A 72,089-nucleotide genomic window follows, 5' to 3' on the forward strand; every position below is an offset into this window, starting at 1 on the left:
ACCAGGTCAATATATAAGTCAGATCTTACCCACAAATCACGCTGTTGCCAATCCTTTAGAATCAAAAATCTAAAGGTTTAAAAGAAAGAAATTTAGATGAAAGCTAAAACTGGTTAAATGGAATCAATTACCTACAGTAATGCCAAAGCTCTTGGTTCAGGCTTGTAGCAGTGATGGAATAAACTGCAGGTTTAAATCAAGTCTCTGGAGTACATCCACAGCTGGGATGGGTCATTCAGTCCTTTGTTCAGAGCTTCAGTTTGTAGCAAGGTTCCTCCAGAAGACAAAATGGGGAAGACAAAGTGCCTTTTATAGTCCTTTTGCCATGTGGCTTGTGCTTTCTTTGTTCCAACCACAAGCCACCCAGCACATGGAATGGAAAAACCTTAGAGTTCTGTCCATAGGCATGTCCCTGCACGCCTTGCTGAGTCACAAGGTGTATCTCCCTTCTCTCAGTGGGTCAGTTGAATAGCTGATGGTCCTTAATGAGCCATCAAGCAGGCTAGGCAGTGCTGACACCACATTGTCTGTGGTGTCACCCAGACGCATAGTACAAGTTTGACATACAGACAGTAAAGAGCCAATACTTATAACTTTAAATACAAAAACGATACATGCATACAGATAGAATAATCATAACCAGCAAATCATAACCTTTTCATGGACACCTTACATGTCCTCCTTTGTACAAGATATGGTGCCACTATAGGAGGCTGGTTGTAACAATGGTCTATACGGTCACAGTTCATGTCAATAATGTCACAGTACCTCATTGCTAAAACCACTAGAGTCCTGACCCCAGTGACGGGTTGGGATTGGTGGGCCACTAGAGTCCTAGTCCCAGGGACTAGATTGTAATTATACTCTGGTTAAATCATTACCTGGCCAGTAAGATTTTGGAAGGGTATGACTGAGTGTGCATACCCCACACTGGAGAAGAAAGGGTTAACTCCACAGAATGGGCAGCGGCAGTCTCACCCCTCAGGCCGTGCTGGAAATGCTCGAACTGCTGCCTTAGTATAAAAGGAAGAAGCCTGCTCATTCTGGGCTGACTGCTGGAGAGGAAGGACCTTAAGCTGAAGCTCCAGCTGAAGAGCTGCCACAGCCCTTGTCTGCAAAAGCCAGAGACCCTGTGAGCTGGATTGGAGGCCTGGAGCCCAAGGAACCCCGGAGGACCATCCACGCTGAGGAAATTGGAGATCCTGACGCTCCATGGACAGCAGCTCCTGGAACTACAGTAGGAAGTGACCGAGGGAGGATGAGCAAGAGGTCAACTTGTTTTGGCGGGATTCCCCGCTGACCCAGTGATGGACCTCTCATCACTGTTAGGTCCCTGGGTTGGCACCCAGTGGAGTCAGAAGAAACCATGCTCCCCTACCCGGGCCAGCACCCCCCTGGTGGTGCCCCCACCCGCCATATTGACTCTAGCCATTAGGCTGTACTGCCCTGTGTCCAAGGGCAGCAATTGAAGTTTTGTTGTGAGGAGAGGGCTCAGCTTGATGCTGAGAACTCCACATTACAGGAAGAAGGTGTGAAGGATGGGCTACGGAGTAAAAAGGGGCACTTGTGATAAGCAATGGCTTACAGAGTTAGAAAAGCCAGATTGCTGTTTGAGGGGAAAACGTATGACCACACAGGCAGTAGTAGATGTGGTTCTGAGATCACAGAACCAGCAGACTATAACTGACCATGCATGTGGCCAGTATAAAGAGGCTTGCTTACAGGAAGAATGGCAGGCTATGCAGACAGTTAAAAGCACAGCTCAGGAAAGCAATGCTGTGGTGAGCATCAAAGAAGTTGAACTCACAGGAGCGAGAGAAAAGAAGAAGGTCAGCTTGGGTACAAGTTCAGAAATCTTTTCTGGATTCCCCTTTGAAAGTAATATGAATAGCTGGAAAAGAAAGGTGAAATCTTTATTTACAGAAGGGGATTCTGATTTTGTAAGAAGTTTTCCTAAGGAGAAAAAATGGGTAAAAGAAAAACCAGAGTCACGTGTGAGTTGGGAATTAATGCATAAACAGAAAGGTACCATGGTGTGTAATGTATTACAATCTGAAGAAGCATTAGTTTCACAATTTGGTATAACAATAAAAACAGCAGTAATGGTTAATAATTCAGACACTGCTTTAAAAAGTACAGAAACGGGTAAAGGTAAAATACAGAAAGGGTGGCTACCCCCAAGCAAAAAACCTGAAGGAGTATCAGTGGCAACCTTTTCCTATAATGGTCTAAAAGGACAAGAAAACCAGCAAAGCAGGCAAAATAAGGGAGAAAATAAAAATAGAAAGCTTGTCCCTTATGAAGAAGGGAAAGTTTGTGGTTCTGGAAAAGTTTGGCTTTGGAAAAAGTTATTGCAGTATGAGCCTAGAAATCAAATTGATGTGTTGCCTACTGACAAATTGCTTCAGAAATTAGCTAACCATGAAAGGAGCGTACCTGTGACTCGGCCATGCTGCAGAGATCGAGTGTAGGGAGATCAAGCACCACCTATCTCCCCGATGTCATCAAATGATCATGCTGATCTAGTGGCACATTTAAAACCAGATGATTGGGGAAGACCTACTGGATATGTAGAATTTAATAGGGGAGCATCCAGATAAGATATGTTAATAGATACAGATGCCACATTTTTTCAGTTAGTACAACGAATAGGAATTTATTTGGATCCTTAATGGCAATACAAATTATAAGGATTTATGAAGTAAAAATAAAGTGTTCGGTTCCTCTCCAATATGTTTTGATTAAAAATAGAATAATTAGAGCTGATAAATTTCAATAATAAGAAGAAGAAGAAAAAGAGAAATGTCAAAATGGTTTCATTCATCAAAAAGATGGAAGGGGGAACTAAAATAGTAATAAAGATATTTCTCTTATCATAGGGACAGAAAAAGGATAAAATAGAAAAAATGCAGAGAGAAGGAATGCAGAATGAGATATGGGATGAGGAGACATGGTATTCACCTCCAGATTGCACAGAGCAAGATTTAGATAAATTTTGGGAAAGTCTAACTACAATTAATCAGAGTTTGAGGGTAGACCAATCATCCCAAACTATAGCACAAGTTACCAGTTGGAGGGGCAACCACCTCAAGTAATAATTCCTTTATGGAGCGATCACAACGGAAGACCGATTGCAAAATTCAGCATAGATAACGGAAAAATCCAACACCTGTGCTATCTAGACACAGGATTTATGTACTCAGTGTTAAATAATATACATAATCCGGCAGACTTCCTCCCATATATCTCCTCAGAAATAGTCACAGTACGAGGGGTATTAGGAATATAAAGTGAAATTCTGCAAACATTACCACTAATAGTTAAGGTGGGAAATGAGACAGTATATGGTATATGTTTTGGAGTCATGAACCTAGGGGAGAACAGAGTCGGAATAATGGGAATGGATATTCTGATGGCACTGCAATGCTCAATAGACTTAGAAAGAAATGTTTTATAAGTAAGATAAAGTATGCATATGTATATATAAGTCAATAGTACATTTTCTTTTTCTAGAGAAAGAAAAGGGAAGAATAGAATAGATAAATGAGATGGTACGGCAGCATGTTTTGGGGAAGTGCCAGATATAAATGACAAGGAAATGGGAAATCTGATGAATAATGAAGAGATGAAAGATTTACTAGATTCTAGATATGCCAGTAGATGAACTTATAAGACCAGCTGAAGTAGAAATAACAGATAATGAAGACAGTGGAATAGAGGAGTCTGAAGAGGAAGAAACCTCTCCATTAATTGTATCCCAGATATATTTAGATCAATACGACAGACCATTGGTTCCAATCTGAATTATTGAAGCAGAAATTGAAACACTCTGCTATCTGGCTATTGGATCATTGTTTTCATTAATCAATACAGCAGTAAATGTAGATATTATACAATCTATGTCAGGAGACATGTATATGCTTACAGGACTATTGGGAGAACAGATACCCATTCCTTCAAGTATTCCTCTATCCATCAATATAGGTATTAGATGGATAGATAATGTAAGATTTGGTTTGGCAAACATGAGAATTAGCCATAGAGGACTTACTGAAACAGATGTTATAAAAAGACTGAATCGAATGATTGATATAAGTGCAAAAGTGCTGTGGAATGCAGGGGAATAGAAAAATACAAGTAAGAAAAATAAATAACTAAATATGTAGTAAATAAAGTTTAATCACATAGTAAATAAGTGTTAAGTTTAGTAATAATAATAACTATAAGTATAGAATAAGTTTAGTAGCAATAATAATGATAGAAATAAGTTAAGATAACATAGCCAATAAGATAGATAATAAATCAGTAATAGGATGGGAATACAATAAGTAATAGTAGAACTAGATAAATTAAACATGAGAATAATAATAATACTTTTTGTTTTAAATAAATAGGGAAAGGGGAAGAGTAGCCATTAAGAGAGGCAGAAAAGAAAAGAAAGGAAGTAAGAAAGAGCATGACAGGAAATTGGTTCAAAAATATCCCAGGAATTGATAAGTAGGAAATGCTAGACTTAATGAACATGCCAGAGGAAGAGTTGGAAAATATGTTAGAGGCTATGGAAGGAAGTAGTGAGGAGGATAGCAGAATAGAGGAAGAATCAGAAGAAGAAGCAGTAATATGGGCTCATCCCTGTCAATTTTAAATATCAATACGGAATTTTATTTAATGCCATTTGCTTCACAAGAGTTTTGTGTGCTAAATGGAGTGGGAGGACAATTTCTTATTCCCTTAAATATGCCAATATCAATTAGCATAGGCCAAAGACAAGTACACACTAGATTTGGCCTTGTGCATCGAGGAGCAGCAGCATATGGAATTATAGGGAGTGATATAACAGAAGTACTGAATTGTTTAATTGATGTCAACAACCAGATGCTTTGGAGAACAACTTAATGTTATCATTATAGGATTCCATCAATCTAATAATAGCTAATGTTTAAGAAGAAATATTTTATAATAATTGTTAATGTTAGGGAAATATTAGAGTAGGTTTAGCTACTATATATATATATATATATATATATATATATATATATATATATATAGTTAGTATTAGGGAAAATGTAGATATAATGTAACTGTTAAAAGGAATAGATAATATATTGTTAATATAAGTATAGGTAAGTATAGTCAGGGTTAGACTATGGCAGTGTGCATTAATGGAAGGATGAAATATAATTGCGTGCTCATTTAACCTTTTAATAAGTTCAGAGATATTGGTCCATATGTAGTAAAAGAAGATATTAAGAAACAATTAATAATAGACCCTACTTACTTCCTAAAGAAAGTAATAGTAGATTTAGCTCCTATAATATTTTGCGTCAAAGACGACAATGTAGGAAATATATTGGACCTTTATTTGAAGGATGGAAAAGATGGATGGAAACCCAATTTACTGGATGGGTGGAAACCCAATTCTTTCTACTGATAGAAAGAAAATAAGTCTGATATATACAATCTTAGGAAGAACAGGTACAGGGTTGGGAGTATTAAATAATATAGATGAAGAGGTATTGGCTAATAAATTAAACTTAGTAGGATGACATTTGGGAGCCATTTCTAAACCTTTGGTAACATCTTTAAATGATATAAGTGTTAGCCATCACCTTATAGCAACTTTACTCCCCAGCTGGGAAAAATTACAAAGAGAAGATAATTTGGCCATCTTAAACACAATAGAAATGTTACACAGCAATGTATCTCTGGCATTAGCATGTATACAAGCACAAACTTGGACTAATATAGCGGTCAAAGATATTATACAAGATGGAATAGGTGGAATTTTACCTCTAGAAATAAGAAGCATAATGTGGAAATACGTCACTGAGGCTGAGAAAAGACTCTATTCTTGGTGGAAGATGATAAACTTCACATGCAATCCTCAACTGAACCAAGCTTCTACATATGTAATTATGATGTCTGATGCCCATACTGAATGGATATTTCCTATTGTATAATTTGGGTTAAATGTTAACACCAGTGTGATGCAACTAACAGAACACAAACTTTGGGCAATAAAATAAAATCAGACATGGAAAACCGTGGAACTTGAGGCTTGTACGGAAGAATGAGGAATTGTGTAATCTGTAATAATGTTGTGATTCAACCTTATAATGTATGTTTAAATCACAAAAAAGGAAAATGCCACTATCAATTAGATGCTTTTCCATTTAATGGATCGATCACTGTATATGTTGGGAAAAATGTGTATGTATTAGAAGTTGGTGTCCATTGATTAAGGTAAATCTCATCTACAATATAATTTATAATCCATATGACAGCAAATGTTTGTGTAACATTACTTCAATGGTTGGTTGCGATTTCAATTTCACATTACCCAAAACTGGGAATGAGGAAATTAAAGATCAATATCAGATGCATAAAAGAATCAACCCCATACCTTTAGGGTTAAACATAAATTAGATTAAACAATTAATTGATGAATTGCAAAAACAACTACAAAAAGCTCAGAAAAATGGACAAAGGGTTATGATTACTGTTCACCACTCTACGAAAAAAAAAATTTAACAAGTAATTGAGCATATAAAAAGTGATACTAAACATAGTTGGTGGAAAGTATTTTTGGGATAGTCCCCCACAGCAACAAGATTCTTCAGCATAATTTCCCACCCTATTGTGATAGTCTTAGCATTCCAAACATCTTCTCAATGTATACCCTTGTAATGCTTTCTTGTACATCTGTATAGAAGCTCTGTCTGTTATCGGCATTGTATTAGGACTTCTTATACATATGTGTACAAGTTCTCTATGTGCCTTAGGTATTACACTGTAACTGCTACATAGTCTGTATATTCTATGTATTCTATTTTACAGTGCCACTTTATTGTATAAGTCTTAATGAAAGATAATTGTGTCCTACGATGTCTTATAGAGTGTAATGTATTCTTCTTGTTTTATTGAATGTATTGTAACTGATTAATTCTTTTAAATAAATAATACTTTGTTTTCGAAGAATTGCTGCTTGTATGTCAATCCTTTTAGCAGAGGGCTGTATCAGAGTTCTTCCAAGGAATAGCAGGATTAGTCTGCTCTGGGGAGTCCTCTGTGTTGGAGACAAACCCCCAGGTAATACCCTGGCAATTCCTCTAGAGCAGGTCACCACTTTATTACCCATTTGGTCGAAATAAATTGATAATCAATTTATGGTTATAGGCAAACCAGTATTAGGGTGCCAGGAGTCCAAATTGTGGGGAAACACTACCTCCTGATGTTTGTTTTAAACCTGCTGTCTATTAACTTCTTTGGATGATCCCTGGTTCTTGTGTTATGTGAAGTGGTAAACATTACTTCCTTATTCACTTTCTCCACATCATTCATAATTTTATAGACCTCTATCATATCCCACACCCTTATTTGTCTCTTTTCTAAGATCAACAGTCCGAGTCTTTTTAATCTTTCCTCCTATGGAAGTTGTTCCATACCTCTAATCATTTTTGTTGCCCATCAGTGTATTTTTTCCAATTTTAATATATCTTTTTTGAGATAGGGTGACAAGAACTAAATACAGCATTCCAGGTGTGAGTGTACCTTACATTTATATAGTGGCATTATGACATTTTCTGTTGTGTTATCTATCTCTTTCTTAATGGTTCCTAATATTCTATTAACTTTTTTGACTGCTGCTGTACATTGAGCAGATGTTTTCAGAGAACTATCCATGATGACTGCAAGATCTCTTTCTTGAGTGGTAACAGCTAATTTAGACCCCATCATTTTGTATGTACAGTTAGGATTATGTTTTCCAATGTGTGTTACTTTGTAATTATTAACATTGCATTTCATCTGCCATTTTGTTGCCCAGTCACCAAATTTTGTGAGATCGCTTTGTAATTCTTCACAGTTATCTTTGAGCTTAACTATTTTGAGTAATTTTATATAATCTGCAAACTTTGCCACCTCAGTTTAGGTTTATCCCCTTTTCCAGATCATTTATGAGTATGTTGAATAGCACTGGTCCCAATAGAAACCCTTGGGGACCCTACTATTTATCTCTCTGCATTATGAAAATTCACAATTTATTCCTACCTTTTGTTTCCTATCTTTTAATCAATGACTGATCCATGAAAAAAATCTACCCTCTTATCTCTTGACTGGTTAATTTTCTTAAAAGCCTTTGGTCTTGCACCGTGTCAAAGGCTTTCTGAAAGTCCAAGCACACTATATCTACTGGATCACCCTTGTCAACATGCTTGTTGACACCGTCAAAGAATTCTAATCGGTGAGGCATGATTTCCCTTTACAAAAGCCATGTTCACTCTTTCCCAACATATCGTGTTCATCTCTTGTGTCTGATAATTCTGTTCTTTACTATAATTTCAACCAATTTGCCTGGTACTGAAGTTAGGCTTACTGGCCTGTAATTGCCAGGATCACCTCTTGAGCCTTTTTAAAAAATCGGTGTTAAATTATCTATTTTTCAGTCCTCTGGTACAGAGTCTGATTTAAGCAATAGGTTACACACCGCAGTTAGTAGTTCTGCAATTTGATATTAGAGTTCCTTCAGAACTCTTGGGTGAAAGCCATCTGGAACTGGTGACTTATTATTGCTTAATTTATCAATTTGTTCAAAACCTCCTCTACTTACACCTCACTCTGGGACAGTTCCTCAGATTTGCCCCCTAAAAAGGATGGCTCAGGTGTGAGACTCTCCCTCACATCCTCAGTAATGAAGACCGATGCAACAGCCTTGTATTCTTTGAATGCTCCTTTAGCAATTCGATTGTCCAGTGGCCCCAATGACTCTTTGGCAGATTTCCTGCTTCTGAAGTACTTTAAAAAAATGCTGTTCATTTTTGTGTCTTTTGCTAGTTGATCTTCAAATTCTTTTTTGGCCTGCCTAATTATACTTTTGCACTTGACTTGCCAGTGTTTATGCTTCTTTCTATTTTCCTCAGTAGGATCTGACTTCCAATTATTAAAGGATGTATTTTTGCCTATAGCCACCTCTTTCACTCTGTTGTTTAGCCATGGTGGCATTTTTTGGTCCTCTTACCATTTTTTTTTTTTATTTGGGGTACACATTTAGTTTGAGCCTCTATTCTGATGTTTTTAAAAAGTTTCCATGCAGCTTGCAGGCATTTCATTCTTGTGACTCTTCCTTTTAATTTCTGTTTAAATAGCTTCCTCATTTTTCTGTAGTTCCCCTTTTTGAAGTTAAATGATACTGTGGTAGGCTTCTTTGGTATTTTCCCCCCATATAAAAATGTTAAATTTAATTTCATTATGGTCACTGTTACAGAGGAGGTCAGTTATATATACCTTTTCCTCTGCTGCACTTAGAACTAAATCAAGAATTGCCTTTCTCTTTGGGGGTTCTAGAACTAGATACTCCAAGAAGTAGTCATTAATGGTGTCTAGAAATTTTATCTCAGTATCCCATCCTGAGGTGACAGGTACCCAGTCAATGTGGGGATAGCTGAAATCCCTCATTATTATTGCATTTTCAGTTTTTGTAACCTCTCTACTCTCCCTGAGCATTTCAGTCACCATTGCTATCTAATCAGGTGATCAGTAGTATATTTCTATTGCTATTCTATCATTATTAAAGCATGGAATTTCTATCCATAGAGATTCTCTGGTATTGTTTAATTCATTTAAGATTTTTTTTTTATATTTGACTCTATGCTTTGTTTCATATATCATGCCACTCTCCAACAAGTATAACCTACTCTGTTATTCCTATATGTTTGGTACGCTGGTATTACCGTGTCCTATTGATTATCATCATTCCACCAAGATTGTATAAAGCCTGCTGTACCAATATCTTAATTTAATACCAGGCATTTTAAGTCACCCATCTTAGTATTTAGACTTCTAGCTTCTGTATAAAAGCACTTATAAAATTTATCAATTTTTAGCTATCTGCTTTCATGTGATGTAACTGAATGGGACTCTTTCTTTTGACTCTTTTGCTTCACCTCCTACCTGTACTTTATCAACTTCTATCTTCTCATCTTTAATAGGATATAGAGTATTCCCTCTAATAACTCCTCCCCAAGGGATGTCTCTGTCTGAACTGCGTGCTCCTCCACACCTGTAGTCTTTCTCCCAATCCTTAGTTTAAAAATTCCTTTGTTGGGCTGACTGCCAAGCTGTTGCAAGTTATTTCTTGTAGGCAAATGGTGCGGTTCATGCAAGAATAACTGGTAACTGAAATTTCACCCTGCAAGTCAGGGAGAAAATCAATTGCCTTAAATATCACAGCAATGGTTGACCACCTACACTATTATGGTCATCACTTTTACAAAATTATGATAAATCCTGTGCAAAGTAGGCCTTGTGAGGTATCATTGGGAAAGTCATAATTTGTTGACCATTACTGTTCTGTTGAAATGTATCATCACTGTACAAGAAGTTATGAGATTTTGCTGTATGTTTGTTACTGAAACATGTTGTGAGTTTGGGAAACGCCCACAGACTGGCCCTGCAGGGTCAACTAAAGGATGACCAATATCCAGCCAGGTTTTAAGTGACCATCACCGGCCATTCACCAGCAGGGGAGCTGTAAACAAGAGAGTTACAATTCACATGAAAAACAGTTGCTCGAGCACGTACACCATGGGGCTGCCTAACCCCCCCGTGACAAAACAAGGATCTTTCAACAAGGATCTTTCCAGCACCTGGAGGAGAGTATAAAATAAGGGACAGTGACATCACCTCTCCTCCCCCACCTACACTGAAAGCCACAAGAATATTTGGAAGATAAAGAAACATTGAACTGTGGCGGGAGTGGTCCTAACTGGAAAAGCTTTCCAATTAGCACAGACTGCTGTCAGTTTTTGGGTAAGAGAAACCTTATTACTTCAAATTTGTCTTAGCTTGATAAAGTTTAGGAATTAGACTGTGATTTTATCTTTTATTTCATTTTGTACCAATTCTGAATTGCTATGTCTATGCTATTTATAATGACTTAAAAGCTATCTTTCTGTAGTTAGTACACTTATGTTAATGTTTTATCCAAGCCAGTGTGGTTTTGATTCAAGTTTGGGGAATCTACTCATGTTACAGAGGCTGATGCATATTCTTACCATTTGATGGTATGATGAACTAATTAATGATTTTACTCTAAGGGGCTCTTGAGCAATGTAAAATGCACATTTCTGGTGTGCAAGGCTCGGGCTGGGAGAATTGCGGGGTTCTCCCTATACATAGTTCATGAGTGGCTGGGGGTCTTTCATGTACTTTGCTGGTTGTGCCTCTGGATGTTGGTGGCTGACTGAACAGAACCTGGAGGAGTTTGCTGTTCATTAGCATAGCAGTGCAGGAAAGAGCCTGGGAAGGAGAGTGAAGGGGGCACAGCAATTCCATAATCCAGGATGTATCCAGGGGCATGTCACAAATGGCTTTCCACAAGGGTCCATTTTGGCTCCCCTTTTGTTCAACATATACACGTCCAAACTTCCTGAAATACAGGCTAAGAAGTACGTGTATGCTGATGACATTTGTACTGCAGATACTATAAATGATTTCCATATTGAAGGGATTTCCATATTGAAATATTGAAGGAAATCTCAGCCAAGACATGGACATTTTGACCTCTTACTTCCAGCAATGGAGACTAATTCTTAGTGAAATCAAAACAGTGGCAGCCACTTTCCATCTAAACAATCTCAATCCACACGGAAGGATGGTTACTGCCATTCCAACCAGTTGTCACATACATGGGAGTAAAACTCAATCACAGTCTGATACACCAGCCTGACCTGGAATACTTGGAAATGAAGATATCTTCCCGTACTGCCTCGATATGAAAACTATCGGAACCTCCAAGGGATCTGACACTTTGGTCCTTTGTACATCTATACTGGCCCTGGTATTTGCTCCAGCTTTGGAGGTTTGGGGGCACAATTGCCACTCTCGTCAACATGGAGCTGAATTTGGCCACTCATATTAGTAGCGGTTGCTTGGTTTGTACACTAACCTCCAGTATGTGTTTGCTAATGCACACAGTTCCACCAGATCTTTGAGATGCCATTACTGTTAAATCTTCCTGGACAGCTGTGACAGATGATACCAACCTGTCATATCTCTGGTTGATTGATGCCCAATTTTCAGATAGGAAACAACACACAGCACCGATTTGAAGGTCTGCTCTTATTCATCAGAAGAATCCCACAGTAGACTAAGGTGTGACATCTTGGTCAATCTCCTGACACCCTTTTGACACAGCAGCTCATGCACTCCTAGACAAGAGTAGTACTGTTCCTTTACTATGCACGGATGATCAGTGACACCAGGAAACTGAAAACTACATTCTTGTAGAGTGGAAGCACTAGTGGGATAGAGAGTCTAACTCACTAAGACCAGGCTCAACAGGATACTCTCTGGCTCATCCAGAGCTACTGCAACTGGATGGGCCTGATTTCCTCTCCACGCTGTGACTGTGAGGCAGGATTGCAGACAATAACTCATGTTATTGACTGCCCATCTTGATCTCTGGAGGTTGGGTTAGAACATATAGACTACCTTGATACAGATGCTATCCTCCCCTGATGGAGTTCTGATGAGAAGAAGACTTGTGTAATAGATTTTTAGAAATATGGACTCACATACAAGGCAAGTTAAATTACCACAGTGAAAAGATATGATTTGGAATTAGAAGCAGAACTTCAGTGAATTGTATAATATCCTATTTTTTAGATTACTGCTATTCAATAGAGTTTTAATAGAAAAATTTAATTAATATCCATTTATATGATGGTTCTTGTTGCTCCTGTCCACCTTCTTCTCCCTCATTAATTGGTATATTACAATTACACATTCTTGTGGTTAATATCCAGTTATGTGTGGTTCATCCTGCCAAATATTATACTTCATTTTCATGTGCAGGACATGGTGACTGGAGAATGGTAACTCTCAGTTGTAGCAGGTCAGCCGAACATTTTAACTTGCCAGCACATATAAGGGATGCCTTATGAGGGAAATAATATTCTCTGTATGTTGTTTTACATGTATTGCTTTATATGTCTTGTTTTACATGTCATGTTTTATATGTCACAGTATATACAACACAATGAAAAAATAGTATTTTTGGTTCATTTGAATAAAAGCATTTTCATCGGCTCTAGGAATCTGAATTGAACCACATGAAATTTTAATATCTACCAAAAATTGTTTTCTTACTCTTTTATCAAACAGAATGAGTGAAAAAGTTACACACTTGCACCTGGCTCTTGTCTCATCATTATATTCAGTGAGGGGTCCTTGGAAATGAATAGCAGTAGGTGGTTCTATGTGCTCTGCTGTAATGCCCATTAAGCTTTATGCCTTCTTTGTTTCATTAAGATCTGCAAAAAATAATAAAATTAGACTCATTTACTTTAGTCCTCTGGCTTTTTCATTATTCATATTTTTCCTTTGTGTATTAAGGTTCAAAAAAAAGAAATGTTCTCTTTGAACAAACACTGAGTAGGCGTACAGAATGTAATAACTGAAAGAATCTCTCAGTAAGTCATAGTCACATTCAGACAAATAGTATATTAAAGATGAAGCAGATAACCTGGAAAACTTGAGCAATTAGAGTTAATGGAATTTTTTAGGTGAGCTAAGAATTGTAGACATAAAAAACTGGAATGAGGATTAAAAGCCTAGCTTTCTATACCTCCATCATATCTACCTTTGTATTTTTACCTCTACATATATGTGTATGACTTTGTACTGTTAAATTTGTTAAACTACTTGTATGCAGTGTTGTTGTCGCCATGTTGGTCCCAGGATATTAGAGAGACAAGGTAGGTGAGGTAATATCTTTTATTGGACCTACTTCTACTGGTGTAAGCTCAAAAGCTTATCTCTCTCATCACTAGAAGTTGATCCAATAAAAGATATTACCTTATCCATCTTGTCTCTTTAAACAACTTATGGCTAAAATAGTGTTTCAGTCATGGATCACATGATTTTTCTGTTTTTAAATAATGATCCATGCCTTTCACATCTTGCAATGTTTATGTGGAACCAGTTGGATAAGTGGATATGATGACAAACAGTTGAACAAATTTGACAGAGCGTTTAGAATTGGTGACTTGTCAAATTCAGTCCTGGACCGCATGTAAAGTTAGTAGGAAGTCTGCAACAGAACTCCAGTGGCACAAAGGACTAAGCCAGTGGATTTTCAATGAGAACTTTTATTAAAAAATCATGAAGTTTCAGACTCCTCCCACAGGTGAAAAAATAATTTTTTTAAAAAAATGTGTAGAGACAGACTGGATATACCACTCAACTCTAGTAGACCAATTTCAGTGTTTAAAAATATCATAATTCATTCCTGTTATCTGAAAGAAAAATAAAAAAATGTTATCAACATTCTTATATTATCATCAGAAAATCTTACACTTATATGGCACCTTTGATCCCAAAGGCTACCAATACAGTCTACTACTTATAACCAAATACTGATGTTTTAACTCATTAACTCATAAACTAACTAAGTTTGCCTGAGTAAGGATTGAATAAAATCCAAAAAAAGGATTTCAGGATTTTGCCCTATCTACATACATCTAAAATGCAGTTACAGGTGGAGCACAACAGTTAGGGACAGTGAAAAACCACCATACCGCAGGCTATGCAACAGTAGCGGGAAGGAAACTGTTGACCAAGCACACTGGTACAAACACCTATTTTAACAAAATGTGCTACGGGGATTTTAGAGCTAAGTTATGTACAACCTGTGATGGGGATCGGGGTCATTGTCCCAGGAGGAAGCTTCAAGAGAGAGTGTACCACTGAAGATACACCCCAACCAAAGCACCAAACCTAAACACCCTTAAATTTGGGGAGGTTTGGATTCAGAACTGCTTTAATAAGTTACTTGTGTTCAGCTTTGATCTCATATCTCAGGCATGGTCTACACCTAAAACTGAGGTAGACCTAGCTACGTTGTTCAGGGTTGTGAAAAATTAGGTTGACTTGACCCCTGCACTGCCAGGGTTGCCAATTTTGGTTGGACATAGAATCATAGAATATCAGGGTTGGAAGGGACCCCAGAAGGTCATCTAGTCCAACCCCCTGCTCGAAGCAGGACCAAGTCCCAGTTAAATCATCCCAGCCAGGGCTTTGTCAAGCCTGACCTTAAAAACCTCTAAGGAAGGAGATTCTACCACCTCCCTAGGTAACGCATTCCAGTGTTTCACCACCCTCTTAGTGAAAAAGTTTTTCCTAATATCCAATCTAAACCTCCCCCATTGCAACTTGAGACCATTACTCCTCGTTCTGTCATCTGCTACCATTGAGAACAGTCTAGAGCCATCCTCTTTGGAACCCCCTTTCAGGTAGTTGAAAGCAGCTATCAAATCCCCCCTCATTCTTCTCTTCTGTAGACTAAACAATCCCAGCTCCCTCAGCCTCTCCTCATAAGTCATGTGCTCTAGACCCCTAATCATTTTTGTTGCCCTTCGCTGGACTCTCTCCAATTTATCCACATCCTTCTTGTAGTGTGGGGCCCAAAACTGGACACAGTACTCCAGATGAGGCCTCACCAGTGTCGAATAGAGGGGAACGATCACGTCCCTCGATCTGCTCGCTATGCCCCTACTTATACATCCCAAAATGCCATTGGCCTTCTTGGCAACAAGGGCACACTGCTGACTCATATCCAGCTTCTCGTCCACTGTCACCCCTAGGTCCTTTTCCGCAGAACTGCTGCCTAGCCATTCGGTCCCTAGTCTGTAGCGGTGCATTGGATTCTTCCATCCTAAGTGTAGGACCCTGCACTTATCCTTATTGAACCTCATCAGATTTCTTTTGGCCCAATCCTCCAATTTGTCTAGGTCCTTCTGTATCCTATCCCTCCCCTCCAGCGTATCTACCACTCCTCCCAGTTTAGTATCATCCGCAAATTTGCTGAGAGTGCAATCCACACCATCCTCCAGATCATTTATGAAGATATTGAACAAAACCGGCCCCAGGACCGACCCCTGGGGCACTCCACTTGACACCGGCTGCCAACTAGACATGGAGCCATTGATCACTACCCGTTGAGCCCGACAATCTAGCCAGCTTTCTACCCACCTTATAGTGCATTCATCCAGCCCATACTTCCTTAACTTGCTGACAAGAATACTGTGGGAGACCGTGTCAAAAGCTTTGCTAAAGTCAAGAAACAATACATCCACTGCTTTCCCTTCATCCACAGAACCAGTAATCTCATCATAAAAGGCGATTAGATTAGTCAGGCATGACCTTCCCTTGGTGAATCCATGCTGACTGTTCCTGATCACTTTCCTCTCATGTAAGTGCTTCAGGATTGATTCTTTGAGGACCTGCTCCATGATTTTTCCAGGGACTGAGGTGAGGCTGACTGGCCTGTAGTTCCCAGGATCCTCCTTCTTCCCTTTTTTAAAGATGGGCACTACATTAGCCTTTTTCCAGTCATCCGGGACTTCCCCCGTTCGCCACGAGTTTTCAAAGATAATGGCCAAGGGCTCTGCAATCACAGCCGCCAATTCCTTCAGCACTCTCGGATGCAACTCGTCCGGCCCCATGGACTTGTGCACGTCCAGCTTTTCTAAATAGTCCCTAACCACCTCTATCTCCACAGAGGGCTGGCCATCTCTTCCCCATTTTGTGATGCCCAGCGCAGCAGTCTGGGAGCTGACCTTGTTAGTGAAAACAGAGGCAAAAAAAGCATTGAGTACATTAGCTTTTTCCACATCCTCTGTCACTAGGTTGCCTCCCTCATTCAGTAAGGGTCCCACACTTTCCTTGGCTTTCTTCTTATTCCTGGATGTTTCATCACATGATATAATCTTTAATTAAAGATTAATCTTTAATTCCTAGAGACTCCAGGACCATCCTGGAGGCTTGGCAACCCCCACTGTAGACCCAGGAGATCTGGTCAAAGCTCTCAGGAGGTGATGCCAAAGTTTGTCCCATGCCACTCCCCAGAAACGTCTTCCGGTGACAGGGGAGCAGCCTGCTGACCTGAAAGGAGCCGGGAAGGGGTGGGGCTTCCGCTGCTGCCAGGCTGAGCCACTCCCCTTTGAAGGGCGGGGAATGCACGGAGCTCAAGCCGGCGCTTGAGTCACGCGAACTCCCAGCAAGGCTGGTGGCACCTGGAACTACAGTTCCCATGCTGCTGCGGGGGAGCGGGAACGCGGCAGCCACCGTCCCGCACTGTATCCCATAGTGCCCCACGGCGCCCTTGTTCTTGTAAGCGCGGCGGCCAGGGACTGAAGGTCGTGAAGGCGAAAGAAGCCCTCAGTCGTGCGCCGACCCGTTTCCCATTCCGGCGCCATGTTGGGTGCCAGCGTCCGCCGCTTCGCTACCTCCGCCGTCCGCAGATCCCACTATGAGGAGGGGCCGGGAAAGGTAACGGCGCGGGGGGGTCGGGGCTGGCCGGGAAAGGTAACGGCGCGCTGCCCGGCTCCGAGGCCTGCGGGTCACAGGCACCGCAGAGGGGAGCGGCACTTCCCGGTCAAGGCCCGGGCCGAATTGGGGGGGAAGGGGCGGCGGCTGTCGTACGTTAAAAGAGCCCCTGAGGTGTGTCTGAGCCCGCGGGGCCGAGCAGCCGTGGGACTCCCCCGGCCCGAGAGCCTCCTAGCGCGTCCGGCAGGGGATCTTCCTGGGCGCTCTACGTCCGCTGGTAGGTTTCAGGTCCTGCCTTTGGGAGACTGGCCGGTTCTACCCCCCCCCCCCCCCCCCCCCCCGCCCCAGGAACCGAGTTCTCCCCTTTCCCTAGCCCCTCAGCCTCGTGCGAGTGGGTGCCCGGTCCCCCGAGTGACCGCAGAGGACTCCGAGCCGGCTCCAGCGTTCAGAGCACGTAACGACCCTGCTTTGCCTGGCTCCTCTGAGGCCGGGGCTTTCGGGCATGGAGGCCCTTTGCCTCCTCCCGTCGGGTTTCTGTCCGCAGCCATGGTGGGAGCGTGCAGTGATAGTGTCCTTGTCATGACTCTGCCTTTCCTCTTCCCAAACTCCTGCTCCCCTGGTACAGATGATGTGAACACAACAGTATGAGAAAATCAATGATACTGTAAACGCTTTCTGATGTACCAGTTTGTACTGGCCTTTCAAAGTAGAGTGATCAAATGTGTCTGAACGTCTGCGTTGGAGACATTTTGCAAACTACTTGGTTAGCCTGTATTCTCCCTCTCTTTCCCAGGAGATTGGCAATTTAAAGTACCAAGTTCATAAGTTAACACCACCTCCTCCTCCCTCCAGCTACCTGTCAAGCTCCCATTCACTGAATGGGAGCTATGTTTCACTTGTGCTTTTTGTTTATAAAGGCAGATGCACAAAGTAGTAGATAAAGTGTCTTGGAAAAAAGGAGTAAGCATACCTTTATAAAGCTCGTCTATAATGTGAGTCCATTGATGGCATATTATGAACAAACTCTCTTGTCTTTTCTAGAACATTCCGTTTTCTGTAGAAAACAAGTGGCGGCTACTAGGATTAATGGTAGTGTTCTTCGGAAGTGGGTTTGCCGCTCCTTTCATCATAGTAAGGCACCAACTGCTCAAGAAATGAAGAGGACAAGTTTTAATTCCTATGAAAAGGTAATTGATTCTGATCCCTTGTTTAACACTTTTTTCTCCTCTGTTAAAGGAGTCAATGAACCAGCTGCGCTTCTTATAAAGTCTTAAAAATTAAACTTTGACCAGTACAGTGTGTCACTAGTTAGTTATTCCAGTTGTTGGTATAATTTGGTGTTCATCATTGGACCAAGTGGTGGAGGAGTAGGGAATACAATCTTTTTAATCAAATGATCATTGTATCATTGCTAATGACTTTATACTCTTCAATAAGTGACAGCATTTCTGTAACAAGTGGAAGGAGGAATGCATCATATCATCTCATTGCTCACGTTTACCACTTATCACGGTCTCTGACCCACGTGAACAAATCAGGACAAATAACTGATACGGTAAATGTTTTCTGATGTGCCGATTATTTGATTTGGCCATGGTTAACTACAAAATACACCATCTAGAATGTAAACGAAAGAAACATTTTATTCCATAGTTAAAACAAACTTAACCATTTTAAGAAACTAGTCCCATCTGGCCTTGGATTCTGTTCACCTAGTCTGACCTTCATAATACAGGCCAGAGAACTTCACCCAAAATAATTCTTAGAGCATCTCTCTTTGGAAAAACCTCCAATCTTGATTTTAAAATGGCCAGTGGTGGAGAATCCACCACAACCCTTGATGAATTGTTCCAATCACTAATTACACTCTTAAATGTATGCCTTCTTTCCAGTCTGAAATTTAGTTTCAACATCCAGCCATTGGATTGTTATACCTTTCTCTGCTGGATTGAAGACTAGTTATTAAATTTGTTCCCCATAAAGGTACTTAGACTAATCAAGTCAACGCTAAACCTTCTCTTTGTTAAGCTAAATGGAGCTTCTTAAGTCTATTGCTATAAGGCATAAGATATTACCTTACCAAATCTCCCCTCCTCCTTCTCAACACCCCCCCCCCTCCCCCCCCCCCCCCATACTGGTTTGCTATCTCCCTTTTGGAGTAAGAGCACTAAAATTGCTCACAAAGAAAACTAGCAATACAGACATGCAGTACACATCTTTGCAAGCGGATTGGTATCATCAGCATTTACATCCAGGTTTTAAACATCTCTTCTGTAACTTCAGAACCAAAACCTTGATTGGAATAGGTTTAGATTCTTTTTTCCGCACATAGGTTGACTTCTAATCTACACACCAAGAATAATCAATTTTTTGTCAAGGTCCAGATTCAGACTCCAGAGAAAATACAAAAACAATGATAATAAAGATTTTACAGTCCATTCAAAAGCATCTGGCTGTCTGGATTTGGCCTGCGGTATGCCTATTGACTACTCCTGCTTTATACTCTTCCTCTTTAGAAGAGGTCTGTGATTGGCACTTCAACTAATTCAGCAACAAGCTTGACAACATTAGTGAATCAGCGAATTTGGAAACATTCCAGAAGATTGAAAGTGTGCTAATGCATTAGTATTCAAAAGAGGCAAATGGGATGACATGGATAATGGAGGATTCAATCAAGAGTTTAAAGGGTGGGGAATATAATGCCTAATCAACATGGCTTATGGAAAATAGATCTTGTTGTTGCAAAGAGTAAAATGAAGCTTGATATGTTTAGTTGATAAAGCTAATTGTATAGCAGTAATATATTCTTATACAGCGTTAACTTAATATTACTAACTCATATTGTTATAGTGATGGAGCCCTAATCACACCCTATTGTGCTAGGTGCTGTACAAACAACAAAAAGATGATTTCTGCCCTAAACAGTTTAAATTGTAATACTGTATTACATTCTGCCTAAAAACTTGCACTATACAATATCAAAATACATATTAAATGGATTCAGTAGTTAGTTATGTTGGGATCTGTCAGTTGTCAATGGGGACATTATTAGATAAGAAGGAATGTCACAGGAATTGATACTAGGCCTGACACTGATCAGTATTTTATCTTGATCTGGAAGTAAACATCAACTCACTTCTAACACTTACAGATGATCCAGAGATTGTGGGAGTGGTAAATGAAATGGCAGTCCCTTGGTAAACTGGGCACATTCATTCATTGTATTTTAATACAGCCACAAGCAAGGTCATAATCTAGGAACAAAGATATACCTACAGAATAAAGAACGCATTTTAGAAAGCAGTGACTAGAAAAGATTTAGGGTCATGGTAGACGACAAGCTGAACATGAGCTCCCAATGTGATGGGGTGGCAAAAAGGGCTAATGCTATGTACTTCTTTATAGATCTAAAGGGTGGGGGGAGAGAGGAGTGATTTCCACCCCACCCTCCTTCTGCCCCTTTGTATATAGCACTGGTGAGACTGACGCTGGAGTACTGCATCCATTCCTGGCTTCTGCATTTTTAAAAGAGTAACAAAACAGTGGAGAGAGAGAACAGAAAAGAGCACAAATGATTCAAGGGCTAGAAAAATGCTTAACAGTGATACAAAGGTGTTCAAACCATTTTTAGTTTCTCAGGACTGAGAGGTGACTTGATTAGTATAAGTACCTTTATGGGGAGAAATGCAGGGCACTAAAAGGCCGTGTGCCGCCCCTTCCAATCCCCTCCCCCCCACAGAGAAAGGCATATTGAGAACCTGTGGCTGGTCATGTTAAACTAGACAAATTCAAATTGAAAATACTTCACAGTGAGTTATTAACCGCTGGAACAAATTATCATGGGAAGTAGTGGATTCTCCATCTCTCAATGTAGTCAAATCAAGACTGGATTTCTTTCTGGAAGATATGCTTTAAGTCAAACAAGTTTATTGACTCAGTGCAGGAATAACTCTGAAATTCTATGACATGTTAGGTCATACTAGATCTAATGACAATATACCCAAGAAATGTAGTGTTGAAGTGCATTCAAATATAGACCAGCTCCTGATCTGTCAAAGGCTCTGTGCATAAAGTTAAACATGTGCCTAAATTCTTGGCCTCAGACACATTTTAATACTGATCTTGGAAGAGGTGATGTACATTCTAATAGTTCATTCTGCGACTCTTTTTCTTGCAGACTTGAGGTGGAATATCACCTGTAGAGCAACTTGTCTTTCCATGGAATAAAGGACAGAGATATTTACCACACTGGATGTGTTTATAAATAAAAGCTTAAATCTGAATACTTGGGATGATGTCTTCTGTCAAACTATCAAATGCTTCTGAGCACTCAGGCTTATGCTGTAGCTTACTGTGTAACAGCAGTTTTTTACATCAAGCTTAAACAGACGAGGCCCTTTTTAGCAGAGGAAAAATGTAGTGATAGCATGCTATCTCTTAGCACTAGCAAAAAGAAACTGTTCTCGGTGCTGAATTGAGTGGTTAAGAATCTAAACACTTGTTTTTCAAGAATCTGTATCTTTTATACCATTAAAGTAATTGTTTTAGAAGCTCCCTTGCAGAATTTGACTTTAGTTTCTCTCTTCAGGGACATGTGAGTTGAAGCAAACTAAGTGGTTACAAGGTTGGAGCCCTCATAAAAGTGTGATTTAGAAATGAGGAGCCTGGCACTAGTGTCAGGGTCTAGGCAGTTGGACTGTGCTGGTCTCAACTCTCAGGAGGGAGCTTTCGAGAAAGAAAATCTGAATCCTGAGACTACCTAGAAACAGTGCCTGGACTCTGTTCAGACTTGGAGCATAAAGGCATGTGGGTCCAGTAGGTGGAACCTAAACACAGCAGCCTTGTGGCTGTCTAGAAGCTGGGAGAGCTTGACCAGGGTTGTGACATCCTAGTCTAGGGAAGATGAGCTTTTGCCACTAATTCAGAACTCCTCTGCCTCAGTATATGATTAGGTCTGTAGTTCAACTGACCTGGGCCATTCTGCACTCTAAAGCCTCCACAACTTTGTATTTAAATTCTGATTTAGATGAGCCAGTAAATAACTAGTCTTAAACAAGTATGACTGCCTTCCTGAAGGATTTGATTAAATGGTTGCTTTCAGATTTGGTAAGATGTCACCACAATAGCTGTCAAGTTTCATAAACTGTCGTTAGGGGATGTTTTGAAGACAGTGGATCTGCTGCACCTAAACTTGTTTAATGGTGGGATGCGGTAACAGGTGTGTGGATAGGAATTGCTCACTGGTTAAGTGTGGGGCCTGGGGGGAGAAGGGGGAGAATGGTCATTAGGACTCATCAAGGCAGGGAGGTGTGGCTTACTTCCTCCTGAGGCTGTCTTTGCTGCCAACATCCAAATCTCAGAGCACCTCCTCAGCCATTCCCTCGTCCCATTCTTCCGTTTGCACAGTGCTTAGCTCTGAGAGGAAGGTATGCTACTGCTGAATGGGTGGGAAGGTGGAAAACATCCCTAACAGCATTCCCCATGCTTAGTGTTTACACCCAGCACCAGTAACATCCACCAGCATCATTTGTGAGGACTTGCAACTCACAGCACCTTTCACCATCTTCAGTACTTATCCCCCAGGCTTAGCCTCCCAAAAACCACCTATGGCAGCAAAGGATTTGGGTAGGTCACAGAAACAACCTGGATAGTTTGGCGGGCGGTGGGTGTTTGTTTTCAGGCTAAAAACCACTCTGCTAGACTACCTGAAACTGAAGTAAGCCATTAAGGATTATACTAGGGTTACCAACCCTCCAGAATTGTCCTGAAGTCACCACAAATTAGATTGTCATGGGGTGAAACCTCCAGGAATATATCAGACCAAAACTGGCAACCCTAGATTATATAGATATCATGTCCACTAACTTTGTGTGCAGTTTTTTGAGTGGCCAGTAGGAGATACTAAGGCCTGACTTTAAGAAGTGCTGAGCATCCAGAGCTCCCATGGACGTTAATGGAGTTGTGGCTGGTCAATGCTCCTGATAATCACGTCATAGGTCTGTTTACACCCCCAAAATTAATGGAAAATTGGAGTGAAAGCTTGGCCCTATAAAAATCAAAGACAAAACTCACTGATTTTGAATGGAGTCATACTGTCCTCCTTGAAAATTGGGTTAAAATAACTTTTCTGAATCAGTCTTCACCACAGAGGTTAACGGGAATGCTGCCTAATAAAAAATGAGTTGTTAAAGGGGTAGGGAATAATCTTGAAGATATGCCATTATATAACTAAATCCTATGCCCTTATTTGAAACACTGTGTGCAATTTTTGTCACCCATCTAAAAAGAATATAGTAGAAAAAAATGAAAATGATTTTATGCATGGAAAGACTAGTATGAGGAATGCTTAAAAGATGAGGATTATTTGGCTTTACAAAGCAGATAAATAAGAAGGGATATGATAGCAATATATACAATCTTAGACCAATAAGGGAGATTTTGAGAGGTCATCTGTTCCATTCCCTGCCATGCTGAGGTAGAGGACCAAGTACACCTAGACTATCCCTTACAGTTTGTATTTAACCTCCCATGATGGGGATTCCACAACTTACCTTGGGAAGCCTAGTCCAGAGCTTAACTACACTAATAGTTAGAAAGTTTTTCCTAATGTCTAACCTAGATCTCACTTGCTGCAGAGTAAGCCCATTACTTCTGTTGACATGGAGAACAATTGATCACAATCCTCTCTAACAGCTCTTACATATTCGAAGACTTATCAGGTCCCCTTTCTTGTCTCAAGACTAAACCTGCCCAGTTTTATAGTCTTTTCTCATAGATCTGATTTTCTAAACCTTTTATCACTCTCCTCTTGGCTCTCTTCTATTTGTTCACATCTTTCTTAAAGATATACAGTCATTAATGTTATAAGATCAATAAGACATGTTCCTATGAAATTCAATGGCATTAAATATGAACAAATTTGAAATGCTTTTTTATTTTTTAACAAAAATAAAACATACCCCCTGTAGAACTCATTGCTACCAGATATTACTGAAACAAAAGTCTCAGTAAAAGATTAAGCATTTTATATGGATAATAGGTACTATACATAGTCAGTGCTTAATTTGTAATGAAAGATGTGCCAGGGCTCAAGCACTTTTTTTACATTCATAACTGATGCAGCAACCCAGAGGTGCCAGGGCTATGAACTGCCAAGCCTAGAGGTCCCAAGGCTCAGCACTGACAAATTAAGCTCTGTATATAGTCACGATTTACACTAGCTAAAATAAACATTTACAAGGGATATACATCCTGATGTAGAGATAAGACCAGCACTGTGGCTAAGAAGAAACTTCCATCATAAGATGATTATTCCATAATTGTCCATTATGGAAGTTTTTACCCTTGTTCTGAAGCAGAGTTGGTTGGGAATTTTTCATGAGAATGATTTTCCAGTTGAGAATGCAGTTACTGTAAAATCAAAAGTTTCTGTGGGAAAACAGATTTTGCCAAAAATAAAAATAAAAAAATTATTTTCTAGTAGGTAAATTGAAATGAAACACAGTAAAACCCACCTTCAAGATGACCTCCACATTTCACAATCAAAAGTGTTCAGAAGTTGTGTTGCAGAAAAATGTCAAAATCTCAGCATTTGGTCCTGATTTGGAATGAAAACAAATGCTGAAGTGTCAGAATTTCCCGTGGGTGGAACCTCTGAATTTCACTCATTTTTACTGTGAAGCATCTGGTATTGTGTACTGTTGGAGACAGGCCACTGGACTAGATGGACTACTGTTCTGAGCCAGTGTGGTAATTCCTATGTAATTAATATGAAAAATGTGAGTACACAGTGAACTTGGATTGAGATTGTCCAAATTTTTTTTCTTGGGATTTAGATTTCTTACAGTTACTGACAGTACTGAGAGGTAGGATGTTGCCCTAAATTATATTTTGGACATTAAATACTTTCAATGTTAATTTTTTTCATAATGAGTGATATTTTCCAACAGAAATATTGAAGTATTCTGCATTCCTTACTTTGGTCTTCGCTAGGGTGTCTGTTTATATTTGGTTTTGAGAATGATATAACAATGTAGAGGTAACATGAAACAAGTCTGATGTGACATTTTATAAACAAACTGGGCACAAGTGAGAAATGTGAAAGCTGAGATGTAGTTGTTATGACAACCAAATTAGAAGCAGTTCTTATTGGACATAAGTGAAGTGATAACATGAAAGTTATTTTCATTCTTTAAAGACAAAGGTCATAGTTGTACAGCGTAGCATTTTACTCTGGCTGTTTTTTCAAAATCCCACTATTAATAAGAGTAATGCCATTGGATATCCTACATACATTCAGCTAGAATTGTTAAGAAAAGATTGAAAGAACACGAATACCAGGACAGTGTTTTCTGTATATAAGGAAGGCAAATATTATTCTTATTTTAAGGATAAAGAAATGAAGGTTCAGACAGGCCAAATGATTCACCCAGTTTCATTCAGGACATCTGTAAAAGAGCTAAGAAGAACTCAGAAGCCCTGTCCATCCTCCCTTGGCTGCAGTATTTTAAACAATGGTAAGAAATGTTTGTAATCGTAATTACATATCTGAAAACTTTCGGGCTCTGAAAATTACATTACATTGTCATCATCAAAAAAATTGAAATCAGACAGGCAGCGGGATGGAACACCACATCTGCATACAGCCATTTGATGCATCATAATTAGGTTTCCAAAAGATTATACTTAATGGAAGAAGGTGTAAAGACAAGCTGGGTGAGCACTACATTGCTTCAGTGAGTGATTTTATAAAAGTAGGAAAATGCATACACAACCCAAAGTCAGTTCAGACTCTAAAAAGACTTGGAATGGTTTCAAGTCTCAGAAACTATCCCAGGGGCATTACAAGCATTCATTTTTCTACAGTGACAATGACAATAAGACCCACTATGCAGACAGGGTACATGCCACTCAGCTTTATTATTACAGCAGAAACAAAAAACCTTAAGGGTGAGATGCTACAGCTTGGTCATTTCCTATTATAGCAGTAGGAAATGTTAGGGGAAAATTTGTTAATAGCCCTCTCCTGCAATCTGTGAATCCCTGCTTCTGACAGATTTTCTAACCAGCTTATGTTTCCTCTTATTGCAGCCCAGGAGATGGACATTAGCAGCTGTCTGGAACAATACAGCATTGCATTTAAATACATTTAAAATAATAGTATTTGATGGACTTAATGAGAATCGCTGTTCCATTTTCTGTTTAAACATTCCATGAGTAGTTAAGTACTTTCCTTACTTACTTACCTTTTTCATTAGTTATGTAGAGAGCATGGAAGAACAAACAGCACTTTGAAAAATGTCACAGTATATAAATAGCACTTCTGAGAACATTAGTAAAGTTCTACTGAACTGCAAAACCAACAAGTTAGTGGTGAACTGTGAAGATGCAGGCAAGAGAAGAACATGTAAAAATCAAGGCAAAAGGGCGATCAAATTACTTCCGTAAAGAACTGCAATGTTGCAGTTCACGAAATTTTACCATGACTTTATTGTGAGTCTGAATATTTTTCGTAAAACCCCAGCTCCTGTCATTAAATGATTTTGTGAGAATCTCAGTTTTCTCTTTTTCATTTTAGCCCACTTGGTTGTGAAGAAAAGCTTGAAAGTGTGATCTGAGTGAGGCTCAGAAAATTAAAAAGAACTCCCAAGTTTTTTTTTTTTTTAAGTATGATTTTTCAAGCCCATAATCTCATGATTTTTTTGAGGCTTTAATGATTTCTGAATGCTTGAGGTTGGCATATTGGAACTGTAAACCTCACGAGAAATAGCACTAGTCTCACTTCAGCTCTCTGGACCCAATGAATTTCTTTGATGACAAAAGGAAGTATCTCATCAGAAGTGAAGGAAAAACATGGCAGCCACGGGCCAGCTGTATTATTAACCATTGATATTTGATAAACTGGGGATTGTGTTTAACTAAAACCTCCAGACTTTGCATGTAAATAGTTTTCATTGAGGAGAAGGCTCTACGTATGTGTGGAAAGTAAATATAAAGTTATTAAATGAATGAGAAATCACTGCTGAGTATGCTGAGAGGGGCATCTGCTGAGGTTTACAGCAGAACGTAAAGAAGATCTGCCCCTATGAGATCTCTGAATGCAAAGCTTTCCTGACAGGCCCAAGAGCTGCCACTAGGACAGCTTACAGGAAGAGAATTTGAAGTGTCTCAGGAAGTACACCACCACAGTGCTCCAAAACAATGCAAATTATGTATCTTTCCTGCTGTTGAAAATGCACCTTCTAATCATCAGACCCCTTTAAAGTGGTTCATGTTAAACATCCAAAAACTGAGGTATACAAAGCTACTAGTCACTTTTTAAAATCTTGGCCTGTATAGTTAAAAACATATATTGAGCCCTGTCTCTTATCCCTGAACACTTTATAGAAATGGCAATGTATTGCCTGAAATTCAAAGCTCCTTCCCTTCAAGCAATAATTATCCTGTGAATCTTCAGCACTCCACTTGTACTGTGAGGGTTGATAGTCCCCAGCCCTCTGTGTGACAGTCCTATTTCGCTCCTGGTACTTTGCAGCCTTTCATTCTTGCAGAATTCAGAACAGTAGAGTGCATGTTACACCTGAGAATACAGCAAAACATCTGGTTTCATAGTGTTTCTGTTATTCTCCTAGAGCTGCACAAATTTCCTGTCCTTTTTTCTCCATAGTGTGTTTCACTGTCTTTCTATTACACTGTGTTCCTTCTCTGTGGAAAAAACAGACAGTGTAAAACAGTCTAGAAGACTTTTAGGACAAAGTTACAATGGGTTCTTACGCTATAAAGCAAGTATAGCTTTAAACTATAGTGGCAGTGATGTTATCAGTAAGGTCACATAACAGTTTCCATCCTAAACCTGTTTTAAGCCACACAGAACTTGTGAAATTTACTTTTCATGCTAAAAAATTTCAAGCTTGGAATTTGCCCTAAAATGAATTACTGAGAAAAATTTGAACAAAAACCAATCATTTGCGTATGAGCATAATTTCAATACATATTTTCTATTAAAAAAGTATTTACAGTAATTTTTGGACAGATCTACTGTCAAAACAGCTAGGGATAGAAAGTTAAAATTGAAGATTAAAATATATCCAACTGATAAGTACCTTTGGATGTAGAGCTGGTTAGAAAAAAAAATTTACAATTTTTTTTGTTGAAAAATGGATCCCATCAAAATTGAAACACTTCACAAAATTGTGTAGCTCATACCAACGTTTTATTGTAGAAAAAAGGTGCTAACAATGCAAAAACATCCTGTGTTGACATTTTCAGTACAAAACATTTCAGTGTATCTCTTTGAAGTGACTTTGATTTAATTTTTAAAATTTTGAATATACATTTATATAAAATTTGAAAAATTTGAAACAGAAACAAATATTTTGATTTTATCAAAGCAAAACATTCCAATAGAGAAGGATCTATTTTTTTATTTTATTTCAGAAAATTTCAGGATTTTCAGGTTTTGTTTGAAACTAGAGTAAAAACAAGTGTCTCAAAATCTGCCTTGAAATGGAATATTTGTTCTCCACTGAGCTTTATTTGGATGTATCATTTCCTGTGTATTTTTCTGTACTCTGTATTATGGCATACCCAGAGTACTAGCAAGAAGTTATAACTGTATCTAAGTTTGTAGAATTGTATTATATTTTATTGAGGAAATAGTATGTGTTCATTTAATTTAGACAACATAATGAATATGCACAAAGTGACAGACCTAAAAATTGTATTAAAAACCTCAATGATGGCATGTCCATGCGTGCTTAACTTTGAAATTTAACATTCTTCTAACTTAGTTCTTTGTTTGGAATAAATGATGGTTTACATAGCATCACTGTGGTAAATGTATATCTGAATAAAGATACTGTGTAGTTCTTATTTCACTTCTTTGCTAAGGTCTAAATAACTGCAATCATTCTTACATCCCAAATGCTCAACATTCAGTGCTCTTGCATTTGCCTTGCTGCTGTAACAAGGCATGTGAGTAGAGGAAAATGGGAAATATGTGCTTAGAAAGTAGCAAGAGAAAGCAAAGGAAGTTTGCTGCCAGCAACCAAAGAGAGGAGGAAGGAGTTCACACTTGAACCATCCCACGTGGTGCCACTTACTGATTCATATCTAACTTACATGTGAGACCAAAATATTCCTTCATCTGGTGAGACTTAAAGGGTGCATCTACACTTCAAAAAAACACCCTGTGGCAGCAAGTCTCAGAGACGGGGTCAACTGATTCAGGCTCACTCTTTGGGACTAAAAATAAAAGTGTAGACATTCCTGCTTGGGCTAGAGCCTGGGCTCTGAAACCCAGGATTGGGGAAGGGGAAGGTCAGATAACAGGAACCAGTTTAGATTCTCTTTAGTGCACAGCTAGTCATTTAGTTGCTCTCTCTGTAATGTGTAGTAAAAATGTATTATGGTCTGAGACTTCTGTAAGTCATCTTTATGGCACTAGAACATCATCTGTCAAAAAGAAATGACCTTTTCTAAGAACAAAATTTCCCTGCTTATGTCTTTCCAAATGTTGATTAAGTTATGTGAGAACAACAGGGAAAACAAGATTTGTCATACTGAAAAACTGATGAATATGTACTGTAAGACAACGTCACATTCTCTAATGAATAAACAATTACAGCTGTAATTGTTTGTACATTCCTGCAAATGCCAACAAAATCAAACATCTGTCATGCCAGATGACGAAGCACAACTTATTGAATATACTTAGCACTCCACTCATCTTGAAAAGGTCACTCAGGCTTTAACAAGCTGTACGTGGTTAGCCAGCTTCTAGGAAATGAGCATGTACCTTCCAAAGCATGCAGTCTGTATCAGCAATAAAGGTGCTACCGTATTTGGCTCACCTTCAAGTGACATATTTGGCTTAAATAACAAATTATAACTGGTGCGATCTGCCTAATGTTTCTGCTGCCTGCATGGATACATTCAAACCTGTCCTATTATTTTTTATAATTTCTGTAGAAGACGCGCCCAGAGTCCACAGTTAGAATCAGGCCCCAGCATGCCTGGCTCAATACAAACACACAGGAAGACAGGGTCCTAATGAACTAATAGACTAAGAGGACAAACATACAATTCTATATTCAATATCAGTAAACACAATCTGTTCTTTTATGGCTCAGTTGTGACTTTTAGCCGTGGGCCACAAGGCTGGGGAGAGGGATAGCTCAGTGGTTTGAGCATTGGCCTGCTAAACCCAGGGTTGTGAGTTCAATCCTTGAGGGGGCCATTTAGGGATCTGGAGCAAAAATTGGGGATTGGTCCTGCTTTGAGCAGGGGGTTGGACTAGATGATCTCCTGAGGTCCCCTCCAACCCTGATATTCTATGATTCTCTATGATCTGTAAGGGGTGTACCATACCATGCCATAGATTAGTATATCAGACTTCCCCAGGCCTGCACTGGAACCTAGTGGGACTCGGTAATGGTAGAGTCTTGCCTCCTCCCTATCCCCTTTGGTGTGATTTACTTCCACAGGAGTCCCAGGAAGGCACAGCCAACATGTAGTTGTGTGCAGTTGTCTCCCTTCTACCCTTGTGCATCTATAATGGGAAACAGATTTTTTGTAAAAAACATTGTTGATGGCCCTTGACACTGCCCTGTGTTCTATCAGTGATGTCAGTAAGAGAGCCGTGAGTGCTAATCTAGTGCAAAAGCAGGGTGTGGGTGGTGGTACAATTAATCTAATCTGTACATAAGAAAAGTAGATATTACCAAATGCCAATAGTGCATGCTAGCCTAATAACCTGGTTCTGTTCCTACCTGAATAAAGGAAGCTAATTCTCAAAGATACCATTATATAAGAGATCAGATTGGTTCCAAGCCTGCCTTGGCAAGCTAGAGTTACAACTGATTCACAAAAAGAAAAGGAGTACTTGTGGTACCTTAGAGACTAACAATGTTAGTTTCTAAGGTGCCACAAGTACTCCTTTTCTTTTTGCGGATACAAATTAACACAGCTGCTACTCTGAAACCGATGCACAAATTACATCAGCCTTTAGACAGATGGGAGCTGGCCAATTCTACTACCCTTTTCTCTGCTCCCCTCCCAAGTGCATGATTCCCAAGGTAGTTCAGGGAGCTGGTCCAATGACTACATCCAGAAGCTTCAGGCTAATAGGGCAATATTCTAACAAGGCACATGCCTCATATAAGATAGTTTTGAAGTAATTTAGAAGTGAAAACACCTTATAAAAATGCCATGGTCTCCCACCCCTATTTTTTGCAGTCTATTGAGGTTGTTTTCTGATACACAGCAGGAGAGTCTGAAGCCCAAAGGAGGGTAATACTACTTTGCATTTAGAGAACTATTTTCATGCTAAAGGATTACAAATCACTTTACGAACTGTGGGTTTGATTCACTTCTGCTGGTGTAGGGAAATGCACATTACAACTCTCTGTGCCACCAAAGGCTGCAGAACCCCTGGGGAAGGACAGGCAGTTTTGCGCTGTTGGCTACCCCCCGGCGATTTTATCAAGGAAATGGGCTTGAAATTGCAGCTGGTGCTTCATTGAAGCCCCACTTGCTGAGGTTAGCCAGGGACTGGGCTGAATCCGTGCTTCCTCCGCTAGTCTGTCCACAGTCCGTTGATGACAACTCCACCCACTTTTGGGCCTGGGCTAGCTAACTATACGCCTCCTGGTGGAGTGGAGGGTTCAAGTAATTTGTACCCCAGGACCATTATCAACATGATAAAAGGCAGGCATGTAAATTTTGTACCTGAGTTGCTAAATTTTCTTGACTGTTTTACAAGGCTGATATACTGGAACAGGGAAGGAAGGAAGCCATGCGGTTATGGCCCTATAAAGGAATTCTGGGTTCAGTCCTGGGTCTGCCACAAATTTCTTTTGTGACCTTTGGTAAATCATCCAGGGTCAGATTATCATCAGGCCTAAATATAGTTACACCAACTGAGGATCCTTCCTATGACTCAGTTCCCCATCTCTAAAATGAGTATAATACTTACCTGTTTCATAGGGATACTTTGAGGATATATTCATTAATGTTTTTGAGGTACTCAGATACTTCAGTAATGAGAATCATAAGTAAAGTCATTAGAGTGATTATCCTAACATATATTTTTACAACTTGTTTTGTATACAACATCAAACAGAATGAGATGTGGTGGTGTAAAACAGCCAGAAGCTCAGTTCTGAAGTCCTTGCACAAGCATAGCGTAGATCAGAGTTTCTGGGAATTGTGTGTGTGTTTGCAAGGTCTATATCAGTTGGAAAGATAGTCCTTGTTTGTGAAGGTGTAACCTATCCATCACTTACATAGTGTGGCTCTGTCCCTCTCTAGTTGCTGGACCATATATCTCTGTATGAATCAGCTACTGTCCTTGAGCTAACGCAAATGAGTCTTTTAGTTCTGGCAGTGAGTAGAGACTTATTGTTTTAGAACCAGAGATCCTAGTTTCAGGCTCCACTGCCAACAATCCACCCACACTGGCATATTATGAGTGAGTGCAGCCAGCTGAGGGTGGCAGAGATCTACACTAGGTAAGTGTGGGTTACACAAGCCAAGGGAATCATACACAGTAATCCACCAGCACAAGTTGTCCTGATCTTTTTAACTATAATTTTAGATCAGATTTTCCAAGATGTGCAATTTGTGTGCCCAGATACCAAGGTTGCACTCAAACTGGACATTTTCATGTGCAGACAGCCTGTTAGGTATCAAAATAGTTATTTATGTGCACAGATACCCTAGTTATGCATTCAGTCTTGCTATTTGCACGCTATTTTAAGTGCATACTCTTCGACATTGACTTGCACAGAACTTTGAAAATCAGATCCTTTGTGTGCACTTTAATTTGAGTCTTGCCAAAAATCTGGGCAGTGGGTAATTAATCTTGATCAGGAAGATTTATTTCTGTTTGCTTTATATTGTTATTCATATAATTAAAATCAGTTTTACACCTTAGGCTATATTGTTATTTGATCTCTCTGGGCTACGACTACATCTAATTTAGTCCAAGAAAGCTCACTCATACTGAGCAGCAACATAGTTCATTTAAGGTATAGATTCTGCCACCCTTACTCTGACTCAGTAGTACCTTATTCCAAGTAACTCCATTGATTTCAGAGGGACTATTCACTGAGTTAATACTACTCAGACTAAGTAAGAGAGGGATATCTGGTCCTTGGTTTGTACAAAACCATACAACTTTTAATACAAGGATTGAAAAGATATTTTGACCTTCTACTCCTGAAGACATAAATGGATCACAGGAAGAAGTTATGAGATATTTTTCAGAAAACATCCACCTCTCATAAAATCTGGTCTTAAAAAACTCTACAAGCACAGTGTTACCCTATTCAAATATATGAAACGTCAGCTCAAAAATACAGGGACCATGTTTTCCATATCCACAGTAAAAAAAAAAAATCCTGAAAATGAGGGAAAAAACCCATTGCTAATAAAGAATCCCCATTTTAATCACACGTTTTCTTCATTACTTCCATATTTTAGGTGATATAAAGGGAGGAACAATTATTGCCTTGTTCACTTTGATTTATTTGGCTCAGTGCCTCCTTACCTAGCTAATGTAAAATAAACTGTGCTACATGGGTCATTTATGATGGGATTTAATAAGATGCTTTTTATTTCCACCCTGCAGGGAAACATATTAGTTTTCTAGCACCTGGCAAAAAACATTTCTTTCATTCTCTCTTTATTTTCATTCAGTAGAATTCAGTGAATGAGGTAATTTAAAGCTACAATGAACACATTGTCATTAAAGGACAATCTACTAAAACAGGACTTCAAACCCCAGAGGAGAAAATGATGCCCAGATGTCAAAATGAGGAAGGTCATGAGCAAGCCTGACTGGTTCCTAACTTCCTGTGAACATTACTATGTAAATGAAGTCTTGTTCTTTTTCATTGTCTCAAATTCTAAATGTTTTCCCATCTCCAGACATGTTATTTACTAGCAAAGTAACATAATTTGACAGGTATGTAAGGTAATCTTCTGGGTAAGGCAATAGAAGCTAGGAATCTGGTTTTCTATTAGTTTCCTGCCATAGACTTCCTAGTGACCAATTTAGGTTGGCATTTAGGTGCCACTCTTTCAATGGCATTTGCGGGCCTAACTCTCTTAGAAGCCTTTGAAAATCCAAGACTTAAATTCTTTGTGCTTCATTGTTCTGCTCTGTAAAATGGGGATAATGCCTACCTACCACACAGTGATGGTGGAAGGTTAAGTTAACTGATATTCCTAAAACAGTTTCAAGTCCTTAGATGGAAGGCGTTATATACAGTCAGTGCAACAGTTGTAATCTGGTGCCAGTTGCAAACCACTATAGTTATGCTCGCATAACAGTTTCTATTAAAAGTCCCAGATTTTAGTCGCTCCCAGCATTCGCAAACTTTGATATTTAAGATAACACTTTCGATATTTGATCTTAGCTTGGTAGTCATTTTTGAAATTGGGGAGGAGAAGGAAGAGGGAGAATACTTTTCCTGTTATAAAAAAATCTCTTGTAATCCTCTTGGACAACCCTACAGCTTAGGGATGGTATTTCTCCATCTCAGGGAACGTTGGATTTGATTGCATTTGAAAATCACATATCAAGCAGCAGATTTCTCATTAAGTTTATAAAACACACACTGCGTAACCACTGTTCAATGCATGTTATGTGCTTTCCATCTGAGCATGACCTACAGAGGATATGGGTCTATTATACCTCTCACCTTGGAAGCTTACTCTTTAGCTCAGACTGTAGAAATGTACGCTGTCAGATCTAAAAAGCCCTAGTTCAATCCCTGGTTTTGGCCAAGATAGTCACTACCACTAATTATTTAGTTAGTGTTGGTCCTGCTTTGAGAAGGTGGTTGGACTGGATGACCTCTTGAGGTCTCTTCCAACACTAATCCTGAGGTCTCTTCCAATCCTAATCTTCTATGATTGTATGATTCTACCACAAGTTTTTGTAGATAACAACAGTGTACTATGGTCCTGATCCTCCAGTGAGTTCCATGCAGGCAGACCCCTGCATTTACACAGAGTCCCTCTTATATCAATGGATCGCAACACAGATGCAAGGGTTAGAGACAAGTAAGGTGCAGTCATGCCTAGTGGTTGGATCAGGAATCAGGCCCAGCGGCGAGAGCAGGAGTTGGTAGCCAGGAATCATAGCTGAGAGTCAGAGACCAGAGACAAAGTCAGGAAGCGGAGCTGAGGATCAAAGCTGGGTTACCAGGAGTGAAGCAAAGCAGGAGTGGAGCTGGGTCCACAACTGGGAACAAGCCATCACAGGACTTATCACAGCTATGGGCAAATGCTGTGAGCTGCCACAAAACTCCAGCTGAGCCTGGGCTTAAGAGCTCATCTGCTGCTTCTTCACACCAGTCATGCAGTACAGCAAATCAGGTAGCCTACTACAGGCCAGCTGTGCTCATTAGAATCCTGGCTCTGCTGCAGGCTGTGATTCCTGACAGCAAGGTTGTGCCTGTGCAGGGGTCATTGCAGAATCAAAATGTAAATGCCTCCTTACTCCCCTAAGGCCCCAGCTTGTGGATTTTCTCCAGGTGCTCTACACCTTTGTGGAGTGTTTGGTCAAGCTCAACTGGACCCTGACTGAACCCGTCAGCTTTAGGAGAGGGTGCGTGAAGGCTGTCCACCATAAGGCCAGCTCTACACTCTGGCCGTCAAGCCCTCCCTGCAGAGCCAGAGTTGCGGGTGGCCTTGTCAGCGTACGATGATGACCTGCTCCTCGTGGTCAAGGCCCCGAGAGACCTGTGCCGGGTGTAATGCCCATACAAAGCACACAAGATCTTTTTATAGGGGAGAAGGCAACATGCCACATTTATTGAGAATACAGCAGTTAGCATATGCTTTTTAGTAACACACACACACACATACACACAGTTCCGCCAGTCAGCGTTATAGTTACCAGTCCAGAGTCTGAATAAGTCAATTGTTCTTTTGAGTCCAAACCAAGGGGAATTTCTGGCGCCATTCCTCAGTTTGCAGGGACTATAATGCTGCAACTGGCCTCTCTCTCTGCCTTTTGCTAGTAATATCTTGTGGTCAATTTTCCCAGAATGGGGAGGGGGAATATCCACATTCCATAAGATACCCCTGGGTATATCTATTACTATGCTATTGGTGAACAACCAACCTGAGCCCAAAAAGTTCTACTCCTACACGAGTGGAGGCTTGCCAGGCGATCTATTCGGCGGCCTCCTCCACCCGGGTCAACTGGGTCAAGAACTCTGGCCTGGTGGTCGGGGATGGGTGGCAGGCGAATTCCCTCCCACCCACGCTTCAGGCCATTCAGTGAAGCACTGGTCCACTGCTCTATCTCTATCAGAAAGCGTATACTTTTCTGCCACACATCCTTCTCTGCCGGAGAACTGGCAAGGCTTGGAGGGCAGGGTGGGTGAGTGGCTCCGGAGGTGGACAGGACTGCTCTAGTTCCTTTCCCTCTGGGAGAGGGCACTGGTGCTCAATCAGCTAATCCTGTCCATGCTCTGGCACCAGCCTACCACCCTGATCCCAGCCCCGGGTATCCTGGTCCACCTCCAGAAGTTGGTTCTGGAGTTCTTTTGGCCAGGACTGCACTGGGGCTCTGCAGGGATCCTGTACCTCACCCTAGAGGAAGGAGGATAGGGCCTAATCTGCCGTCGTGCTCAGGTCCATGTCTTCTGCCTCCAGGCCCTGCAGAGACACCTTTATGGTTCAGGTAGTTCGGCGTGGAGCATGTTGGCGCATGCCTTCCTCCACTGCCTCAAAGGGCTCTGATATGACCAGCAGCTCCTTTATCTCCATTCAAGAGGTCTTCCATGAGACTTCTCTGGGCTGCTGGTCTTCTACCAGGACGTCCTCCAGACTTGGAAACTGGTTTTGGCAACCAGGTCTGCGGCAGCCACAGAGAGAGCAGATCTCCTCGCAGAGCCCCAGCTACACATCCTCCATATCAGTTTGCAGGAGTCCCTCTCAGTGTGCCAGAAGTTGGTCCTGGCAAGAGTTACCAGAATCGGAGACCTCCTGGACTATGACCAGGGAGACTGGGTGGACACCCCTGGTGCTCGGTCAGTGCATGGAGCTCTCCACCCGGCATGTTCTTTGGGAGGTGAGGGCACTCGGGTTTACCTCGAGTGGGTCCTGCGGGAGCATGCTCCCTGCCCACCTCTCACCCTGGGCCCTCCAGATCTTTTCATTGGGCCCCTGTCCTGTGAGGCCTCCTCCCCACAAGCTGTCCCCTCCACACACTCCAACCCAGCTGTGCAACCTGCAGCTGGTTTGCTTCTGAACCACACCAAGGGCACATTTGTACATGCTTGTGTTCCATACTCTCAATTTCCTCATTCTGTGTCCTGTCCTGATACTAAGTGGCGAGACCTATTGCCACCTACTGAAGGTGAGGAACCCCGGTGGCCCAGTCTGTATTCCACCTTGGTCCCACGGCCTTCCGTGAAGCATGAGGGAGACCCTGGCGCACACCTACCTTGAGCGCAGCAGGTTGCAGCCCCTCTTCTGGCTCCTCAGGGCCTATTTTTGCATTTTTTGGCTGCCCTTCTCCCCCCACCTTCTCATAGATGCACACCCCATCTGTGGCCCCATGAAGTCGTGAGACGTCCTCATCAACCTTCTTTGTTTTATATGATTTTGTTGTTTTGGCATGCCAATAGTACCCTAGATAACAAGGGTGGTGCCCACCTATGTATACTCATGTCTCCCCCTGAATAAGTAGCACAGTTATTTAGTATCATGTCACTAAAAGACAACTTTATGTTTCCTTTTACATTGTTCCTTCTGCTGAAAATAAAATAATGGAATTCCAGACATATTGTCTGGATGAAGATGAAAGCCACATGTTGGCTGATTAAAAATACCTTATCTTTATCCTCTTAGTTGAAGCCAGACCATTTTATCTCTAAACACCATGCCAACAAGACCAGAAAGCATCCTTGTATAACATACAAGAAGAGATTTATTATTATTCGGAGGAACAATGCAGATTGTTTTCTCTTAATTTACATGAAATCAAAACATCCATTTTTAAGTAGTTAATACACATAAACAACATACTTTAGTGTAGAGGTAGAGAATAAACTAATGCTTAATTTTAAATGGTTTCCTCTGTGAGTAAGTCTGCCAAGAAGATACTGCTTTATTCTCCTGCAGTGGTAATCCCTGATGTTTCATTTCCTAGAGGCAGTACTTGTGGGTCTGAAATAATAGCATGGTTATGCTCTTATTTAATGACATAGGTGGTATAACAATACATCCACCTAATCCATACACAATCCCCAGGTGTTCTGATCTATCCATATCTTCTTGATTATAATACTGATGATTTTTTCTGAATGTGACATAAAATTAGACTATACTATGGGAACATTGATGTGAGCTGGGGGAAAACTTAACCAAAGTTTGGAATTATATTTTTCAACAATTTGAGCCACTTCAAAGTTGAGTTAATAAGAAGTGCTCTTACTGGTGAGAAATGCAGCCTTACAAACCACAGGTTATATATACACACCTTGCATTCTGGTCCTGCAGATGATCATAAAAAGTTAAATATTAGAACAGCAAAATAACAAGAGGAAAGATGGGCTTGTGCTTAAAGCACTGAACTAGGATTTAGGAGATTTGGATTATAGTCCCAGTTCTTCCCTAGTTTTCTTGCGTGACCTTGATTGATTCCCCCATCTGTAAATTGAAGCTCATTATATTCCCCTGCCTTATGGACGTGTCTTGAAGTGCTCTCATATTATAGTAATGGGCACCATGGAGAAATCTAAACATAAAGCTGAAAATTATCCACTCAAGAAAAATGAAATCTGTGACAGATATGTATTCTGGTGCAGAATGCAGCAATGGAAAGACATGTGATTCATATGTGACTGATCTGAGCCTGAAAGTCTAAACCTACCTCTTATAATATTTAACCTTCACTGTAAAAAGAAAAGGAGGACTTGTGGCACCTTAGAGACTAACAAATTTATTAGAGCATAAGCTTTTGTGAGCTACAACTCACTTCATCAGATGCATACAGTGGAAAATATAGTGGGGAGATTTTATATACACAGAGAACATGAAACAATGGGTGTTACTATACAGACTGTAACAAGAGTGATCAGGAAAGGTGAGCTATTACCAGCAGGAGAGCAGGGGGTGGGGGGGGAACCTTTTGTAGTGATAATCAAGGTGGGCCATTTCCAGCAGTTTACAAGAACAGTAGGAGGGGAAATAAACAAGGGGAAATAGTTTTACTTTGTGTAATGACACATCCACTCCCAGTCTTTATTCAAGCCTAAGTTAATCGTATCCAGTTTGCAAATTAATTCCAATTCAGCAGTCTCAGCCATGCAGAACACAATGCCATCCACAGCCTCAGAAACAACTCTGGCATCATAATCAAAAAGGCTGACAAAGGAGGTCCTGTCGTCATCATGAATAGGTCAGAATATGAACAAGAGGCTGCTAGGCAGCTCTCAACACCACTTTCTACAAGCCATTACCCTCTGATCCCACTGAGGGTTACCAAAAGAAACTACACCTTCTGCTCAAGAAACTCCCTGAAAAAGCCCAAGAACAAATCCGCACAGACACACCCCTAGAACCTCCATCAGGGGTATTCTATCTGCTACCCAAGAGCCATAAACCTGGAAATCCTGGACACCCCATCATCTCAGGCATTGGCACCCTGACAGCAGGATTGTCTGGCTATGTAGACTCCCTCCTCAGTCCTACGCTACCAGCACTCCCAGCTATCTTCGAGACATCACTGACTTCCTGAGGAAACTACATTTCCTGAAAACACCATTCTAGCCACTATGGATATAGATGCCCTCTACACCAACATTCCACACAAAGATGGACTACAAGCCATCAGGAACAGTATCCCCGATAATGTTACGGCAAACCTGGTGGCTGAACTTTGTGACTTTGTCCCTCACCCATAACTACTTAACATTTGGGAACAATGACCCCACAATATGCCAACATTTTTATGGCTGGCTGAGAACAACACTTCCTCAGCTCTAGTCCCCTAATGCCCCTTCTCTATTTGTGCTACGTTGATGACATCTTCATCATCTGGACCCATAGAAAAGAAGCCCTTGAGGAATTCCACCATGATTTCAACAATTTCCATCCCAACATCAACCTCAGCCTGGACCAGTCCACACAAGAGATCCACTTCCTGGACACTACGGTGCTAATAAACAATGGTCACATAAACACCATCCTATACCAGAAACCTACTGACAGCTATACTTACCTACATGCCTCCAGCTTTCATCCAGACCACACCACACAATCCATTGTCTACAGCCAAGCTCTACGATACAACCACATTTGCTCCAATCCCTCAGACAGAGACAAACACCTACAAGATCTCTATCAAGCATTCTTACAACTACAATACCCACCTGCTGAAGTGAAGAAACAGATTGACAGAGCCAGAAGAGTACCCAGAAGTTACCTACTACAGGACAGACCCAACAAAGAAAATAACAGAACGCCACGAGCCATCACCTTCAGCCCCCAACTAAAACCTCTCCAGAGCATCATCAAGGATCTACAACCTATCCTGAAGGATGACCCATCACTCTCACAGATCTTAGGAGACAGGTCAGTCCTTGCTTACAGACAGCCCCCAACCTGAAGCAAATATTCACCAGCAACCACACACCACACAACAGAACCATTAACCCAGGAATCTATCCTTGCAACAAAGCCCGTTGCCAACTGTGTCCACATATCTATTCAGGGGACACCATCATAGGGCCTAATCACATCAGCCACACTATTAGAGGCTCATTCACCTGCACATCTACCAATGTGATATATGCCATCATGTGCCAGCAATGCCCCTCTGCCATGTACATTGGCCAAACTGGACAGTTTCTATGTAAAAGAATAAATGGACACAAATCAGATGTCAAGAATGAGAACATTCAAAAACCAGTCAGAGAACACTTCAATCTCTTTGGTCACTCAATTACAGACCTAAAAATGGCAATTCTTCAACAAAAAAACTTCAAAAACAGACTCCAACGAGAGACTGCTGAATTGGAATTAATTTGCAAACTGGATACTATTAATTTAGGCTTGAATAAAGACTAGGAGTGGATGTGTCATTACACAAATTAAAACTATCTCCCCTTGTTTATTTCTCCTCCCACTGTTCTTGTAAACTGCTGGAAATGGCCCACCTTGATTATCACTACAAAAGGTTCCCTCCTCCCCCCGCTCTCCTGCTGGTAATAGCTCACCTTTCCTGATCACTCTTGTTACAGTCTGTATGGTAACACCCATTGTTTCATGTTCTCTGCGTATATAAAATCTCCCCACTATATTTTCCACTGTATGCATCCGATGAAGTGAGCTGTAGCTCATGAAAGCGTATGCTCTAATAAATTTGTTAGTCTCTAAGGTGCCACAAGTCCTCCTTTTCTTTTTACAGATACAGACTAACACAGCTGCTACTCTGAAATCTTCACTGTGTTTCAGGAACATAATATAGTTGGAATATAGGACAAAAAAAGTAAGGGAACAACTTAAGAGCATCAGTTTACAGTGAAGGATTTTGTTAAGATCTGTCAAGCTAGTAATCTAACTCAAACACAAATAAAATCTTTGAAGGAAAACTGCTCATAGCAGTAGACATAATGTCAGACAATGGTTGGTGTAACAGAACAAGAAGAAGAGAGCTTTTCCTAATGTATGGAGTGAGTTAGATGGGGACAGTCATGATGAGGCAACAGTTACAGTGTGCTCAGAAGCGTAAGTCCAAGCATTCTCCAGCGTACGTAAAGCAATGTGAATAATGCGAAGGCAAAAATCTTTTTGCTAAGATGTACTTAACTAACTAACTAAATAAATAAAACCAAAGGCACTGGAGGTGTATGGGTGATCCGAGAAAATGACAGAAAGAAACAATGTTCCTTGATTCGGTGAACTGTACGTGGCCAGAGAGAGTCGGTAACAAAAAGGGCTGAGGGAATTGTTACTATTTAATACAGTTCAGCTGGGAGTTCAAAAATGAGATTGGTTCCTCTACAAGATCCCATTTCTCCACTCATTGATATCAGTGGTCATTTTGGATCAGGCCTCAAGTAAATAGCATGATACTGCCCTGAGAGCGGGCTACAAAGGATTATGATTTATTATTTTACTGAAGCAAACCTTACGTCAAATTGCCAACTTAAGGGAGCTCAGGCAAATAGTTATAAGATGTTATTTATGGTCAGATTTTTTCTTATCTCCTGGAAGTTTGCTATTGTAGTCAGGCTTACTTTAATAATAAAAATATAATCTGTGTATCTTGCTTTAAGGGTAGTTTTGTGTCATTTACTTGTAGAGGAATTAGCCTCATTCTGAGGCTCCCTACTGGGTTATATTAACTGATAACATTTCCCTCTGCACCATTTTAAAAACACTGTGGCTATGTACAGTTCACTGAACCAATGAACATAGCTTCCTCTCTCCTTGGATCACATGCACATCTCCAGTGCCTCCGGTTTGATTTTTTGTAAAGCACTTCTTAGCAAAATGGTTTGTTTTTACAAGTAGCAGAATTAAAAGTCCATAATGAGATCAATATGTTGCCATGAAAGGAGTGTGCTACCTGCAAGTACAGCACAAAGGTAATGTACAGTCTCCGCTTTTCATTGTGATATCAGAAGGAAAGGAACTGCTATTGGGAGATCTGGCATAAGAACAACAGAGATTAGTCAAATGTGTCTGTATAAAAGCAGCTATTAATGAATACACTTTCTTAGAGCAAATGGGGGGCAATGCACGTCAAAGAAAGGAAACCAGAGATCTAATTCAGATAACAGCATGAGTCCCACATATCTTTACTGAATTTGATATACAATACTACCATTTATTTACAAAATGAGATGTAAAGAAAAAGCACAATCTGGAATTCATTTGCTCCACATAGAGCTCCAGTCCTGTCATGAGAGGTCTTGTGCAAACAGTTGGATCAACTGGTAAGATTAAATGTCAGTAGATCAATAAAGGAGCCCACAGATTGGGTTAATTTACAGTGATCTTTGTTAAAAAGAAAAATGGTATTTAGGCATGGACCTAAAGGATTTAGATATGCTCCTGTGTTGCAAGTGTTCAAAGCAAACATTAACCCGAGAAATTGTTAAACCCCCAAAGGGAAGGAGATAGTGAAATGGCTGGAGTCTGTGTCTTCTCAAAGCTGAGTTCCTCATACGGGTTTTAAAAATATAGCTAAACCAGGACAATGACAAACGATATACCTCTAATCCATCATTTGGCTGCTATTGCTATCAGTATATCCCCTTTGGCATAGGCTCATCACCAAAGATATTTTATAAAGTGATGTAATAACGTGATGCAGTGAAAAGGAAGGTGATGAAAGAGTACAAAGGCTCTGGAGAGGATTCAGCTGTATGGGCTGAAGCTAAGTAAAGAAAACTGACAGTTTTCAATAACTGAAATCACTTTCTAACAGCTTAAGCTGACAACAGAAGGAGAGGCAAAACACAAAGGCATGCAGCCAATAGCTGTACATTGTGACTAGCAGTTAAAGTAGAGTGACAAAAAGGGGAGCGCCCATCCCCAACCACCAAGGAGCAGGGAAGCTATTGATGAGCAATACTTATCCAAGCCAGGGAGTGGCAGGCAAGCCAGTTCTCTCTCGCTACTTTTAGCTTCTCCCTCTCACTTTACCTCTGATCAGCAGCATCATTTCAGAAAAAAATCAGCCCCGGGGGTGGGGAGCAAAGTTGTGTCAGCATCCCCACTTCCACCTCCCAGCTGAGGCCACAGCTACTCGTAGGGAGGTTAATGGGTCAGTTCCGTCTGGAGGTGAGTGGGGAGGTGGTGGGCTGCTCTTATCCCAGGGAGTAGGAGGGTTGTCTCCCCGATGGCTAACTCGGGGCCCAGCTCACTCCGTGCTCAGCTCTGGCCCAAGCCACAGCCACTGCCATGCCTGCTTGCTGGCTGGCTGGTGGGGAGAGGTGGGACAGTGCTGACAATGTGGCAATTAGGAGCCCCATCTCACCCCAGAGCCGCCCAAACAGGTCCAGGGAAGACACCACATCACTGGCTAGCGAAGAGCTATGAAAAGTCAGGAGAAGGGGGACAAACCAAGGTCTCGGGGGAAAACTTCCCCACTGCAAATGACACCCCTTATTATCACACAATAATACATGCTCTGTTATGTTTTGTTCCTCCAGCCTGTCTCATTTAAAAAGACAACAGATGCTCAAAATTAGGTAATTCTGTCTCATCATTTCAGAACCCACAGGTCTTGTCTGTGATCATGTTTAAACATAATTTTTTAAACAATAAAGTCAGGTGAAATGCGTTCACAACTGACTGGCCAGTGTAGAGAAGGACAAGTCACATCCAGCATCTTGTTAGCTAGTTGAAAGGTAAAATATTTCCACCGTCCTAATCCCACTAGAGTTCACCCAAAACTAAGTGACATGGTGCGGATTATAACTAGCCCTTGTCTACACTGGCCATTAATGATCACATCTGCTAAATTGACTGTTGAAAACAGAGACCCAAATTCCCCCCAAATTGTCCACTGAAGTCAATGCACTTATACCAGCAGAGAGTTTGGTCCTGAGTATAAACAGGATTATACTACCCAGTGAAGACAAGGCCACCGTGATCCCACAGTCTGTGTGACTGCTTTCCAGCTGAAGCTTTTCAACTTCTTGGATAGATCAGAACAAAAGGGGACAGTATACTCACTTGAGCTACATGTGTTCTTATCTTCCATTAACATGCAGCAAGGATGGAATTAAATATGACTTATAGTGCTTGTACTTAACTTCTAAATCCGTACGTGCTGGTAGAGTACACACTAAGTACTAGTAAACATGCTGGATTTACATCTGTACACCAATAAAACCTTGATGTAGTCATCCTTAGCATAAACTGCCATCTCTTCCCCAACCCTATAGCTACTAGGGTTAACAGTATAAAGAAAATGATGGCTCACATTCAGACTGTACTGTGGCCTCTCTTCACTGTACTGCTTATGGAAAGCATCTTGAATGCGGAACAGCTGGCTAGGAGGGACAGACCCCCTAAAACCTGCTCACGGCCCACCAGTGGGCCCCAGACCCCTGGTTGAGAACCACTGGTCTAGCCCGTCCTGCAGCACATAAAGTTCTATGTATAAACAACTTTTAAAGGCACATATACTATTAAAATATAGAGTCAGGTATTGGCTGGAAAATAGTTCTGTTTCCATTTGTACTGAGTCATTTATTCCTTAACATATTTTGTTTCTTGCACACTGCTCCTTCCCCAAATGCTCATGAAAAACATCTGCTTTGTTTATTGCCTAACATCCATCAGAGAGTTTACAATGCATTGATTACCACCAGCAAGATGCCTGTATTTTAATTAACATTCAAGATATATTGTGTACAGATACAGACTGATATGCTCATCTCCTCTAAGTATATTAAAATTGTGGATTTTGCCATCTTATCATGTTCAGTCATTTTATTACCAGTAACTTGTGGGAAACTACTGTATAGTGCTAGTCTCTATGAGATTATATCTTGACTTCACTTCATTTTTCAGTGATTTATTACACAGCAGAATAAATTCAAAGTATAAAAGCTGCCTAAGATAATATTGTCAGATAAGATGGGTTTCATAAATATGGTTTTTCATACACACAAAAAAGTTTCTAAACTGTAATGAACATTGTTCTAAGAAAATATAGAGAGCAAAACTTTTAAATATGTGAATCTGGGAAAAATATGTAGGTTTATTTGGATTGTATTGCTCCTTCATCATCTGTTTTTAGTGAGCTGGAAAAACGTATGGGTCAAAATACCCTATATAATTTTTAAAAGCATATATAGGTTATATATTGTCAAAATGATGGCTTTCTAAATTTACTTAGTAAATAGTGCCCCCTGCAGTTCATTTCTAAGCTGTGAAAGACTGTAGATTCAAGGCATTAGTTGACTTATCTCTCATACTTCATAGGCTAAACAGAGGCACTGTGCTAAAAATATATCATTCCAGGCAAACTCTCTCAGCTCTGATGTTGCTTTCTGTTGCAGATTGACAATCTAGATGTTTTCCAGGCTGTGATCAGCACTGAGAAAAGGGTCTGTGCGAAAATTGGACTCAAAAAGGGAAGGCACAAGCTAGTTAAACACGAGGGGAAAGCAATGCTAATTAGAGTATCCATAACAATAGAACATGGAAAACTGCAGCATATAGTTTTCTGTACTAATGTAGTGATAATAATACTAGGCATTAATATAGTGCCTCTTACCCAAGGATCTCATTCTGTAAGCATTCATTGTTTATTCCTGTAAGATTGGTACAGGATAGATATTATTGACCTGATTTAAGGTCTAAATGCCAGTTGTTTCTTAACTATGGTTTTATTATATCAAGGACTTAAAAATATCAATGCATTTTATTATGTTTACTTTTCTATTAAACCTTACATTCATTATAAAGAGGGTCTTCTACATTAATTTCTAGCCTGTGTTGTTGGGTTTTTTTCCTAAATTTCCCCGTCTACTGGGCAAAGTTTGCCTCACATTGCACAATGTCCATTGAACACAGAGCTTATAACGTTCATGGAGACTTGATAGTTCCTGATGCACTATTAGAATGAACCCAGCCAAAGAAGAAAACATGAAAAGACATGTAGGGATGGGGAAAATGGTTTGGGGAGACCACCTTTTGGTGCCATACCACGATATTAGGATTAGCAGAAGCACTCAAGCTGAAGACCCAATGGTATATGTGACAGGGGTCTACTAGCAGGGTGTTCTCTGTAGGGAGCCTACAGCTTTAAAATTCACTCCTTGCCTTGACCCAAAATACCTCCCGATTCTGATGACCTCCAGGATATGCTGCAAAGCTCATCTGTTTCTTAGGGTATGTCTACACTATGGAATTAGGTCGAATTTATAGAAGTCGGTTTTTTAGAAATCAGTTTTATATATTCAAGTGTGTGTGTCCCCACAGAAAATGCTCTAAGTGCATTAAGTGCATTAACTCGGCGGAGTGCTTCCACAGTACCGAAGCACGCGTCGACTTCCGGAGCGTTGCACTGTGTGTAGCTATCCCACAGTTCCCACAGTCTCCGCTGCCCATTGAAATTCTGGGTTGAGATCCCAATGCCTGATGGGGCTAAAACATTGTCGCGGGTGGTTCTGGGTACATATCATCAGGCCCCCGTTCCCTCCCTCCCTCCGTGAAAGCAAGGGCAGACAATTGTTTCGCGCCTTTTTTCCTGAGTTACCTGTGCAGACGCCATACCACGGCAAGCATGGAGCCCGCTCAGGTAACCGTCACCGTATGTCTCCTGGGTGCTGACAGACGCGGTACGGCATTGCTACACAGTAGCAGCAACCCATTGCCTTCTGGCAGCAGACGGTGCAATACGACTGGTAGCCGTCCTCATCGTGTCCGAGGTGCTCCTGGCCACGTCGGCCAGGAGCGCCTGGGCAGACATGGGTGCAGGGACTAAATTTGGAGTGACTTGACCAGGTCATTCTCTTTAGTCCTGCAGTCAGTCCTATTGAACGGTCTTATGGTGAGCAGGCAGACGATACGGATTGCTAGCAGTCGTACTGTACCATCTTCTGCCGGGCAGGCAAGAGATGAGGATGGCTAGCAGTCGTATTGCACCATCTTCTGCCGGGCAGGCAAGAGATGTGGATGGCATGCAGTCCTTCTCCACCGTCTGCTGCCAGCCAAAGATGTAAAAGATAGATGGAGTGGATCAAAACAAGAAATAGACCAGATTTGTTTTGTACTCATTTGCTTCCCCTCCCACCCCCCGTCTAGGGGACTCATTCCTCTAGGTCACACTGCAGTCACTCACAGAGAAGGTGCAGCGAGGTAAATCTAGCCATGTATCAATCAGAGGCCAGACTAACCTCCTTGTTCCAATAAGAACAATAACTTAGGTGCACCATTTCTTATTGGAACCCTCCGTGAAGTCCTGCCTGAAATACTCCCTGATGTAAAGCCACCCCCTTTGTTGATTTTAGCTCCCTGAAGCCAACCCTGTAAGCCATGTCGTCAGTCGCCCCTCCCTCCGTCAGAGCAACGGCAGACAATCGTTCCGCGCCTTTTTTCTGTGCGGACGCCATACCAAGGCAAGCATGGAGGCCGCTCAGCTCACTTTGGCAATTAGGAGCACATTAAACACCACACGCATTATCCAGCAGTATATGCAGCACCAGAACCTGGCAGAGCGATACCGGGCGAGGAGGCGACATCAGTGCGGTCACATGAGTGATCAGGACATGGACACAGATTTCTCTGAAAGCATGGGCCCTGCCAATGCATGCATCATGGTGCTAATGGGGCAGGTTCATGCTGTGGAACGCCGATTCTGGGCTTGGGAAACAAGCACAGACTGGTGGGACCGCATAGTGTTGCAGGTCTGGGACGATTCCCAGTGGCTGCGAAACTTTTGCATGTGTAAGGGCACGTTCATGGAACTTTGTGACTTGCTTTCCCCTGCCCTGAAGCGCATGAATACCAAGATGAGAGCAGCCCTCACAGTTGAGAAGCGAGTGGCGATAGCCCTGTGGAAGCTTGCAATGCCAGACAGCTACCGGTCAGTTGGGAATCAATTTGGAGTGGGCAAATCTACCGTTGGGGCTGCTGTGACGCAAGTAGCCCATGCAATCAAAGATCTGCTGATATCAAGGGTAGTGACCCTGGGAAATGTGCAGGTCATAGTGGATGGCTTTGCTGCAATGGGATTCCCTCACTGTGGTGGGGCCATAGACGGAACCCATATCCCTATCTTGGCACCAAGCTGGCGAGTACATAAACCACAAGGGGTACTTTTCAATAGTGCTGCAAGCTCTGGTGGATCACAAGGGACGTTTCACCAAAATCAACGTGGGATGACCGGGAAAGGTACATGACGCTCGCAACTTCAGGAACTCTGGTCTGTTTCAAAAGCTGCAGGAAGGGACTTTATTCACAGACCAAAAAATAACTGTTGGGGAAGTTGAAATGCCTATATGTATCCTTGGGGACCCAGCCTACCCCTTAATGCCATGGCTCCTGAAGCCGTACACAGGCAGCCTGGACAGTAGTCAGGAGTTGTTCAATTACAGGCTGAGCAAGTGCAGAATGGTGGTAGAATGTGCATTTGGACGTTTAAAGGCGCGCTGGCGCAGTTTACTGACTCGCTTAGACCTCAGCGAAACCGATATTCCCACTGTTATTACTGCTTGAGAGTAATATCTATGAGAGTAAGGGGGAGACATTTATGGCGGGGTGGGAGGTTGAGGCAAATTGCCTGGCTGCTGGTTACACGTAGCCGGACACCAGGGCAGTTAGAAGAGCACAGGAGGGCACGGTACGCATCAGAGAAGCTTTGAAAACCAGTTTCATGACTGGCCAGGCTACTGTGCGAAAGTTCTCTTTGTTTCTCCTTGATGAAACCCCCCACCCCTTGGTTCACTCTATTTCCCTGCAAGCTAACCACCCTCTCCTCCTCCCTTTAATCATTGCTTGCAGAGGCAATAAAGTCATTGTTGCTTCACATTCATGCATTCTTTATTCATTCATCACACAAATAGGGGGACGACTACCAAGATAGCCCAGGAGGGGTGGTGGAGGAGGGAAGGACAAGGCCACACAGCACTTTAAAAGTTTACAACTTTAAAATTTATTGAATGCCAGCCTTCTTTTTTTGGGGCAATCCTCTGTGGCGGAGTGGCTGGTTGGCCGGTGGCCCCCCCACCGCGTTCTTGGGCATCTGGGTGTGGAGGCTATGGAACTTGGGGAGGAGGGCGGTTGGTTACACAGGGGATGTAGTGGCAGTCTGTGCTCCAGCTGCCTTTGCTGCAGCTCAACCATACACTGGAGCATACTGGTTTGGTCCTCCAGCAGCCTCAGCATTGAATCCTGCCTCCTATCATCACGCTGCCGCCACATTTGAGCTTCAGCCCTGTCTTCAGCCCACCACTTACTCTCTTCAGCCCGCCACCTCTCCTCCCGGTCATTTTGTGCTTTCCTGCACTCTGACATTATTTGCCTCCACGCATTCGTCTGTGCTCTGTCAGTGTGGGAGGACTGCATGAGCTCAGAGAACATTTCATCACGAGTGCATTTTTTTTTCTTTCTAATCTTCACTAGCCTCTGGGAAGGAGAAGATCCTGTGATCATTGAAACACATGCAGCTGGTGGAGAAAAAAAAAGGGACAGAGGTATTTAAAAAGACACATTTTATAAAACAGTGGCTACAGTCTTTCAGGGTAAACCTTGCTGTTAACATTACATACATAGCACATGTGCTTTCGTTACAAGGTCGCATTTTGCCTCCCCCACTGCGTGGCTACCCCCTCAACCCTCCACCTGCCCTGTGGCTAACAGCGGGGAACATTTCTGTTCAGCTGCAGGCAAACAGCTCAGCAGGAACGGGTTCCTCTGAATGTCCCCTGAAGAAAAGCACCCTATTTCAACCAGGAGACCATGAATGATATCTCACTTTCCTGAGGATAACACAGAGAGATAAAGAACGGATGTTGTTTGAACCGCCAGCAAACATACACTGCAATGCTTTGTTGTACAATGATTCCCGAGTACGTGTTACTGGCCTGGAGTGGTAAAGTGTCCTACCATGAAGGACGCAATAAGGCTGCCCTCCCCAGAAACCTTTTGCAAAGGCTTTGGGAGTACATCCAGGAGAGCCGCAAATGCCAGGGCAAATTAATCCTTTCACATGCTTGCTTTTAAACCATGTATAGTATTTTAAAAGGTACACTCACCGGAGGTCCCTTCTCCGCCTGCCGGGTCCAGGAGGCAGCCTTGGGTGGGTTCGGGGGGTACTGGCTCCAGGTCCAGGGTGAGAAACAGTTCCTGGCTGTCGGGAAAACCGGTTTCTCCGCTTGCTTGCTGTGAGCTATCTACAACATCATCATCATCATCTTCTTCGTCCCCAAAACCTGCTTCCGTGTTGCCTCCATCTCCATTGAAGGAGTCAAACAACACGGCTGGGGTAGTGGTGGCTGAACCCCCTAAAATGGCATGCAGCTCATCATAGAAGCAGCATGTTTGGGGCTCTCACCCGGAGCGGCCGTTCGCCCCTCTGGTTTTCTGGTAGGATTGCCTCAGCTCCTTAAGTTTCACGCGGCACTGCTTCGGATCCCTGTTATGGCCTCTGTCCTTCATGCCCTGGGAGATTTTGACAAAGGTTTTGGCATTTCGAAAACTGGAACAGAGTTCTGATAGCACGGATTCCTCTCCCCATACAGCAATCAGATCCCGTACCTCCCGTTCAGTCCAAGCTGGAGCTCTTTTGCAATTCTGGGACTCCATCATGGTCACCTCTGCATGGTCACCTGCAGCTTGCCACGCTGCCCAAACAGGAAATGAGATTCAAAAGTTCGCAGTTCTTTTCCTGTCTACCTGGCCAGTGCATCTGAGTTGAGAGTGCTGTCCAGAGCGGTCACAATGGAGCACTCTGAGATAGCTCCCGGAGGCCAATACCGTCCAATTGTGTCCACAGTACCCCAAATTCAACCCGGCAAGGCCGATTTAAGCGCTAATCCACTTGTCAGGGGTGGAGTATGGAAATCGATTTTAAGAGCCCTTTAAGTCGAAATAAAGGGCTTCATCGTGTGGACAGGTGCAGGTTTACATCGATTTAACGCTGCTAAATTCGACCTAAAGTGCTAGTCTAGATCAGGGCCTAGGCATTTGAAAGGGAGGGATTGTAAAGATGAGTACCAGTGTGAGGGGAAGGTGAATTTTTATGGTGAGCTTTTATGTTACCTGTTTTGATGGTACTAGTGAATTATACTCAACTGTACTGCTGCCTTGTAGTTATGTTTGTGTATTAATTTTGCTGCATTTTAAAGCTAAGTCAAGGGTGCCTATAGGTTATGGATTGGTAATCTTTTTTAGGATATGAATAAATCAAACCAAATGAATAAAATGAGAACCAATCCAAATTTTCAGCCAAAGCTTGAATATTAATTAATTATGACATCTGAAAATTCCATTAACTTATTTTACACTCTCACAGTCCTGTCTATTATCTAATTTCAAAAAGGATCAGAAACAGAAGTAGGGAAATACATGGGGACATGACTTCTGTTGTGCAGGAGGTCAGACTTGAGGTTCACAGTGGTCCCTTGTGGCATTAAAACCTATTCTTTCCATTTCCATAGTATCTCTAAGATTTCAGAGCACTTTATAAGCTTTAATCAATCAAAACTTAGAACAACTTAGGGCCATTTTAGAGATGGGTAAGACTTTCTGAAACTGATGTGTATAGAAACTTAAGCCCTGGGTCAGAAAATGAGTTAAGAAATCCTGACTCCCAGGCCTCTGCTCTGTAAGCATTGGACATAAGAATGGCCATACTGGATCTGACCAAAGATCTATCTAGCCCAGTATCCTGTCTTCCAACAGTGACCAAAGCTAGGTTCTTCAGAGGGAATGAACAGAACAGGTAATCATCAAGTGATCCATCCCCTGTTGCCCGTTCCCAGCTTCTGGCAAACAGAGGCTAGGGACACCATTCCTGCCGATCGTGGCTAATAGCCATTGGTGGATCTATCCCCCATGAACTTATCTAGTTGTTTTTTGAACCCTGTTATAGTCTTAGCCTTCACAACATCCTCTGGCAAAGAGTTCCACAGGTTGCCTGTGTGTTGTGTGAAGAAACACTTCCTTTTGTTTGTTTTAAAGACAATGACAATACTTCCTCACCCTATTAGAAGATCTGTAATTAATATAGCTGCTCAGTGCTGTGGTACACCAATCCTCTTAAGGTACTCAGTGGCATGTCAGGTATACCCCAATATTTTACTAGGGCTTGAAGAAAATTGAAAGATGGTAAAGACCCCCTATGTACAATGATGTAAGCAGTTATGTTTCAAGGTAAAACGTAGCTCCCTGAAGGAAGTACAATAGAGAGTTAGGACTCCCATGTTTGTCAAGAGAAATTTTTGGCCCTGGTACACCATGTTTGCTGGGCCCTCATCCAGTCCCATATTTCACTTTATTTACACAGACATTACATTACTTTGGGCGGGGTGCTGAGCTCAGGACCCCAATGCAACTGTCCCTGTCCCCCTCGCTTCTTGTCAGCCCTGAAGACTCCTCATGTCTGCTACCTGATATGTCCTTTGCACTCCATCCTTCTAGTAGAGGCAACTAGGTAACATGCAGGTTTCCTGTCCATGATCATTCTGTAGTGTCTCTTGTTGAAGGCCTCTATGCAATCCCTCTGCTGTTGTGGCTGTGCATCCTGCATAGCTTCTGCTACCCAACTGCTGCGACTCTGGTGGTCATTAGGCTACAAAGTCCCAGACATTTCTTGGGTGTATATTGTTTTTCTTTACAAGGACAGTAGACCTTTGAGCACAATGATCCCTTTCCAGGCTGCTCCCCTATGTAGGAGGCACTTTGGTTACAATAGCTTTTTACAAGCTCCTGGCCCTTTAAGGGTACATCTACACTGCAAACAGAGGTGTGATTGCAGTATGTGTTGGAATATTAGTTCACCTCCAACTGCAGCATAGATGTACCCTAAGAGCATAGCCTAGCTGCAGGTTCTACAACCCTAAAAGTTCCAGTCAGGCCCCTCTCTGCTCAGCCCTTTGGCTACAGGACCCCATATCTGTCTCTGTGGTTACCCCACAAGTTCTCCACCAACCTGTATCCTACTACAACATCTGACCCTCACAACCTGCTCTACACATGGCTCCTCACCTTCTGCTCCCTTTGTTGATTTCCTCTTCTTCATGCAAATCCTCAGCTTCCCAGCATGTTGCTTCCCCGCTCTACTCCCGACTCATCATGCAGCGCCACAGCTTGACCTGTTCCACCACTAATTTCCCAGAGAAAGAGATCACTTCCTGCATCTGACCATTTCAAAGACTTTCTGTCCCCTTTCCCCTCCTGGCTAGGAGAGAAGATTCCATCTGCTTTTCCACCCTGGAGAATCATGTAGTTCAGCTGGGGAGGAGCTGATAAGAATAGTAGTTCGTTCCTTCCTTGGCAGATTCACTGCAGATCCTTTTTTACCTAGTTGTGGAAAGCTCACAGAGTGGACACACTGTCCTGTTATCTAGCACACCAAAATATGAAAATACAAGAGTGTTTTTACAGTGATGAAGCTGTGAGATGAATAAAATGTAATTTGTAGCCAGAATACTACAGTAGGTTAATTATTCAGCACATACTGCTCTGATGTACAGAGAAGTACCTATTAGGCAAAGTACTCTCTACAGGCTGTCATATGGCTTCTGTTTTCTCCACAGAAACATACTTGAAATTGAATTTAAGTCTCACATTGTAAAACAACATCTTATTGTAAGAATGTGATAAAAACAGAATGGAGGAAGCATTGATATAACTTTACAAAACTGTTTCCTCTAGTGTTATACAGATACTCTCCCAGGGAGCAGGTTCAGTAGCAGTAGTTAGGTCAAGACCCATAGGTTCTTTTCTCTTCTCTTTCTTTAGTCTCACTCTCACATAATCACCCTGTGCCTGAGGTTAGCTCTCATAGAACAACTATAATATTTATCATGGTGGTGTGATGTTTAATTGTGTGATATTAGAGTTCTGGAATGAAATTTTGTTCAAGAGCTTTTTTTCCCCCACTAGACTGTTTCATTTTCCAACCAACTCTAGTCAAGATCTATGGACAGGAGGCAGTCCATAACTGCATATTGATTATTAATTCTTATTATTGATTTGCTTCATTTGAACTGAATATAACTTTCCTCAATACTGGGGCAACTATGAATGCTTAATAAAATATGCTTAGAAATCTAAGCTGGTTAGAGGTTACAATGGCCAATGACTTTCTCGTCACTATTCAATACTTTTGTCTGATAGATTCAATTTTCAATGGACACCCACATTTATTATTGAAGTGTCTGTAGTGGTGGGCAAACCCCAAAGTTACGGAGGTTGGGCACTCATCCAACTCTTCTCTTAATTCATCTGAACCTCATTAGTTCTATCTATATTCATCTGAACCTCTTTGATCAGGAGATACTGCTGGAGATATCTTGAAATTTGTGGGTGTGATGGTGGGGGGAGGGGGGGAAGGTTGGCAAGCCTGGTCCTATTGAAGTCAGTGGGAAATGTGACATTAACTTCAAAGCAGCCATGATTTTACCTCTGTCTTCCACAAGAATTATGGTAATTTGACTTCTTCCAGAAATACGAGAACACATGGAGATACCTGATTCATTTATGTGATAATGATTATTTAGCTCCAATGTACCAGTTCTACCCTAGCGAACCGAGGTCAGCTCTTTCCCAAGATTACTTTTTAATACCATGGGGAATGGGTCTTCTTAGATCCCTTTCCATGAATCTCCCTTTTCCCCCTGAATAGGGCTTGGGACAAGGCTTTTCTATTCAAATTGGTAAACTGTTAATTTAAAACAATTCACTAGCAGAATAAGAGGTAAAATTTGCCACTTGAATTATTCGTCCAGCTCTAAATTTTGTGAACTGTCCTCCATCCATAGGGGATTAATATAAAAATGTTTTAAGACAATATGTTTGTGATGGGGTACTCCACCCACTGCTACGCTGGCATCTCCTCTTGGCCACTCTGGAGATTAGCTCCGCAAGTCCAATGCCCCTTCCTGCAGTTGCATGCTGTCTCCCTGTCAGCCTGCAGCCCCTTTCTCACTCTAGGAACCGTAGCATCCTCTTTGTGACTTGGCTCTCTGACCAGGTCACTTAGCATTCCCTCCTTCCAGAGTATAGTCCTTCAAAGTCTCTGTCACTCTCACAATGACCCAGGAAGTCTTCCATTTACTGCTCCATGGGTTCTACTTCCCCAGTGGCAGATAAGGGAACCCAAGCCTACCCTCTACTCCAGGTTCCAGCCCAGGGACCCTGCAATACACAATTAAGGTCTGTTCAGTCACCAACCTTGCTGCTTACTCCCTGGACTGTTTCCTACCCCATGTTCCACAGACTCTCTTTTCCACCCTGCTTTCTTCAGGGTACACCCTCCCTCTGGGCCAGGCCCCCCCAGGGTCTCTTTCTTTCCCTCCGTCTTTCTCTGCTAAGCAGAGGGTAACCACAAACTTCCTCCCAACCCCCTTGATGCTGCCAACTTCCTGGGTTTATACTAGCCAGCTCACCTCTGCTCAGGTGAGCTTCCTTATAACAAAGACTCTCTGCCCAGCCTATATCTCCCTTGTTTGCTACGTAAGAGGTTAATTGGCCCATCTGGCCTCCATTAACCCCTTCAGTGGACATCCCATCAAAATGTTCCAAGAGAAAAAGTTCATTCATTTAAAAAAAAATATCTTTCACTTTACTGATGATTATACATTTAGGGGCAAATAGTGCAAATTCCACTGCTCTGGAGGGCAGGTCCTATGAAACACAACTAGAACACTACCACAATGGCATACCGGGAAAGATTGGAGGATCTTCACAGGGGTTCGTTTGGGTAGGTCATGGGCAGTTGGAGGAGGGGCAAGAGCAGTGCTGGGGGGATCCACTGCTGGTCAGATCCTCCCATCAGTAACCCCTTCTGTGGGGAAGGACTGCAGCTGGAGGCAAGTAAAGGGTCAGCATAGAGCTGGTTGAAAATCTTTTGTCAATTTTTTTAAAACCTGAAAAATTCAACAAAAGTTTTTGACCTAAAATGAAGAACTGTCATTAAAATTTTTGGTGGAAAATTAAAATACAGTTTTGGACCAGCTTGAGTCATTGAGGCTACCTCAAGCATTGGGCTGTACTAACCCAGTGGAACTATGGTATTCCATTCTCTGCAGGTTCTTATACTGCCTTGAACACTATGGTATCTGAACACATTCCAGTAGTGCATAAAGCAATGTCTGCCACATCTGGTTCATTCTTTCTCTCATTCTCTCTCCTTGGGGGAAAATAATGTGTGCAACACATATTTAGAAGTGCATATATTGTACTATGTGTTTATATTAGCAAGGACAAGGTCAAATAAGGGGACCCTGAAGGTAAGAACCAATACCTTGAACCTGACACATCACTCGGTGGGAAGCTAGTACACAGGTCTGATGTGCTCACAGTAACCCACAAAACTTCACCCAGCATCTTTATTTTCAAGCAGTTCAAAATGACATTACAAAGAGGTGCAAATGAGAATAAAAATATAAAATGCATACCATATCTGACACTATCCCTTTTTCTCCTGAGGAAATAGCTAGTTTGTACAGTTGATGCCCTGAGAAAAAATTGAGCCGCTAACCCTTCTCAAGTCAAACAGTTCTAATTGCTGGAAACACCTTGCAAGTATGAATTACAAACCCACCCAGTTGGGTTCCTTGCCACCAGTAATTACCAGCAGCTAACAAAAAGGAACTTAGGGCTTGTCTACATGGAGGGGTTAAACCTGATTCATTTCATGCAAGTTATTTAATGCACAGTATGCAAGGCGCACTAATAGCATGCACATGGGATAGCTGTGCCCTCTTTCAATTCACATAAGTGTGTACACATGGCAGTGGCTTGCTTATGGCATCCTTGGAGTGTATCCCATGGTCCTCTGCTTTACTGGGATTTTTTTCACTGTACATTGTGGATGCATAGCAGAAGCCAGGCCAGTTCAAATTTCTAAAAATCCCATGTTGCTACTGTCTCCATCCCATGCGTCCTTTTTGTGTAGGCTAGCACCATTTTTTAACTGCTGTCAGCCAGCATGGACCCAACTATGCTCCACACCGCTATATTATCAGCCTTGAATACACAGAGGCTGCTTGGGCCGTATTTCAGCTTTTGGACTTCATCTATTGCACCACTGAACAGATGACTTGTTGACCACCATGGCATAAATGCTGCACGGTGGGCTGGAAGGGTCTACAATGTGAGGATATTTCAGAACTAATAGATAACGGACTGTTTGCTCCCAGGATAACTATGGACACTGATGGTGTGGAGATGACGTTGGTTACCTTGGGAAACCCGGCTTATCCTGCACTTCCCTGTTTAATGAAGCCAAACCGATGGACAAATGAGAATAGAATCAATCAGCACCCAAAGAACTCTTTAATGCTTCTTACTTTGAGCCAAACTCTGTTATTCTGGGGTAAAGCCAAACACACTTGTCCTTTTATGTTTAATAAAAGAACTGACCTTGAAAGCAGTATATTGCTTGAATGCTTGCTCTACCTTGTTTTGACAGATAGATGATATCAATGGGAGAGTCATATTGAGCCTCCATTTTCTTTATGACAAGATTCAATGTATTTTTAAAAATCAAATTGGTAGCGTAGTATCTATGATTCAGCTGCAATCAAATCATTCAAATTTAAGGGAGAAAAAACAGTTATCAGTAAACTAGAGACAGGTGAACTTGTGTCTAATGTTGAACCCACTCAGCCACCCTATGTTTAAAGTTTGACTTCAGCTGCAACAATACTGGGTTGATATTCTGTTTAGATAAGAGTGGGGGGTGGAAAAATAGAACAGAGGGAAGATTTATAGTGTGATTGAGCTGGGTCTACCATCCTGGACGAGTAAATGCAGGAAGTCCTGAAGTGGTCAGATGTGGGTTGTTGACAGCGAGGGGTCAGTGATGAGGCTGAGTGTAGAGTAGCACATCACACATGGGAAGTAGTTTCTAGCATTGACTATCCGCCTGCCTCTCCATCTGTTATGAAGTAGGGAAATGTCATCACTGCACTTCATCTGAGGCTACATTACACCATGAGCAGAGAGTGGACACAGATAAAAAATAATGTGGAAATGGAGCAGAGTAGTGGTAGTTGAGGGTGCTCAGCACCCTGCAGGAGGCATTCAGAGCTTCACAGGATCAGGCCCTTGGTGGATGAAAGAAAAACTATAAGATGAAATTCATGTCAGATGCTTTAAACTAAATAAAGATATTTTAACAATACTATTTGATTGCTGTCCTTCCTCCTACCATAATTGTTATATTATGAACTTTGCCCATTTATCTGCATTCATGATGAATTGGCTAAATTCTTAAGCTCTTTCATCTTATTAATATAACCACTGCATTAATACTCTAAATAAGTTCTTACTTAGGTGATCTTTTCCAGTGCTATAACATTTGGGGATTCAATAAAAATGTTCTGGTTATTGGTTCAACCTTATTCAAGAAGGATTTTATGAAGAGGATATATGGACTCATCTATCAAGCTCCTCATGTGGACATTTGAGTAATAAAGGTATATGTATTAGAATTTGTCTTTAATAAGAGCCATATATTTTAACCAAGGGGAAGATTTGAAGATTGGACAAGTTCATTTTCAGATTTCAGATGGAACTATAAAAACTATTCATCTGCCTTAATTAAGCCAGTGCTGAGACTTAAATTTACTCCCTCTTCATAAATACTACTTAGAATTTAATTTCAGGTGTTCTGCATGGAGTACATTTGAAAATAAAGGTCCACAAAACTTACAACTTCAGATTCAATCCAATCTGCCAGTAACCAACATTAAAAACCTCTAGGGTCTTGACAAAAAGATTGAGCAGTGCTAGTTACTTTTATTTTAAAGCATCATGAGAACAATAACGGGTAACTGAGTGTGAAGTGCTTTCAGTACTACTGTAGATATACCTGCAATATAGATGATGATTCTGGCAAGAGTTAGGTGTTCCAAGTTATGCAGAGCTTTATGTTGGATCATTTTTCCTTTTAGTATTAAACTGACCTAGAAGTTCAAATTCTCCAAGGGCCAGATTGCCTCCTCCCCTGGAGAAAACACACAGGGACTTGGGGGAAGCAAACACCGAAGGGGACACCCAGATTTTTCTTTCAGGGAGATAGCATGAGCTTTGCCTTTGCCCCACATTGAATGGGCTGTAAGGCTGACCTCAAAACTATTTGTATCATCAAGGACCCTCACAAGGGAAGAGCTAGTGAGCAGAAGCCCTATGCTGTGGCAGCACCTTGGATTTAGGACACCTTCCTGCCGATGATAATAGAACATTTTCTTGTGAGCTCCATCTGCCCAGTCCTTGCCCTTCCTCCTCAGGCCCTTAACCCCCAAGCTTTAGACCAGTGCAGAGGCTTCCAAAGGATGCAGGAGAGGAGAGATGGTGTCACAGAGAAAGCTGAGCCCCTCCCCACGTGCTTCTGTGTGGGAATGGGGAGATCTGAACATGGAGGGTCCTCTGTGCACGCAGTGCTAATTGGCATAATTTTCTCCCCTGGCCCATGTTACAACAGTAAATACATTGCTTTTCACAGGTACTACTAGCTACTGGAGGTGTTTTCTACTTTTCATCTCTATTATCTTTTTATTTGAATTGTGACTGGAGTAAACCAGAGTAAAAGCAAAGCCCCAGGGCGTGAAATTTCCAGCACCATTGCTGCTTTCATTTAAAATAAAAAGGCAAGTTTCTAGTTCAGGGTTAGGAGAAAAAGCTTGAAAAAGTGACCTGAATATAACCGAGGCAGGGCCATCTGCCTGAGTCAGCAGCCAGCTGGTGTGAAACAATAGCTCTGAGACACACTGTGGGAGGAGGTGAAGAGAGCAGCAGACCTGGCCCACTCACCCATTCATGTATAAATCCCTTGGTTGCTGGGGAGCCACCTGCTGCCTCTCCTGCTTCTCTGAGGATTGAGAGAGGATTATTGCTGCTGCTCCCATGCTGAGGAAGTGGGGGGAGTAGTGGCACCCACACTTGTGTAGTGGGACAACTGCCCCGCTCCGATAGGCAGGGGTTAAAAGCAGCCAAGCTAGGCTGATTGGGGAAGCAGCCACAGCTATGGCCAGCTCAATCAGGGTGACAGCTGGCCCTATAAAACGTCTGTGAGCCAGGAGCTGAGAAGTCTCCCTCTAGTGGAAAGGGCTAGCTGCTTGGGAGCAAGGTACCTGAGATGGAGCAGTGTTAGGGAAGGGCAAAGGGAGCTGGGGAGCTCCAGCCTGATAAAACCCCAAGATGCAGGCCTTGGTGAAGACATAGGTCCTGGGACCACAGAGGTGCAGCCTGGGAATAGGCAGAGGCAGCTGGTCCTAACCCCTTGTCAGTGACGAGTGGCCATTACAAACCGCAGTCTGCCCCAATGAGCAGGGACTAGATGATGACTGGCAGTAGCCATTGAGGCAAGGTGGTGTTAGAGGGTTGGGGGTTCTCTGGGAGGGGAGACCCAGAGGAAGGGGGTACTGCTGGGGCAGACCCCTGAGGTAAAGGGCACCAGGGTCCGGGAGGGACACGGGGCCAGCGGCAGGTGAGACACTGGCCAGAAGGAGGTACTCTGGAGCTGAAAAAGAGCTAATTCTCAAATGACCAGTAGGAGGCACCGTGCTAGTGAGTCTCATCTCACTACACCTTGTCACTCCAAGTGTGGGGTGGGGTCATTGAACCAGGGCAGAGCCATAGGGGACAAATGGCACATGGTGCCTAAAACCTTGGGTAGCTTTAATCCAGCCCTGCCACCCAGGCACTGTAAATTGCAGAATTGGGGCCTTAGGTTCAGCCTCAGTCATCAGTTCCTCAGCTGAAAGGTGGCTGTGATGCTGGAAACTCAGCATGGGGCGGGACGGGGGCCACCTTCTGAAGCTATCATGGCAGGACAGCTGGGAAAGCCCTTTGCTGATCAGGAGAAATCTCTGGTTGGAGTGAGAAAAATAGGTGAAAAAGGGCAGCTCCAGCAGGAAGGATAAAGATGTGGTGGCCTTCCAAGCCATTAACTAAAATAATCCTTTTCTTCCTGAGTCACTGGGACTGAGTCACTTGTGCATGGGCAGAGTGGTGGAAATTCTTTACACCTGCCCCCAGGGCGAGCAGCTACACAGGGATAAATGAATCATACCCAGGAGAAGGCAGGCACAAATGCGGCTTAGATTGGGATAGTGCCAAAAGAGTGCTAGGTGCTTTCCAAACAGTGCCTCCTCTACTCTTCCTTTTCCCATTATTATTAGCTAGCAGCCAAAGAGGGACCAAGCTTTCACATTAGCTCAAATAAAGCTCATTGCCAAAGATTACATCCTGTCATCATTTATAGCTGTGTGTCATTAACAGTGGTGACAACACTGGGATAGCTTTGACAGTCTTAAACTTCCAGTGGAACATCAAGAAAAGCCCAAATTTTGTAGACATCTGCTAATTCAAAGGGTATTCACCTTCTCACTCAGCTCTCTAGTTAGCCCAGACTGATGGGTCGTGTAAAATCCGCACACTGGAACACAATTATTTACACTTTTATGTGAATAGTGTCTCCCCTCCATCCCCACTGATCCTCTGGTATATTGGAAGGGAGGGTTATCAGAGTCATATTCATATTAAAGAATTGGTTTGTTGCCATCCCATGTTTGTTGAATGTTTGGGGATCCTTTAAGAGAGAAGTGGAAGTCTATGAATTCACTCATTTGTCAGTCATTATCAAAGCCTTCCAGGATAGACTGGCCATAACTTCTAAGGTAAAAACGAACAAGGAAATAAACTCTCAGGCCTTCCTTATGCATTACAAAGAAGCAAAATAGGACACACCGATTTTGGGGAGGGGAGGGGGAGCACTGCTGGTCATTTTTAAGGCTAGTTTTATTTTCTCAGACTCATGTCTATCCATAACGCTAATTTTGGCTTTTTCCAGATTAACAGCAACAATTTGCTAACTGAATCATAGCACCCTTCCCCTCCCCCAACAATAAAAAGATCTAGGTAGATAGATAAGACTAGAAAGATAACTGGCAGATCTCCTGTTGCAGCAACATGCTCCAAAGTACTGCATCTAATCAGTTTAAGATGCATCTCAGTACATCATCTTGCTGCAGTACACTGCTACAGCCTGTTTATTTCCAAACACATCATCAGAGTAAAACACTGGCATATGAAAGCTTTTCATTGACACTAGCTTCATTTTTATTTCATGAACCAGGCTGCTAATGTAAGCTCCAAGGAAACTAGTTTCCATTTAAACACTTCCACTGTTAACTCATTTCCCACTTTACAGTGTAAGTAAACAGCACTTTCTTTACTTAAAATAAATTTAGTGCTTGTGAAAGGTGCAGTATTGACACTTTTCAAAGGTGACATGCCAAAAAAAACCAAACCCCTGGGCTTGCTATTTTTTTCCCCCTCTTTATGATAGAGAAAAAATCCTGAAAGTTGCTGCTGCTGTTTTAAGGACTATTTTCCCCTGTATTGTTTTGTTACATTAGATGTTTAGATCTAGGTCAGGCTTTGAAGAGACTTTGGTGACTGAATAACGAGTGACAGACAACATCACCACAGAGTGAAGGCTGGGAAATAGTGAGATGAAGACATTTTAATCACACTGTTTAAAACTTGTTTTTGTTTATTTTTCTTATAACCATTATAATTTCAGTTACACTTTTGCTAAAGATTGATCATGTCTATGAATGTGTGAGAACTAAAAATATACATCAGACAGACACCCAACAGGCCCCCAGTGAAGATAACTTGATAGTCCTATATTTCTATGGCAAATATATACATATAATGGGAAAAACCCAACAACGGCTACTTCCCTTACAAAAGACACAGGATAAAATTGTCAAAAGGACCAATGAGATTTTGACACCAAAGTTCCATTTAGGTGCTTTAGAAAACGTTACCCACATGCCCGATTGTTGTTTAGAAATGCTTTGCAGGACACCTTTAAAAATGTATCTTCTCCTTACTACTAGATTAGAAGATGTACAGCCTGGTGCAGCAGCAGTGTAGGTTTCTTGCCACCATCCTGCCAATGCCCCTAAACTCTGATTTGAAGAGACCTGTAAGTCTGAGAGAATAGGTCAGTTTCTGTTTTCATCCATAGCTTGGCTTCTGTCGTGAGACTGCCAACAAAGAGGATAATTAATATTAATTCTGACTGGGATTTTGTAATGTTGATTCCATCCAGTAGGAATAAGAATGAGATCATGAAACTCATTTTGCATAAACCACTAAAGACCAATCACAAAGTGGTGACTAGCCAGGACACTCTTAACATATTCAGAGTTCTGGTTTGGATAAGTTTTCAGAAGTTCAGATGTTTATCCCTAGCAGAATCTCCAAATATATGGAGGTCCCATTACAAAGGTTGTTCAGTGCACCTTCCCAGCCAGGTCTGCATGATATTTCTCATACCCCAAACTGGGCTACTCATTAGCTGGTTTAGCCTTTCTAATATGGCTGTTTTTCCCCACATTCCCAGGAATATTTACACTGGTACAACTCTAGTGGTATCAGTGGAGTAACTCTTAATTTAGTAGTGTGAGTAATTTATTTCCCCAGACAGTTATTTTTGAAGACACCTTTCATGTCAATTGAGTCATTTCCATCTGTTTCACTAATGCCACAGTCTGAAATTATAACTTCTGTAAGCAGAACAGTGGAGTAAGTAGTTCAAAGTTTATTTTCCCCCATAACAAAATGGTTTCAGATGTAATGACACACTTGATAAATAGTACTGTGATATCAGTATAGTTCTTGCTGGGACTAATTCTGTCACTTACACTACTATACATCAGGTATAATAATAATGTCCAATTCTTATATAGTGCTTTTTATCAAAGCAGTTTAGAAAGGAAATCTTATTATTCCCATTTTACAGGTGGGGAAACTGAGGCACAAAGAGGTGAAAAGTGACTTGCCCAAGGTTACCCAGCAGGCCAGTGCTGGGAATTAAACTCAGCCCTTCTGCATCCCAGCCCAGTGCTTTAGCCACTAGGCCACAGTAGTTGCACAAGTGTAAGTGAAAGAATAATCAGGCCTAATGTGTTCAATAAAACTTACACACAACCGAATGACATGGCCCAAAAGAGCCCTTCAGATTGTGAACCACATTGTCTTAACAAATAGAGCCCACTTGCTGCTCATGATTAATCTGCACTTTTAATTTAAAACTCATTTGTTTAGGACACAGATTGTACTGCTGGGCAACAAATTAGACTGAGGAACAATAAAAAGATTGGATTACAGTAGGATTCCACTTTAGATTGTGTTCTTTTAAATGTACATTAATGATTTCTCTCTAACTTATCTCTTTAGTGCCTAGTTAACAAATCACTTACACACCATTTGTATTTGAAATCTATGGAATGCTCATGGCAGGAGTGAAGATGATACTTAATTTTGTGAGTTTTATATTAATAACTCCCATCTCCCTATCTTCCCATATATTAACTACCTCCCTTACTAATATGCATAAGGGATGGGAGCCCAAAGAAGATCACTAACAATTAAGGAAAACAAAATCCTTTTGACAAAAGTACAGTGATGGGTTGGGTTAAATCTCTTTGAAATGTGGGGTGTAACTGCTGCACTTCATTTAAGATAGTTGTAAGAAGCCATTAAGCTCCTTTACATAAGTAGGTAGCTGAAACAATACAGAAGCACCACATTCAGTCACAGAAGCCCTAGTAGCATGGCCCAGAGAAGTTGAGAGAGAGCTTTTGGGACAAGTGCTGACAGAAGGAGTTTTAGAGGTATGAACGAAGAATTCAGTGTTCAGGGAAACAGGACTTTGCACATTTTTTTAATAAATAAACAGGATTGCATTAAAGATACCTGACTCTGTCATCGGTTTCTCCTAATGGAAACAACACGTTTCCTGAAGATTGGCGAAACACTTGTATCCAAAAAGGATAACGGTACAGCATGTACCCCACAGCAAGGTCCCTTGATTTTGCAGATTCCTAGTATGACAAACTGGAAATTCAACAGGTACTTCATTTAAATTTAAAACAATGCAGGTTACTAATTAAGTAAGCAAATATTTAATATTATGAATATACTAGCACTGGTGTTATTTATTTTGATATTAAAATCCTATGCCATTCTTCCATATTCGAGTGCCATCTAACATCACATTATCTATTACTTACTTACACACACAGAGAGAAAGAGAGAGAGAGAGAGCACTCCTGTAAGACTGACAGAAGTAACATGAACATCTAGCTCATTATATATATATATATATAGTCTAGTCAATGACTATAAAAAAGGAGCAGCAAAGACAGGTTTCAAGGAGTGGAACTGCTTTACCTTCTAAACATGCTGCTGCAAAAGAACCAAGAACAAGAAGCATCTGTGTCATTTGGAAGCCATGAAGGTTGAGAGAGAATATTTATTGACAGATGTCCAATAAGAAACATTGCACAGGTCAAGGGGTTTCAGGTCATCTAACTTGACCTCCATCTCAAACATCTTCATTTGTGTGTTTTATTTTAATTAATCTATATCCATTTGTGATGGTTACTTTTATATTTAGCATTTGACTTTTTTTTAAAAAAGGACTATGTCATAGTAGCCATTGGCGTCACGGGATCCCAACCCCTGTCATGTGAAGCCTATGCTCTTTTGCCTTCCTGACTCTTATTAATGACTAAAAACTTCAGTCACTAACACCCTTATTTCAGTCTTACACATGTAGGTCTACAGTGAGAATCCTCATTTAGGCTCCTAAACAAATAACCAAATTTTTAAAAGCGTTGATTACCAGATACCTTCCTTCTGTTTCAATGGGAGCTGTTGTGTGTTTAACACTTTGAAAATCTGGTCATTTTTTTAGGAGCCTAAATAAAGACTTAGGAGTCTAACTTCAGGAACTCACAAAAATCTTGGCCATCTAATTTTGTCTAAGTTTCTGACTAGTCATATGAGTGGAAAAGCTTAAATAATGGGCTTTGTATCACTATTAGATATTAGAGCTGGTCAAAAAAATTGTCAAAATATTTTTGAACAGAAAATGGCTTTTAAAACAGAAATTTTAATAATTTTTTTTTTCAGATTGTATTTGAAATTTAAAAAAAATCAATACAAATGAAAAAAAACACCTTAATTGAAAATATTCATGGAGAAAAACTCATTTCCTGACTTTAGATAATGATAATTTTCTTTCAGCTGTTGTTGTTTGTCTTTATCAAGGATTAATGTGTACACATATGCAATGTTGTCACAGGGAGCTCCACTCACTGCCGATATGGTGCCTCCTCCTGGTCACTCTGGTGATTAACTCTTGAGGCCAATGCCTCAGTCCATGATTTGCATTCCAGCACTCTGACTCTGGTCAGCAGCTCCTCCCTTTCCAGGACCCGCAGCATCTTCTATGTAATTTAGCCTTCAGGCTAGGTCACTTAGTGTTCCCCCTTCTGGAGTTCAGTCACTCAACAGCCCTAGGCAATCATCCCATTCATTGCCCCGGTGCCACTCCCTCAGTGGCTGGTAGGGGAACTGAGACCCACTCTCTACTTTAGGTTCCAGTCCAGGGACCCTCAGCTTAGCAGTTCTGGACTTTCCTCTCTCAGCCCTCACCAGTGGAATGGAACACTTTTTACAGTGGTGCTGCTGAAAGCCAGTGATCCCCAAACTTTTTACTTCGCACTCCCCTTACCCCTGTCCGTGCCCCCTCTCCCCAGAGCTGGGGCCAGGACCAGGCTGCGGAGGGAGGGTGGGGGAATGTGAATAGGGGTAAGGGAGCTGAGACTGGGACCACAGCTAGTGCTGGAAGCAGAGACCCCAGAGTGGGTCCTGCAGCAGAGCCCCAGGTGCAGGGCTGGCAGCAGCCAGGACCCCGAGCCGGGAGTAGAGCCCTAGGCATGGGGCTGAGAGCACCTGGACCCTGGGCATTCAGTTGGCAGCCAGGACCTTGCACAAAACCTGAGGGTGCTGCAGCACCCCCCCCAAACACACACACACACACACTTGTAGTTCCAATGCCTATGGCCCTCACTGCTCGTTCCCTCAACTGCTTCCTACTCTCTGGTTCCCTTTCTCTCTCTGAGTGTACCAGTTCCAAGAACCCTCTTCCCAGGGAGTGCTTGCTGTCCTGCAGCCTTTCCCAGGAGCCCCCAAACACTCCTCCCTCTTCACATGGAGTGATTGCCTTTTCTTAGCAGCAGCCCCTGTCTGTAGCCAGCTTCCTGGCTTTACAGGCCCTACCAAAAGCTCCCATTTGCAGCCTAATTAGCTGATTTGGCCCACCTGGCCCAATTCTGCTCTTGTAGGGCTAGTGTGGGAATGTCACCCCATCACACACACACTGGAAGCTATTCCATTATATGAATGGCTTGACCTGATGGAGATTGATCTCTGAGCTTTGTGAGGGAGATGTTCTAGCTGGCCAGTGTCTGCGAGTGTTACAGGGAAGTTCTTCTGGATCATATAGCAGGGTTTTGAATGAGATGCAATTAATAGCTGGAGTAGCCTGCTCTACTACACCATTTGATGGAGTAAATTGTGGTGAAACTTTATATTATTATTTTGTATAACATGATTCCTTTTTTGCTAATAAAGCCATGGTCTTTCCTTTCCTGACAGGATGGTATTTCACTGCATTATTTAATTAAGATGAAGGAAGAAGGGAGTACCATGGTGAATTTGAAGATAATGTAAGTATGAGTGTTTAATCCATTACGCTGAAGCATTTCTCCTGTGCAGCCTAGTGATAGAGCATTAGACTGGGATTCAGGAGACCTGGCTACTATTCCTGGCTCTGCTGCTAGCCTGCTGGGTAATCTTGGGCAAGTCATCTCACCTCGCTGTGTTTGTAAAGGTGTGGGCAGACACTGCTCACTCCCTTATGGCCCAGTCTGCAACTACAGCTATACCCTACAATTTCCCCAAGTGGAGCAGCAGTCAATTCACTTTAACAGTCCAGGGCAACAAAGCCCAACACACATTAACCAAATGCCACATCTCCTTGGCTTCTCCATCACTGACCATTTCAAATCAGGATTGAATGTTTTTCTAAAAGATCAGCTCTAAGAATTATTTTGGGGAAGTTCTATGTTCTGTGTTACACAGGAGGTCAGACTAGATGATCACAATGGTCCCTTCTGGCCTTGGAATCTATGAATAAGATCAGGAATCATTACATTAAAGAGTTCATTAGGGCCCTGGGTTAGAGTTCCCAAACAAAGTCCACAAACCTAAGTCTGTGAGTCTGGTTAGGCTTGTCTGCTAGTTCCTGAGAGAGAAATCACAACCTACTGCAGCCAACCTGACTTCCACTCCTCTGTGCCCTCTCATTCCTCAGCTTCGTGTTCTTGTGTTTAAACAGCTCAGCCCCAGGGTGGGACAGGACCTCCTCAGCCCCAGGTTGTAGGCACCAGCCTCTCCCTTAAAAGGATAGTACACTTTTCGCCATATATACTTTCACAGTGCATCACTTTCCCCACCTGTAAAATGGGGATAAAGATACTTCCTTTGTAAAGTGCTTTGACATCTACTGATGAAATGTGCTATGTAAGAGCAAGGTATTATAATTACAAAAGGCTCCTGAATCTTGGTTCTGTTTCTGTTGAAGCAACAGATACTTTTTAGAAAGACTGAATATCCTGAGGTCAGTACATTTCTAATTCTAATAAACTTTCCTCATTGCATCCCTCACATTAGCTACAAGTCTGACATTTTAAAGTTCAATGTGCTTGCACTATTAACTTCACATTTAGAAATAATACAGTTCTGTAATGTTCTGAGCAGCAGATTCTGCACCTTTTCCTCCTTCTCTCCTATTTACCTCATTTATTTTTTATAACTAAGTTGAAATTTTCCTTTAAGACCTCCGTCTAGTGAGAAAACATTATTTTATTACTTACAGGAACATAAACTTCCTAATAATTCTGCTATTGCTAGCCTCATTTGCCACAGGGTAATTGTAATTTTGTCTGTGCTAAATGTTTCAAAATTTTGGCAGATAGGCCCTGATTCTGGGTACATCTGGGACCCCTTCATTCTGGCTCCACCATCATTAAAGGACCCTAAAGCCAATTGAAACAGCCACTAAGATATCCCCTTGGTATTTGTGTATGTGGGGTAGGAGTGCAGGGGACAGGAATGGGGGAGTTACTTGAATGTTGTATGTGGAGCCTGTATAATGGCTCTATGCCACCCTCTCCCAATCCCTAGCATGATGGGTGTGTGGCTGCGGCCAGAGCACCACTACGCTCCAGCTATTCTCAGCTGCCACAGTGGACCCTTGAGCAATGTTTCAGATGAGCATAGGGAGGATGTTAGCACAGTGATAAGAACAGGAGTACTTGTGGCACCTTAGAGACTAACAAATTTATTTGAGCATAAGCTTTCGTGAGCTACAGCTCACTTCATCGGATGCATGCAGTGGAAAATACAGTCAATTGAAAAAAACAAGGGAGTTCAAAATTAAGGCTGTCACTTTCTTTTTATTTATTTCATAGATGCTTCATTATCTATAGTACAGTACTTATGATGCTCTGATCTGAGTTTCCTGAAATAACTAGCGATAAGCTTAAAATAAAGTTTGTCTTAATGTTAAATTTCCTAACTCTTGCTGTTGCATCACAATCTTAACTTTACTTCAACATCCTTCTTCACTGTTAATTGCCTGCTAAAAGGATTATTGACCAACACAGCTTCTTCACAGCTATTCTGGGGTGTCACCTAAATTCACCTGAGATTTACATTATGCTGTGAAGACCTATTTGGGGTCACTATAGAATTTAGATTTCAGAGTAGCAGCCGTGTCCGTCTGTATCCGCAAAAAAACCCAGGAGTACTTGTGGCACCTTAGAGACTAACAAATTTATTAGAGCATAAGCTTTCGTGGGCTACAGCCCATTTCATTGGATACATAGAATGGAACATATAGTAAGAAGATAGATATATATATATGCATACAGAGAAGGTGGAATTTGCCATACCAACTGTAAGAGGCTAATTAGTTAAGATGAGCTATTATCAGCAGGAGAAAAAAAAGCTTTTGTAGTGATAATCAAGATGGCCCATTTAGACAGTTGACAAGAAGGTGTGAGGATACTTAACATGTGGAAATAGATTCAATATGTGTAATGATCCAGCCACTCCCGGTTTCCATTCAAACCCAAGTTAATGGTATCTAGTTTGCCTATTAATTCAAGCTCAGCAGTTTCTCGTTGGGGTCTCGTTGTTTTTGAAGCTTTTCTGTTGCAGAATTGCCACCCTTAAGTCTTTTACTGAGTGGCCAAAGAGGTTGAAGTGTTCTCCTACCGATTTTTGAATGTTATGATTCCTGATGTCAGATTTGTGTCCATTTATTCTTTTGTGTAGAGACTGTTCGGTTTGGCCAATGTACATGGCAGAAGGGCATAGATAATGTCTCATCCTTCAAACTTCTTCTGGAACTAAAACAATCCCTAATCCTACCCTTTGCACTCCTAAAAAAACATGAAGAACTAAGGGGGGATCTCTATTGTGCTCTCAGTTCTTTTCTTCATTATTTTGTAAAAAGCTTCCATGTAAATGAATTTATTGCTGAGTACCATGCAATTCATGATCTGTTTCAACAAGACTTTAAAAAACAAGGTCATATTTGCTATGTATGAACTTTAAAGAATGCAACACATTTTTCATTGTTTGCTCTTGTCATAAATATAAAGGGAAGGGTAAATACCTTTAAAATCCCTCCTGGCCAGAGGAAAAACCCTTTCACCTGTAAAGGGTTAAGAAGCTAGGATAACCTCACTAGCACCTGACCAAAATGACCAATGAGGAGACAAGACACTTTCAAAAGCTGGGAGGAGGGAGAAAAACAAAGGCTCTGTGTCTGTCTGGGTGATGCTTTTGTTGGGGACAGAACAGGAATGGAGTCTTAGAACTTAGTAAGTAATCTAGCTAGATATGCGTTAGATTATGATTTCTTTAAATGGCTGAGAAAATAAGCTGTGCTCAATAGAATGGATATTCCTGTCTGTGTGTCTTTTTGTAACTTAAGGTTTTGCCTAGAGGGATTCTCTATGTTTTGAATCTAATTTCCCTGTAAGGTATTTACCATCCTGATTTTACAGAGGTGATTCTTTTTTACTGTTTCTTCTATTAAAATTCTTCTTTTCAAGAACTGAATGTTTTTTTCATGGTTCTTAAGATCCAAAGGTTTG

At 41.5% G+C, this 72,089-nt stretch overlaps 1 protein-coding gene, 1 long non-coding RNA gene and 1 other non-coding gene across 5 annotated transcripts; 2 read left to right on the forward strand and 1 right to left on the reverse strand.

Annotated features, from left to right (window-relative positions):
* Positions 1-13,096: 13,096 nt before the first annotated feature.
* LOC119566647 lies at positions 13,097-16,091 on the reverse strand. The gene is made up of 2 exons (XR_005225934.1): positions 16,030-16,091; positions 13,097-13,310 (listed from the first exon to the last, which is right to left on the reverse strand). It is a non-coding gene; the product is annotated as an uncharacterized LOC119566647 (long non-coding RNA).
* A 970-nt stretch (positions 16,092-17,061) lies between these two features.
* LOC102932042 (cytochrome c oxidase subunit 7C, mitochondrial) lies at positions 17,062-29,196 on the forward strand. 3 transcript variants are annotated; one of them, XR_006291086.1, is made up of 4 exons: positions 17,062-17,328; positions 18,367-18,512; positions 25,715-25,841; positions 26,416-29,196. XR_006291086.1 is itself a non-coding variant. In XM_043547221.1 (3 exons), the coding sequence occupies exons 1-2, from the start codon at positions 17,254-17,256 to the stop codon at positions 18,481-18,483; spliced, it is 192 nt and encodes a 63-aa protein (XP_043403156.1). In that variant the 5' UTR covers positions 17,062-17,253; the 3' UTR covers positions 18,484-18,512; positions 26,416-29,196. The 3 variants fall into 3 exon arrangements, 2 of the variants coding, with proteins under 2 accessions (XP_043403156.1, XP_037759118.1); XM_043547221.1 differs by lacking the exon at positions 25,715-25,841; XM_037903190.2 differs by lacking the exons at positions 25,715-25,841; positions 26,416-29,196 and adding an exon at positions 21,503-21,608 and having other exon boundaries at positions 17,101-17,328.
* On the forward strand, positions 17,945-18,008 carry LOC114021459. Its single transcript, XR_003566014.1, has one exon. It is a non-coding gene; the product is annotated as a small nucleolar RNA Z39 (small nucleolar RNA).
* Positions 29,197-72,089: the final 42,893 nt, after the last annotated feature.

This window comes from Chelonia mydas, chromosome 5 (genome assembly GCF_015237465.2).
Source record: "Chelonia mydas isolate rCheMyd1 chromosome 5, rCheMyd1.pri.v2, whole genome shotgun sequence".
NCBI classification, from domain to species: domain Eukaryota; kingdom Metazoa; phylum Chordata; order Testudines; family Cheloniidae; genus Chelonia; species Chelonia mydas.

Bases quoted from the DNA above. Each gene is read 5' to 3' on its own strand.
- LOC102932042 (XM_043547221.1), top strand. From the start codon at position 17,254: ATGTTGGGTGCCAGCGTCCGCCGCTTCGCTACCTCCGCCGTCCGCAGA. The intron at 17,329-18,366 runs GTAACGGCGCGG...TGTCTTTTCTAG, and splicing joins ATGAGGAGGGGCCGGGAAAG to AACATTCCGTTTTCTGTAGA.